This window comes from Staurois parvus, unplaced genomic scaffold (genome assembly GCF_062004578.1).
Source record: "Staurois parvus isolate SC_StPar_1 unplaced genomic scaffold, SC_StPar_1.0 ptg000934l, whole genome shotgun sequence".
Lineage (NCBI taxonomy): Eukaryota > Metazoa > Chordata > Amphibia > Anura > Ranidae > Staurois > Staurois parvus.
This window is the reverse complement of record NW_028318730.1, coordinates 1,028,267-1,100,355: the sequence shown is the minus strand read 5'-3', so window position 1 is coordinate 1,100,355 and position 72,089 is coordinate 1,028,267. Positions and strand designations below refer to the sequence as shown.

The window sequence follows — 72,089 nt, the reverse complement described above, 5'->3', positions numbered from 1 at the left end:
TCTAGCGGCCCACTGGCCGGAGTCCCTCAGGGCGCGGAGTCTAAGCCTCAGTCTGCTGGTTCACCAGAGCCCCTGATGGTGGAGATGGACTTGAAGCAGCCTGAGACTAGGTCGCGACCTCTGAAAAACACCAGCTGTGGTAGAGGCGGATGCCAATGGCGTAGAGCAGGTAAGAGCCAGATGTGAAGAGGTATGCGTGGTCAGACAGGCCGGGTTGGCAACAGCGGCGCAGACAGTACAGGGCAGGCAAAAGAATAACAGGTCACAAGCCGGGTTCAGTAACAGGAGGTCAGGCAATCAGGATCAGGCAGAGAATAGTCAGGACGAGCCAGGGGTCAGAGCAGGAGAAGACAGCAGTATCAGGAACAGGCTGGGTCGCCAACAAGGTAATCAGGAACACAGGAGCAATCAGGAACACAGGAACAGGGAACAATACTATAAGGTGATTTGGAGATGCACAGGGCTGATTTGAATTGGGCGCCCTGTGCCCTCATTGGTGACAGGCGCGCGATCGCGAGTGCGCATGCGCGGCCATGATCGTCTATGTCTCAATGCTTGCCAGCTAGTGCATGTCGGCGCTCTGCGCATGCGCGCACCTCCGAGCGGCCGGGATCCCTGACAGCTGGCAAGGGTGTAGGGTGTTAGTTCACCTTTTCATTTTTCTTACATTCTTAGTATACAACCCCTTTAGATCTAGATACTGCTCTGTAGTGTGAGTAGCTGCCTTACTGGATACAATTTCAATGAACTGTTCAAATAGGTTCTCAAATTATATGCACATTTTGATAAATTTAAAGAAGATTATACAATTTGCATCTTGCAATTACTGCTCATCACATATTTGTCATTCTTTACTTCTCCACTTGCGTGAGAGACAGAGGCGGCTATAGGCTTTGTGAGGCTTTAGGCAAAATTTAGACATGGGCCCCCACTCACACCCATAATGGGAAAAATAATTCAAGCGATAAAAATTAACTGAGGGATGGGTAAGGCAACCACTGGCAGTTCAGGAGTGAGGCTAACAATTTCGATGTGCTGTAATCTTTAACTCTCACCTCTGTGTTAGGCTGGGAAGGGGGGTGGATGGAAGGTGGAAAAAAGTCCATTACATGTTTGCAGTGTCTCATGGCTGACAGAGCAAATACAGTACATACCAACCGCAGGTCAAGACATGAGATTCCAACTGCCGCACTACTGTGCCTCCACTAACCCTTTATCTGCCACACTGATAATGCTGTACTGTGGAGTGCCCCTCCTTGTAGGCCCAGCACTGATAATACTGTCTTGTGGATGGAAGGGGTGATGTGCGCAAATGCGGTTATGTGAGAAATGAGTGTGACAGGGCTCTTAACATTGCCTGAGCACAACAGTGTTAAGGTCCACTGTCCCTAAAACCTGGGGTAATGTGTTAGGCCAGTGTTTCTCAAACTTTTTACCTTCGAGGAACCCCTGTCAAACGTTTTAGATCTCGAGCAACCTCTGAAATAATGATCTACAGCTCACGGAACATTGGTATGATCAGCAAGCTGTTGATAATAACAATTATTTTTAGAAATAGCATTAGATAAAAGAATAAATATTAAAACATGCCTATATACTGTGAAACTTGTGCTTTCTTTTTCTGCAGAGGTGTTCCATTCTGGGTCCAACTTGAGATAAACAGTGTGTGTGGGGGAGGGGGCAGGGCAGGATACAGTGGCTCAGGAGGGCACACTACATGAGGGTAGCAGGGCACATTACATGAGGGCAAGGCACTTTATGTGGGAGCAGGCACATTACATGGAGGCAGGGCACTTTACAATGGACAGCAGACTATAAAACATAGGTACGCCATTGACCTCTATGGCCAATGCAAGAAAACGAACAAAATATACATAATCCTGCATATAAGGGCCGCCAAATGATTGCTGACTCCACCCCCATGAATAGATCAATATTGGGTGTGGTCACCAAAACTTGGGGACAACATGGAAGAAGAAAGAGGTACTGAGGGGTACCCCCAAAGAAAGTTTCATTAGGGACCATGCAGCTTTATAAAAAAAAATGGCTTTATTAGATAGAAAGTATAAAGTCACACAACAAACTATTAAGGTGAACAACCACCACTGGCACTTTACTAAATTAAAAAGACAATGTTGTCTAGACACCCAAGCAGCTCATCCGGCCACATACATGCATACATGGGAATCGGTAAACAAAACGGTAGCAAATAAAGGGGAATTCACATTAAGAGTACTACAGCCGTTGTAACTGAAGAATCACAATAATGCCATGGTGAACACTAAATATCCTAAATATTGAAGGCCATCAAAGTTACAGGCGTGGAAAAGATCAGTCCCGTAAACTGCCCAGATGGCCTCCTTTTCACCTTGTTCCATCTCTCCATACACCAGGATGCTCTGTACACTTTGCTTCATTGTCCCAAACTGGACCTGTTGGCTCACCAGCAGAAGTTGGCTTCCTATTTGTTCTTGTCGGGCACTAGAACAATTGCTCAGGCCTGGAAGAGCCCGTCTGTCCCTCTTCAGGGGACCACTCTGATGCTCAATGAACAGATGTCGAGTATCTGTAACGACTCCCAACAGAAATATTTGAGAGTATGGGAGCCGTGGTTGACATATGCTTTTCCCACGCTCCCCCCGGCTAGTCTGGGTTTGTGATGTTGTTCGGTATTGGCGTTCCCGGACCCCTTCTCCTGGTCTTGTCTTCTTCCTTTTCTACTCCTCTTTCCTTTCTATTTTTGTCTTTTGTGAGGTGGTGGATAGCTGCCTTTTAGTTTGAGCTACTGTCAGTGTTATATCACTGTTTTTGTAATCTATGTGCCATTGATAGCCCCTGCGTGGGCGCACCTTTTGCTCTGTTGGTTGAGAAAGCGCATGCTACAGAGTAGGAGAGCAGAATAGAGAGAGGGTCACCTGCAGCCTGTTTCGGGCTTTTCAATGCAGTTTTCTATGTATGCTCAGTTCGTACAATCGCTGAAGTGCAGATTCTGAAGTGCAAATCATTTCTAGAAAGAATCACTAAAGGAAAGAACACTAGCAACATTCCCCCTAGGAAAGTGCTTCCCCATAAAGGTGCTCTAGATTTATACTATTAAGGGTGGGGGTGGTTGGTTGTTAATTAATTTATCAATATAAGGATGGCTGGCTAGCAAAGCAAGCTGTTGACATCTAAGCCAAGCTTGCAAGAGGGCAGACAGAGTTGTAAAGATAAGAGCAGCCATAACTTAGGTAAGACACTTACAGAGCAACACAAACATAATGATGCAGAAAGGGCAACAGATGGTGAAGGCAGCACATACCAAAATGCACAAAGACACAGTGAAAATGAACAGTTAGTGCTCAGTTCTGGGTGGATGTAGGCAGCAACATGCCAAAATGCACAACAACACAGTGAAAATAAACAGTCAGTGTTCAGTTCTGGGTGGATGCAGGCAGCAACATACCTGTGGAGGGACAGAAAGATATGTTCAGATGAGACATTCAGGTGGAGCAGAGTCTGAAGTGCAAATCACTTGTATAAAGAATCACTTCTAGAAAGAATCACTACAGGAAAGAACCCCAGCAATGTTCCCCCCCAGAAATGTGCCCCCAGCAAGTTGGCTGGGATTTATATCAATGACTCTAGTGCTTCTAAGCAGAAGTGCTAACCAGCCATTGTGCTGGGTGTAAAAACAGAAAACAAATGCACACATTTATAAAGCACGGTGATGGTTTTTTTTAAAATTACAGGTACTTACATAGCACCATCAATTTATGCAGCTTACAATATATATATATATATATATATATATATATAGTACATTCACATCAGTCCCTAACCCTCAAGGAGCTTACGTTCTACAGTAAGGTCACTGACTTACATTCATCCATATACATACTAGGGCCAGTTTAGACAGGAGCCAATTAACCTACCAGCATGTCTTTGGAGTATGGGAGGAAACCCATACAGGCACAAGGAGAGCATGCAAACTCCAAGCAGGTAGTGCTGTGGTGGACTCTAGAGCTGCTAGGCAGAGGTTCTAACCTCTTAGCCACTGTGCTGCCCATTATTGACAAACTGGAGCTGTGAAATGTGCTCTGCTTGCTTCTAGAGTTACTAGCTAGCAAAAAGAAGGAGCACAAAGTGAAAAGGGGGAGTAAAAAGAAGGCACACTGTAAGGAAAGGCCATTCATGCATTGCATGGCAAGCTCTCTTCCAAACACAGAAATCTCTCTGCTGTGTTATGTAAAGAGACCTATGTGAAGTACAGCAGGCTAACTACTACAACCTGCATTTTATAAATGGGCCGCAACCTGCAGACCACAGTATTGAGTAATACTATGGAGAAAAATAGAGGGCAGAAGGCGATATTCATTCTACATTAAAAATTGTTGCATAATTCTTCAAAACAAGAAATTACATACAATAAAAATTATTTGACACATACTCCTATTACACTTTCTTTTTATTGTATAAGTGCATTTTCTTACATGCTACTAGTTGATTTTGGTATATGCCCTCAATCCCCTCATGTTTTGCATTGTATTGGTATTGTTCTGTCTCATGTTCTGTCCCCCTCTGTAATGTACAGCGCTGAGCGAACTATTGGCGCTTTATAAATACTGTATAATAATAATAATAATAATAAATGGTTATTTTTTGTACATATAGTTATAGCAGCAGAGTGGGTGGTCTTCGGTAGGCTGTTTAGGAAACATCAGTTTCATAGAAATCGTAACTTAATATACTACAATGAAACACTGTACACACCCAACAATATAATGAGTGTTTGCATGTTGACCTGATAGCTGAACCTGGCAGCATGTTAAAGGCTTTCTTTCCCCTTTTGTGGAAGGGCTGATGAGCCACGCCTGGCCAAAGCCAAAGACTAACCATATATGGTCACAGAGCCTGGGAACACGTTTACTATGGAGCCACTTATTAAATGAGCAACACTGACATCTTGTGGCCCAATTACTTTATAACACATTTAGAAAGAAATGAGAATACTGTATATTATTATTTCAGGTACTTATATAGCGCAGTCAATTGACGCAGCGCTTTACATATATATTGTACAATCACATCAGTCTATAACCCTCAAGGGGCATACAATCCAAGGTCCCTAACTCACATTCATACATACACATACTAGGGCCAATTTAGACAGGAGCCAATTCACCTCTCAACAAGTCTTTGGAGTATGGGAGGAAACCGGAGTACCTGGAGGAAACCCAAGCAGGCACAGGGAGAACATGCAAACTCCAGGCAGGTGGTGCCATGGTTGGGATTTAAACCAACGGCCATAGTGCTGTCAGGCGGAAGTGTTAACCATTTAACCACTGTGTTGCCCCAGTGGTTAAATGGTTAACACTTCTGCCTGGCAGTACCTGTCCATATTTTGCGGCCCATATGTAGAGCTAATGTCATGGGCATGGCACTATAACAAAACCAATGTGCCAAAAATGCCATTGACTATATTGCTCATCATGCTTTTTTGCAAGAAGAGACCTTTGATCATGGCTACAATAAACTAAAAATAACTGTAGGGAGTAAATTTTTTTTAGATATAGCATACCTCCAAACTTTATGAGATGGGAATGAAGGGCACAATGTAGCACGCAGTATGTAGGCAAAGGCCATACTGCTACTACACCCCCAGCTATGTTGGATATGAAGAATAATTATGCAAAAAATTACTGGTTGAACAGATTTCCCCACTATTTTTCTTTTATGCCAGCTTTTCGTAATAACAAATGCAGTCATTTGGAGGTTGGGTGAAGGTTTTTTTTACTTACTTTTGATAAATAGTATATTTTTAAAAGAGGTCTGTACATCAGGCCAAAAAAGAGGGGCAGCTAAGAAGGAAAGAGGGACAGTTGGGAGCTATAAGTATAGTTTGTAATGTATAATTTGGGGTCTGGCACACAGTGCTGGTACAATGTCATCCAGTGCTCTGGACAAAGATGGGAAACTGCACAAATCGAAAGGACGAGCCCTCCCTGGAACCCTACCACCCCACCAACCCACAACCTCCCACCTATCGGACATGCCAACATACCTTCACTCGTTTGTAGGAGAACTGGACAGGACCAATAGCGGTGCCCATCAAAATGTTTGTGGCACTGCGTTTCAGCAAACTGAAAAGTTTAAGATCTTTGTGCAGATATTGGGCTAACAGTGGTGAAGGAAAAAAGTCCCTGGGTTGGTGGTGTCACTGAAAGAAAAAAAATGTCCCTGCATCAGGGGTGTCACTGAACTGAAAAAATGTCCCTGAGTCTGTGGTGTCTTTAGAAGGAAAAAATATCCCTGTAGTTTCAGTGAGAAGAAATAATGTCCATGTGCCAGTGGTGTTACTGAAAGGAAAAAAATGCCCCTGCCTCAGTGGTATCACTGGAATAAATATAAATGTCCCTGAGTCTGTGATGTCACTGGAAGGAAAAAATGACCCTGCATTGATGATGCCACTGAGAAGAAAAAATACCCCTTCATCAGTGATGTCACTGAAAGGAAAAAATGTCCCTGCAATGGTGATGTCATTGAGAAGAAAAATGCCCGTGTCAATAGTGTCACTAAAGGAAAAAATGTCCCAGCATTGGTGATGTCACCAGAAGAAACACTTCTACAAAGCTCCACCTCCACCATCACAAAGCTTTTCCCTAATCTCAGACCCCCCCACTACAACGCACATCACAAGGGATAAGCGCAGGCATACTCAGAGTCACAGCGTGCCCCAAGTGACAGGACCTCCTCTGTGCAGGAGGAGCGACTGCCAGGAGGCTGCGATGTCATGCTGCAGAGCAGGGAGCGCTCACACAGAGCATGACAGCTCAGCCTCCTGGCAGCTGCTGTTCCTCCTGCACTGGGTAAGTAGCTGGGGTTGAGTGGAAGAGGTCTGTAGTGGGACTTGGGGGGAGTTTTGTAGTGGGGGAGGGGGGATTGGTGATGAGTAGTCATGAGTCTGAACCCGCCTGAGCTATCCCACTGGGATCAAAGCTGACAGCCAATTATAGGCAGTGGAGGCATTCCCTGCCCTACTGCTGCACCTACACATGCCCCATGCATATGTGCAGCTTTGGGGCAGGGAATGCCTCCACTGCCTTTATTATTCACTGTCAACTTTGACAGCTTCCCAGTGGGACAGCTCAGGGACTCATCAGCAATCCCCCCCCCTTAGTACAGAGCTCCCCTGAATCCCAGTAAAGTGCTTTTCCACCCAACCCCAGCTACATACCCAGCTCTAAGTGCAGGCGGAGAAGCAGTTGCCAGGAGACTTAGCTGTCATGCTCTGTGTGAGCGCTGCCTGCTCTGCAGCTTAATAGCTCAGCCTCCAGTAGCTGGTTCTCCTTCACTGAGGAGGCTCCGTCACTTAGGGCACGCTGTCATTCATAAACAGAAGCTGGCACAGGAAGTCAGCTTCTGTTTACAATTGACAACACTGAGGACAAGGCTAGTGCCGGAGGTGGCGGTATTGAGTAACTCAGCACTCAGGGCATTAAAAAAGCTCTGCTGACAAGAGTGACACTGCAGTCATTCCTGATAGTGAGAGGAAGAGAGCTACTGAAGCTCCTTGCACCCCACCCCCTTTGCTCAGTGCTGCACCCAGGGCAAGTGCCCCTTCTCCCCCCCCCCCCAACATCCCAGCCCTGCTGGCACAACTGTAGAAACGGAGCAGGGCACATAAATCTAACCAAATGCATATTAACTGTTATAAAATATACAACTTGTAACAATTTCATACCAAACGAATAGAAAACAATATGAACTTTGTTGAGTGACCTTATGAGAGCAGTCTCGCATGAAACACTGGATAACCGTTTCTTATCCGAAGGAGCAGCATACTTTTCTAACTCACTGGAAGTGGCAGTGGACCTTGGCTGACAGGTTTGGCAATTCATTACATTTGCTAATTGATCAGGATTATAGGGTCTCTCTGCCTCTCTGAGAAATAACAACTGCACATGCATTTAATCAGCTCAGACAGGTGCAATATTTGTGTTTGTAAGATAAAAAATAATAACAAGGCCTATGATGATGGTAGAAACATTAATCATATGTAATGCTATAGATGGACCAGTTGTAGAGATGCTTCAGATTTCAAGAAAATTTTGAAAATTGTCGTATGAGCAACCCTATCACTTCACTCTAATATGGAGAGAGCAAGGGACTGTGGTGGGTTTCAACACTCATACGACCTATTTATCGAGGGGCAGGTTTGTGCACCCCCTTCATTCTTGGGTAGATATTTGATAACCTATAGTCAGTCTGAATTTCTCCATAGACAAATAATTATGTGAAGACTCCAATATACTCTGGGATGGCAGCCCATGCCTGATATAGACACACATACCTGGAAGCAGATAATAAGTCTGGGGTTATTACACCACTGTACGTAGGATACTTTTGTATCTTATTCGTAGTTGTATGGCGATCTATAATGTGTTACAAAAGAAAACACCAAGATGATTAGGTGCAAGGCCTCTCAGTTACTTTTTCAGTTATTTTGCACCTGTACAGTACTTTATGAACATGAAATGTATATGTATCCATTTAAATCACATTCAACTGCCACAAGAGTACATACTATAGAAAAACGGTGTCCAAGTTGAGTGGAGGGTAGCAACTATAGAAAAATAGTGTCCAAGTTGATTGGAAGATAGCATATAAACACCTCTTCCAAAACCCTTCCAAGTTGTAAGAAGGCTTTTCTTCCATTGCTGGCACAAGGGCCTTTGATGAGCTGGGATGCCAAAAGTGAGCCTTACCCCAAGCTTAAAATGTAGAACTCAGAATAATGAAAATGGAGGGTAGAACTGAATATTGAACTCAAAATATTGAATATGGAATAGGGAGCTCAGAATATGGAACTTAGAATATTGAACATGGAAAAGGCAGCTCAGAACCCCCTCTCTCTCCTCATTGGCTCAGTGGCTGTGAACGACAGCAGTGGGAGCCAATGGCTCCCTCTGCTGTATCAGCCAATGCGGAGGGAGAGTCCTTGGAGTGCCAAGGCTCTCGTGCACATAGCTGGATCATGATTGGGCTCCGGTAAGTATTGGGGGGGGGGGGGGGGCTGGGCTGCTGCACACAGAAGGTTGTTTACTTTCATGCATAGAATGCATGGAAGTAAAAAACCTTGAGCCTTTACAACCACTGTAAATGTAAATGATCTTCGATTATGGTCAGTTAAATACTCAGTGCTGTCACTAATAATAGATACCGTTTGACCTCAACATGTAAAATTTGATAGTGAAGTGGAGGTTGTACTTGCGACTGTAGGCTCTTTTTCTCATTCCCACTCAACCCATCTCTCCATTCTACATTCATATCATTTTATGCTTTAGTAGACCCTTTTCCTGGCTGCGTTCCCCCGTGTTCCCACAGAAAAAAAGCCCGGTGTAAATACAGTAGTGTAGGAGTCTGTAATGTTCAATATTGTGCATATAGTGCAGGTGTCTGTAAGGCAGAGTTCAGAATTATTGGTGTGCAATGCACAGAGTGCAAGGGTCAGGAGTAAATAATGTACAAAACAGTGTAGTCAGTGTCGAGTTTAGGAATACATAAAGCAGAGCGCCGGAGTCAGTGATGTGTAATGCAAAAAGTTTAAGGGTCAGGAGTATGTAATGCAAAAGGTGATGCAGCAAAAAGTGAATAATATGTAATGTACAGAATGAAGAGGGCAGGAGTGTGAAATGCATTGTAAGTCAGGAGTACAAAATAAAAAGTGTGCAGGAGTCAGAGGTGTGTAATGTACAGTGTAGAAGTCAAGAGAGGGCAAATTCCCTCACCCCCCCTCGCAAGCAATACTCTTCTCCACTTTACCCTTTCAGCAAAAATACGCACTGCCTCTCCCCAGCAAAATCCAGCACTAATCTGCATACTCATCCCTCTCAGAAAAAAATCCTCTTCCCCCAATATCCCCTCCCAGCACAAATCCTTTCCCATCTTCTAGCACGGTATCTTCTCCCCTCTCAACATAAATACTCTTACCCTTCAGCACAATCCACTCCAAAACAGCTTCTAGTAAAACTTCTACTCTCCCCCAAAATTATCCCTACAGCACAAATACTGCCAATCTCTCCTATCACAAATTCTTATTCCTTTCACCACCTAAATTTCCTCTCTCAGCACAAACTCCTCCCCCATCTTCCCATCCAGTAATTCCTTCTACCCTCAAACACCTCCTTCTAGCATAAATCCTCTTACCCCCCCAATCCCCCCAGCATAAATCCTCACCCCCATATACCCCTTCCAACACAAATCCCTCTCAGCACAAACCCTCTTCCCAATCTCCCTCCTTGCAGCACAAATCCCCCTCTCAACACAAATACCCCCCTCTCAGCACAAATCATCCCCTCCATCTCCCCCCTCTTAGCACAAATCCCCCCTCTCAGCACAAACCCCTCCCCCCATCTTCCCATCCAGTAATTCCTTCTACCCTCAAACACCTCCTTCTAGCACAATCCTCTTAACCCCTCCCAATACCCCCCCAGCACAAATCCTCACCCCCATATACCCCTTCCAACACAAATCCCTCTCAGCACAAACCCTCTTCTCAATCACCCTCCTTGCAGCACAAATCCCCCCTCTCAGCACAAACCCTCTTCTCCATCTCCCCCCTTAGCACAAATGCCCCCTTCAGCACAAATCCTTACTTCTATCTTCCCCCTCCTAGCACAAATCCCCCTCTCAGCACAAACTTTCCCCTTTATCCCCGCTCCCTCCCAGCACAAATGTAGCTGGCCAGCTAAGACCAGTCCTAGGTTGTTAATATGGTTCACATATATGTGTATACCAAACCTGCCAATAACCTCAGTACAGTATATATGTGCATATGTTAAAGCCAAAAGCAGAATCATTGCTGTAATTTGTCTTTGATTGCTATATGACATTTATATATTCATTGTGTTAACAGAAGCAGAAAAGGAAAATATGCCTTTAAGAGTTAGTTAAAGATGAGCCAATCACAGACAGCCTCACACTGTACAGAGCCTTAACCAATCCCAGCCAGTTTCACATTTATGCCTGTGTAAAACTCCCTGCTAGGATTTTCTAGAGACACATGCTCACCAGACAGAAGAGGAAACAGACAGTTCCAATCAGAAAAGCTTTATGGAAGCAGAGAAGGCCAAATAGGTATTTAATGCACTTGTGTGTTCCTCTATTGTTTAACAGTGCAGGTAGATCTGTGTGTAAAACTGTTGTGTGTGTTTTACTTGTAGTTCCACCGAACTTACGAACTTACGAATCGTCACTGTAGAGTAATCATAATCAAACTTATCGAATATAACGAATTTATAAATCCAAGTGAATTTATCAACCTATCAAAATATACAGAACAAATTTATTGAATCTATTGAACCTATCGAGATAAGCTATCGAATCAAACCACTGTAATATGAAAGAAATAAGCTACTGTATGATAAATGAAACAAGCCATTGTAAGCAGTGTTATATGAAGAAGATTGAAGTTATTAAAGAAGTTAACTAAAGTATTCGGTGTGCTCTTTAAACCTACTGCATCCATAGAGCGGCATTGGAGGAATTACAGAGTAAAGTCAGTCTAATCAAACAAAGAACAGCAATTGCATAATTTTTCTAATGCCACAGCGCACTAGGCACCAAAGGGTGCTGCGCCTGCCACAACAAATCCCACATACAGTGGGGCAAAAAAGTATTTAGTCAGCCACCAATTGTGCAAGTTCTCCCACTCAAAAAGATGAGAGAGGCCTGTAATTGGCATCATAGGTAGACCTCAACTATGAGAGACAAAATGAGAAAAAAATCCAGACAATCACATTGGCTTATTTGGAAAGAATTTATTTGCAAATTATGGTGGAAAATAAGTATTTGATCACCTACAAACAAGCAAGATTTCTGGCTCTCACAGACCCGTACCTTCTTCTTTAAGAGGCTCCTCTGTCCTGGACTCATTACCTGTATCAATGGCACCTGTTTGAACTTGTTATCAATATAAAAGACACATGTCCACAACCTCAAACAGTCACACTCCAAACTCCACTATGGTGAAGACCAAAGAGCTGTCGAAGGACACCAGAAACAAAATTGTAGACCTGCACCAGGCTGGGAAGCCTGAATCTGCAATAGGCAAGCAGCTTGGTGTGAACAAATCAACTGTGGGAGCAATAATTAGAAAATGGAAGACATACAAGACCACTGATAATCTCCCTCGATCTGGGGCTCCACGGAAGATCTCACCCCGTGGGGTCAAAATGATCACAAGAACAGTGAGTAAAAATCCCAGGACCACACGGGGGGGACCTAGTGAATGACCTGCAGAGAGCTGGGTCCAACGTAACAAAGGCTATCATCAGTAACACACTATGCCACCAGGGACTCAGATCCTGCAGTGCCAGACATGTCCCCCTGCATCAGCCAGTACATGTCCGGACCCGTCTGAAGTTTGCGAATGTCATATGGTCAGATGAAACCAAAATAGAACTGTTTGGTAGAAACACAACTCGTCGTGTTTGGAGGAGAGAGAATGCTGAGTTGCATCCAAAGAACACCATACCTACTGTGAAGCATGGGGGTGGCAACATCATGCTTTGGGGCTGTTTCTCTGCAAAGGGACCAGGACGACTGATCCATGTACAGGACAGAATGAATGGGGCCATGTATCGTGAGATTTTGAGTGCAAACCTCCTTCCATCAGCAAGGGCATTGAAGATGAAACGTGGCTGGGTCTTCCAACATGACAATGATCCAAACATACCGCCCGGGCAACGAAGGAGTGGCTTCGTAAGACACATTTCAAGGTCCTGGAGTGGCCTAGCCAGTCTCCAGATCTCAACCCCATAGAAAACCTTTGAAGGGAGTTGAAAGTCTGTGTTGCCCAGCAACAGCCCCAAAACATCACTTCTCTAGAGGAGATCTGCATGGAGGAATGGGCCAACATACCAGCAACAGTGTGTGCCAACCTTGTGAAGACTTACAGGAAACGTTTGACCTCTGTCATTGCCAACAAAGGATATATAGCAAAGTATTGAGATGAACTTTTGATATTGACCAAATACTTATTTTCCACCATAATTTGCAAATAAATTCATTCCAAATCAGCCAATGTGATTGTCTGGATTTTTTTTCTCAATTTGTCTCTCATAGTTGAGGTCTACCTATGATGCCAATTACAGGCCTCTCTCATCTTTTTAAGTGGGAGAACTTGCACAATTGGTGGCTGACTAAATACTTTTTTGCCCCACTGTAGTTACATAGTAGGTAAGGTTGAATAAAGACACTAGTCCATCCAGTTCAACCTGCGTGGGTGTGGGTGTGATCGTATCAAAAACGTATAACCCATATCCCTGTATATTGTGTTCACCAAGATGCCCATCTAAGAGTTTTTTTAAACTATCGATACTTCCTTCTGACACAACCAATTGTGGGAGTTCCACATCCTTACCGCCCTGACAGTGAAAAACCCCCTATGCAGTTTAAGGCTAAAGCTCTTCTCCAATTTCATTGAGTGGCCCCATATCTTCTTATATCCCTGAGACAAAATAGTTTATTCCTTAAGGTAGATCACCACTGACATATTTGTATATCGATATCATATCTCCTCTCAATCATCTCTTCTCCAGGGAGAATAAGTTTAATGTTTGTAGTCTTTCCTCGTAATTGAGGTCCCCCAGCCTGCTTATTAACTTTGTTGGGCTTCTCTGGACTCTCTCCAGCTCTAGCACATCCTTTCTGAGGACTGGAACTGACCAGAACTGGACGGCATACTCCAGATGTGGCCCAACCAGAGTTTTTTTTAAAGTGGCAGGATTATTGTTTTATCTCTAAATTCCTTTTTTTATGCATGCTAAAATTGTACAGCTTTGCTTACTGCAGCTTGGCATTGCATGCCACTGCTGAGTCTATCATACACTAGGACCCCAAATCTTTTTCCATCCTCGGTTCCCACAGAGGTTCTTCTCCTAGTGAGTAACTTGGATTAGTATTTGTAGCTCCCAAGTGCATTACTGTACATATTTCAATATTGTTTGCCATGTATTTTCCCACTATTTTATTGAGGTCTTCTTGTAAATTTTTTATATCCTGCTGTGAAGTTATTGCCCTACTTAGCTTTGTATCATCAGCAAAAATGAGGCTGAGCTATTTATACCAACCTCTATATCATTTATGAATAAATTAAATAGAATCTGTCTCAGGACAGAGCTCTGATGTACCCAGCTTACCACTCCAGAGCAGTCTGAATACATGCTACTTATCACCACCCTTTAGACGCTCCCATGTAACCAGTTTTCTATCCATGAACAAATCCTATCATCCATGACTACAGCCCTCAGTTTGTAAATTAAGCATTTATGGGGAACTGTGTTGAATGCTTTAGCAAAATTCAGGTACACCACATCCACAGTGGAAGTTGGGGAGCGCTAGAACATCAACCTAGTATGGGATGGGGGATGGACCGCAAATGGATGTGTTAGTAAAAGGTCCATGTGGGAATGTCATCCAAGTCAATCTTAAAATGGAGGATGTATGGGTGTACAGTCTTGTAGGAGGAGGCAGCCAGCTGTAAGAGCTTGTAGATACTCCTGTGCTCAAATAGAGAAGAGAGACCGCGGCGCCACTCTGAGTGTAGATGGTTTAAAAAGCACACATATTTAATGGTTAAAATGCACTCACAAGCGTTCAGGATGCAGCATGCCAGCCATTCAGCATGGAGCCCGGAAGCAAGTGGAGACCACTGGAGTAGCAGTATCTACTTCAGTGATTTCCAGCTTCCAGGGACAGGGGCAAGTATAGCATATACATGGTCCAAAATGGATCAATGTAACATCGTTTTAAATATTCATACCTGGAATTCCTCTTTAAGGACCAGTTCACACCAGAATGTGCATACCACATTCAAAACGCACAGCACTTGCAATCTGCAGCGGGTGCCTGCATTGGATTGCATGATCCAGAAGTACCATGCAATCCAGTTGTACTGCATTTTGTAAAGTAGTACATATACTACACTTTCTGCGGTCCAGTATGATTGCAGCCCGAAATCACACTGCGTCACTTGTGAATAGCATAGGAATGCACAGCACGTTCCTGTGCGATTCATGGTGTGAACCAGCTCTAAGTTTAATGTTTGTCCACAGGTGGTTTTTCCACTGTAATGCAATATTTTGCGATAATGGGTATACAGCTTTGAATGCTTGCCAATGCTATATATTTTTTATTTTATTTTTTCATACTTGGGTGTAATGAACAATTGAACAACTGTAGTACTAATATTATCAATGGGAAAAGATATGTACAGATTACATTCAGTGTAAATAACAACAGTTTGTTTTGCTATGCATTTATACTTAATAATGGGAAGGCCACTTACATTGCATAAGCATTATCTGCCTCCCAAAATATCTACTAAATAATATGTAGCCTATATAGCATTTGCCTCTTCTGACACCTCATCATTTGCCAAAGCTTGGTTTACCATATGCCAAAAAACAGCTGTAGCATTAATGTTCTTAGGCCACAGGAGGTATGTCTTCTTTTTTAATACCCTCCTAAACTGATGATAGAAAGAAAGTCTATGATGGGGGATAGGCTCTAAAAACAGTAAAATCAAAACTTCACTTTTCTCATCAAAAAGGCGATAACTGGCAACTTGCATTTCCTTGGAACACCATTCACTAGCTAAGTAGTGTCTACTGATCACACAAATTGTTTTTCGACTGCTATAAATGTTATCTATAATATTGTCCACAATGGCTTTTCCTGGTTCAAAGTCTCGGTGATGAAGACAGAGCTTCCACTGATAATTTTTTTCAAGGTTTGGTATAAGCTCATGGAAAACCCATTCTTCATCATGACAGTTGTAGGAAATGAAAGCATCATACTCATAGTTTTGTCTTATCCTTTTGTGTTTCTTATCATGTAAATAACCAAGGATAATGTAATAAAAATACACCACTTGCCATCGCCATAATTTCCAAACTGTTGAAAACAACAACCAAATGCTTATGAACACAAAAGTCGACAGAAATAGATTAAAGTCATAACTAGGCCCACAGGAATCAATGTTGAAGGTTGACAGTCTTTGTCCTTTGCTAGATTGGGGATAAGCACATTGGTAATCATAGAAATTGAGTACTTGGGTTTTTACATCATCTTGGACCCACTTTATAAACCATTTGTTATCACAGCTGCACAGCATTGGGTTATTGCTCAAATCAAGGAACTTAAGAGAAGGCAGTGCCTTACATTGTGTTTCATTAAAAGTGTTTATTTGGTTACCTGAAGCTCGAAGAAAAATTAACTTGGAAAGATTTAAACTAACTAAAAAGTCAAGTGATTCAAGTGTCATTTTTTTCAGATGAAGTTCAGTCAAATTACAAACTGGCTTTAACAGTTTTGGACACAATATTGGTATAGGGTTATTGCTTAAATCCAATTCGTGTACCTGAGGAACGTATGACAGTACATTGTTGTCAATGGTAGACAGGGCTAGATTTCCTAACTGAATCTTGTATAAAGATACCAAGCCTTCAAATAAGTTGACTGGTAAATTCCTCATTCCGTTATGACCCTGACTGTTAAGTGCAAGATGCTTTAGTGACTTCAAAGAATGGAATGGTGGCACGGTTAGTTTTTTTGCGGATTCATACTCTATATAATTGCTGAAAAGTTGAAGTTCATCAAGAGATTCAAGCCCTTGGAAAGTATTATTTTGAAAAGAGTCTTTTGTTAGTTTATTGCTTCCAAGAAGTAATGTTAACAGATTTTTCAGACCTTTGAAAGCTCCTGGTTCTATGTAATTTATCTGATTGTCTACCAGGTTTAGTACATTTAAAGAAGTTAAAGTTTGAAAAGTATTTTCAGAGAGAGAACTTAACTTATTTGTTGTTAATATCAGGTACTGAAGATTTCTGAGATTTGTTCCAAATGACTTTGAAATATCAAGGAGATAGTTTTTTCCTAAGTTTAAATATTTTAGACTCCAAATCTCAGACAAGGAGGAGTGGAAAACAAACATCTTGTTTCCAGAAAGATCTAGATTTTTCAGTTTGCTGAATGATTTTGTGTCATTTAGGTAGACTTCTGTGAGATGATTGAAACTCAGGTTCAGTCTTTCCAAGCTGGCCATCTGGGATAAATCACTGGGAAGAGCAGATATTTTGTTACTGGCCATTGTTAGCTGTTCAAGAGAAGTCAGATGATCAAAGGCAGACACAGGTACAAGCACAAACTGGTTGTGAGATATGTCTAGAAATTTTAATTCAGTACAGTTTTGAAAAGTATTTTGTTGAAACGCACTGTAATTATTATACTTGAGATAAAGGGTTTCAAGTTTGTTGTGTTTACGGCATAGTTCTTGGATAATATGGTCAGAGTCAGCAAGGTTTAAATGACTGAAGTCAACTTCTTTCAATGAACTACAGCTAAGCGTCTGGATAACCTCTAATATAGCTGTTGGGCTTAAACTTACACCTTCCATGATTATCCTCTTTAGCCCCCTCAGGAAGCATGAGTCTTTAACTGTCCATGTAAATTGGGGACCAGAGAATGATATATTCAAGGAGGTAAGACCCTTTAGGACATCAGAATTAAAACTGACTGAAGCAAGTGGATTTTTAGATATGTCAATTGTATGGAGTGAATTAGAAACATTTTCAAGGTCAGAAGATAGAAAATTTTCAAGACTAATATTTGCAATGCCTATCATTACTAAACTATTTATCTGAAAAACTGAACGTAGAGATCCAAGTGTCTGAAGCGGGTTAGATGACATATCAAGCACCTTCAGATTTTCTAGAGGAGAAAAAGCCATTGGCAGTATAGAAGAAATATTGTTATCACTTAGTAATAGAGTGCTAACACTCTGCAGACCTTCAAAAATACTATTATTTAGCATCAATAAAATATTGTGATTGAGGTTTAGTATTTTAAGCTCCGTTAACGTCTGAAAACTTCCCCTCTCAATAACGTGGATATCGTTGTTTGATACATTTAGTTGTTGCAGATGAGTGACATTGCTGAAATCTGAAGTCTTTATAACTTTTATCAGGTTGAAAGAAATATCAAGAATTAATGTTGTGTTAGGGAGGTGCTCAGGTACATGTTTCAAGCCTCTTCCATAGCACAGAAGTTTTTGCTGGCCATGAACATCACATCCTTGTATTGCAAAGCAGTGTCCTTGCTGAATGAATAAAAACTTAACAAACAATGCTATTGGCAGCAACATTTCTAAGATCTGGACTATCGGAAACCGATGTACGTAATGGTAAAGAAAAGCAGTCCAAGTTAATAAGGAAAATAGACAAGACTCAGCTGGATTTCCTTCTACTTCATAAATACAGTGCACAGGAATGGCTAGTGTCCCACTGCTTTTTTTTTAGATATTGTTAGAAGCATTCCAGCCATGTGTAATCTGACCATGAGGCTCCAGTTCCTGAAAAACAAATAAAAGAACAATTCTTAGGATTCTATTTTCAAACAATATATTGCAAACGTCACTTACTTCCCAACCAACAAATCAAATATATTTTATGTATAATATGTTATTGTTCATTCACCCTTTTACTTTCATTACACATTGGGTTAATAACAGAAAAAAAATACATTTGGTCCAAGAATAAAATAACCCAGTTATGACTAGAAACCAGTCTGCTGGAAACTTACAATCAGGGGTGGACTGACAAATCATGGGGCCCCCGGGCAATAGGGGATCATGGGGCCCCTCTGTCCTTGCCCAAACACAAAAAAGCCTATGAAAAAGGTACTAGGGGCATCTCATGGGGCCCCCTAATGGCCCCGGACCCTCGGGCAGCACCAGAGTTTCCAAATGGTCAGTCCGCCCGTGCTTACAATATTCCCGCTTATGTACAAATAATATGCTTTGGATCTTTAATTCTTTTGGAGAAGAAATAAGATAACTTAGCAGTGGCTGCGATCATACTTTCTATCGTTCAGAGATAAGAAATAGAGATTCAATATAAATATGTAGGCAAGGAACACACTCCTGCCACACCTCTAGTAACACAGACCATGAAGAATTAATATGCAAAAAAATGATATCTGTCTTTGGGAATAAAAAGTGAAGGTCTTTGGGTATACACATTTCCAACCAACAGTGAACCTTTCTTAAAGCCCAAATCCAGGCTGGTTTTAAATGTTCCTGAGAAGTGGGGTCTTTCCCGCACTGCATTTGTTAAATGCTCATTTGGATGGAAGGAGGGAATAAGTACAAATACTTACCTTATTCCTTACTCCCCTAGCAGCTGTCCTCTGCTCTCTAATGATCCAGGTTGTGGGCAAACCCTCATCTCCCTCCCATAAAATGCAGGACTGCTGGTCCTGCATTGTATGTGATGACATCAGAGAACTGCAACCTGTCGGGCAGTGAAATGAAGTAGCTTTAGAGGATTAGTCGCATAAAGATGGGGAAGCCTGCAGGAGTGAGGAATAAGGTAGGTATTTGTGCTTATTCCTTTCTCCCTAGCCAAATGAGCATTTAACCCTTGCAGTGGAGGGTGGGGCACTGCAAGGGTACATTTAAAAGTAGCCCAGAGCTTTAAAGCCGAGCTCCATCCAAAAGGGGAAGTTCCTCTTTAACCAATTCCCTAGCAGGCATTTTTACCCCCTTCGTGCCCAAGCCTCATTTCAGCTTTCAGCACTTTGAATGGCAATTGCGCGGTCAAGCAACATTGTACCCATATGAAATTTTTAGCATATTTTTCACACACATAGAGCTTTCTTTTGGTGGTATTTAATTACCGCTGGGTGTTTTATTTTTTGGCACTATAAACAAAAAAATAGCAAAACATTTGAAAAAAAACGTTTTTCTTTGTCTCTATTTTAAAAGTTTGCAAACAGGTAATTTTTCTCCTTCACTGATGTGCATTGATGAGGCTGCACTGATAGGCAGCACAAATGGGCACTGATAGGCAGCACTGATGGGCACTGATGAGGTGGCACAGATAGGCAGCACTGATGGGCACTGATAAGCTACACTGATGAGGCAACACTGGTGGGCATTGATGAGGAGGCACTGATGATGCTGCACTGATATGCAGCAATGATGGGCACTGATGGGCAGCGCTGATTGGCAGCACTGACTGGCGGCACTGACTGACAGCATTGACTGGCGGCACTGCTGGGTGCAACTGATGGGTGGCACTGCTGGGCACTGACAGGTGGCACTGCTGGGCACTGGTGGATGGCACTGCTGGGCACTGATCATCACTGATGATCGGTGCAGATGATCTCTGTGTCATTTGCCAGTTATCGGCAGTACTTTCCTGTGACGGCGTGAGGAAAGTGCTGACGATAACCGGCAACTGTATGTACATTGTGATCTACTGTAACATTGGACACAGCTGACCACATGGTAAAAGGCCACTGTGATTGGCATTTTACCACATCATGTGATCAGATGTGTCCATAGGACACAGCAATCACGGAGAGCACCGGGTGCGTGCAGGAGGGCGCATTCTGAGAGGACGTCATATGAACTGGACAACAACGCTGTAGCTGTCATTCAGCTATAGCATGGTTGGCAAGTGGTTAAAGATTGATCCCCCACAGTGTGACTGGAGCTCCGCTTTAAGCTGAGGTTGCCAAACTATTGCAACCTTCAGGGGCATTCAGTCAGGAAATTTTCATTTGACATTAAACACAGTAGACAAGTTGCTTAGAATGGGGCACATCAGGGGCTCCACGCAGTGGCATCAGATTAATCTAGCACATATTCAAAGCACCTAATACTAACATCATAGTACATTGCAAAGAAGTGTATGTCCATTGCCAGGCTCTTTCAGCAATATTGCTCCATGTCTTGGACATTAGGGACAAAACATGCTTCTCCCTACTGCAAGAGAGGACTGTCACTATCTAGCATTCCCATTCTTACCCTTGTGGTACAGATACTATATACTATTTATAGGCATTAAATGCAGTTAATTAACAGCCAGTAGTTAACCAGGACTCAGCTGAAAGGAATGGGCACTGATCCAGCTTGGCATTGGCAACCACAACACTTACAAGATAGACTGCAAAGCCTCAAAGAGGAACACTTCCAAGCACCGTAAACTCCTGTCTCCTATCTCATCAGCCAGGGACAAGGGAATTCCCAACAGCTGCTATAAGGGGGCACTGGCATGTGATCTTTCACCTTTGGACTACAATTTTTTAGCTGGTATCAAGGAAAAAAATCGGTAGTGTTGTGGGAGAGAAAAATCTGAGCAATGTAGGGAGCTGTTTCTGCATTTAGATCCTTTAGGAGGCTTACAAATGTTTTGGAAGCCTAGGTTTGTTCAATTATCATGAGTATTTCAGACAGAAGATATCAGTCCATTACAATCTGAACACATGAAAGATGTGGGTCTGTGGCTGAATCTGTTACTCCAGCGAAGAACACTGTCTTTTAAAGACCCACTCCAGGCAACTAAAAAAATTATTTCTTGCAGTGAGACTGTGTCCACATTGCAAGGGTAAATAGATTGTCTAGGGGAGAGGAGAAACAGTTTTATTTACCTTAAATACATTAAAAATGCAGCGCTACTCATAAACATAAAAAACATGAATAAGTGTATACGTCCACAAATACTACAGTGATACACTGTGTGAAAATCAGTGAAATGTTACTCACCTAGTGCCAACATAAATAAGTGGAATCATGCATATAATACTGAATACAATACCACAAATCCGTGTGATAAAATTATGCCAAATAAACAGTGATGGTGACTAATAATAAATATGTGTCTCCACTACTAAGGAATATACATGCGATCTATTCCCAATGAACCACCAGACAAATATGTATCTCTTAAAAATAAAATACACATATATATAAAAAGCAAAAACAATAAATAAATATATATACAATCATATATATACAGGTGAAACTCGAAAAATTAGAATATCACGCAAAAGTTAATTTATTTCAGTAATGCAACTTAAAAGGTGAAACTAATATATGAGATACTCATTACATGCAAAGCAAGATAGTTCAAGCCGTGATTTGTCATAATTGTGATGATTATGGCTTACAGCTCATGAAAACCCCAAATCCACAATCTCAGAAAATTAGAATATTACATGCAATCAATAAAACAAGGATTGTACATAGAATAATGTCGGACCCCTGAAAAGTATAAGCATGCATATGTACTCAGTACTTGGTTTGGGCCCCTTTTGCAGCAATTAATGCCTCAATGTGGCGTGGCATGGAAGCTATCAGCCTGTGGCACTGCTGAGGTGTTATGGAAGACCAGGATGCTTCAATAGCGGCCTTCAGCTCTTCTGCATTGTTCGGTCTCATGTCTCTCATCTTTCTCTTGGCAATGCCCCATAGATTCTCTATGGGGTTCAGGTCAGGTGAGTTTGCTGGCCAATCAAGCACAGTAATCCCATGGTCATTGAACCAGGTTCTGGTGCTTTTGGCAGTGTGGGCAGGTGCCAAGTCCTGCTGGAAAATGAATTCAGCATCCCCATAAAGATCGTCTGCGGAAGGAAGCATGAAGTGCTCCAAAATCTCCTGGTAGACGGCTGCGTTGACCCTGGACTTAATGAAGCACAGTGGATCAACACCAGCAGATGACATGGCTCCCTGTGGAAACTTCACACTGGACTTCAAGCATCTTGCAGTGTGGGCCTCTCCATTCTTCCTTCATACTCTGAGTCCTTGGTTTCCAAATGAGATTCAAAAGTTGCTCTCATCAGAAAAGAGGACTTTGGTCCACTGAGCAACAGACCAGGTCTGTTTTTCTTTAGCCCAGGTAAGACGCTTCTGACATTGTTTGTTGTTCAGGAGCGGCTTAACAAGAGGAAAATGACATTTGAAGCCCATGTCCAGGATCCGTCTGTGTGTGGTAGCTCTTGATGCACTGACTCCAGCCTCACTCCACTCCTTGTGAAGGTCCCCAACACTTTTGAATGGCCTTTTCCTGACAATCCTTTCCAGGCTGCGGTCATCCCTGCTGCTTGTGCACCTTTTTCTTCCACACTTTTCCCTTCCATATAACTTTCTATTAATGTGCTTTGATACAGCACTTTGGGAACATCCAACTTCTTTTGCAATTACCTTTTGAGGCTTTCCCTCCTTATGGAGGGTGTCAATGATGGTTTTATGCATAACTGTCAGGTCAGCAGTCTTTCCCATGATTGTGATTCCTACTGAACCAGACTGAGAGACCATTTAAATGCTCAGGAACCCTTTGCAGGTGTTATGACTTAATTAGCTGATTAGAGTGGGACACTTTGAGCCTAGAATATTGCACCTTTTCACAATATTCTAATTTTCTGAGATTGTGGATTTGGGGTTTTCATAAGCTGTAAGCCATAATCATCACAATTATGACAAATCACGGCTTGAAATATCTTGCTTTGCATGTAATGAGTCTATCTCATATATTAGTTTCACCTTTTAAGTTGCATTACTGAAATAAATGAACTTTTGCACGATATTCAAATTTTTCGAGTTTCACCTGTATATATATATATATATATATAAAACCACCAAATCAGTGCAACATAAATGTGTGTAAATGTGCATACAAGTGAACAAAAACAGTGTAATCACACTCAATAAAGGATCAAACTCCAACGTCTGATCTGTGCTCATAAAGTCCAGTAAAGATGGATCATAACACTTTATCGCATGAACGATGACACTCGTGTTGATATTGTGTGACAGTAGATTTAACTGCTGACAGACGACAATCTGACCACCGGCTAGATAAGCCTCTCACCTTAAAACTTTGATCCTTGCAAGTCAAAGCGTTTTAGGGATCCCTCTCTTAGATCCTTCAAGTCTGCAGCCACTCCACTGATCTGCTCCCACCGCACACAAATCTCCTCAAACAGGTCAGCACTCAGATAATGGCTCCTCTCCAGATAGGGTCAGATACAGCGCCAATATCTCATTTGAAACATAAAACACATGCTTCCATAGTGTAATATGTTTATTTCCAATGAATAGGGCAAAGGACAAATAAAATACGCACTCACATGTATCTGCAGTAATCACAGCTCAAAACCTCATGCTTTTGGGTGTAGTCTGTATGCATGGGTATACAAAAAAGGTGTGCTAAGATGGCGTCAATGCCGGAAGTGTGTCACTACGTCAGGCCGACGCGTTGCGTCACAATCCCATGTGACTTCCTCAGGGCTGGTGTTCATAGCGATGAACCTCCCTTAAATGCACAGCGTCATAAGAGAAGTCTCCCCCGAGGGCGGATCCCTCACTCAATGGAGAATCCACCCTTGTCTCCTGCGGCCATGTTTTAGTAGCCCACAGGAAGCATCTACACTACCCGGCAATAAATACTAGTATATATATCAAACGGGGTCATAAATTAGATGCCTATCTCTAAGAGAATTCCTTCCACATATACCTATAATCATATATATATAAATAGGTAGGCGGATGGACACCTTAGCCCACAAATATAATCCATATACTCCTATCCATATTAGATAAAATCAATAAACATTACAAAATTGATTAAAAACTATAGGGTTTCATAATTAAAACTATAAATAAATATTTTTTAAAATAACTCCATACACATTATTCATGACACCTTTAATAAATAAAAAATATAAAATAAAAATAAATATAAAACTAAAAATATTTTTATTAATTATATTATCAAGCCCTGAGATCAATATGGTAAATAGATATCTTTTTAAAATAAATAAATATATATATTAATAAAACATATATATTTATAAAAATGGGATCCATATATATCTAAAAAAACTCCACCCCTATTAGGCTAATGAAAAACATACAAACAGCATCCAAAAGCTAGAGTGTACAAATAAACATAAAAACATAAATACAAATGACAATATTATTATAAAAATACACAATCTCCAAGCCAAAAAAAAGAAACATATACCACATAAAACATCCCTACTTAAACCAGATACTCTACTTCTACAAGACATCATACCCCAACATATTTAGTAATCTGAGATAAAACAATTTAAATCGAATTTGATATTTAATCCTTTAGGGGCATGTGTTTGCACAGTGTAAATCCACTTTGACTCTAATTTACTAAGGGAATGCACCTTATGGCTCCCCCTCCAATGTTTCTTGTACCCATCTCCCTCCTGCCTTTCATTTCCAAGCTCCTTGAGCGCCTGGCCTACAATCGCCTAAGCGCCCACCTCACTGATAACAACCTCCTTGACCCCCTACAGTCTGGCTTCCGTCCCCTGCACTCCACCGAAACCGCCCTACTTAAAATCACCAACGACCTCCTAACCGTCAAAGCCAATGGCCACTATTCTATCCTCCTGCTCCTCGACCTCTCCGCGGCTTTCAACACTGTTGACCACCCTCTCCTCCTTGCCAAACTGCACTCCCTTGGCATCAGGGACGCTGCTCTCTGCTGGTTCTCCTCCTACCTTTCCCAACGCTTCTTCAGCGTCACCTACAACACTGCCACCTCCCTCTCCCTCCCCCTCTCTGTCGGGGTCCCCCAAGGTTCTGTCCTGGGGCCCCTCCTCTTCTCCATCTATACCTCCTCCCTTGGCAAACTTATTCACTCCCACGGCTTCAATTACCACCTCTATCCTGACGACACCCAAATTTACCTCTCCACCCCCCACCTCACCCCCTCACTCTCTGCCCGCATCACCCACCTCCTAAACAACATATCAGACTGGATGTCGCTCCATTTCCTCAAACTTAACCTATCCAAAACCGAGCTCCTGGTCTTCCCCCCACCCCGTGCCCCCCCCCCATCCTTTCCATCACTTCTAACAACGCCACCATCTCTCCCACTCCACACGCCAAAGTCCTGGGTGTCACCCTGGACTCCCACCTCTCTTTCCTACCCCACATCCAACTGCTATCTAGATCTTGCAGGCTCCACCTCCGCAACATCTCCAAGATACGCACATTCCTCACCCCAGACACCACCAAACAACTCGTACACTCCCTCATCATCTCACGCCTGGACTATTGCAATTCCCTTCTCACTGGCCTACCCAAACGAACGCTATCCCCACTCCAGTCGATCCTAAACTCCGCGGCTAGACTCATCCACCTTACCAACCACTCCACATCTGCCTCCCCCCTCTGCCAATCCCTTCATTGGCTCCCGATTGCCCAACGCATCAAATTCAAACTGCTAACTCTGACCTACAAAGCCATTCACAACGCTGCCCCAAACTACAAAACTGACCTGATACCCAAATACTACCCTACCCGTGCCCTCCGCTCCTCACAGGACCTCCTACTCTCTAGCTCCCTGGTCTCCTCCTCCCACGCCCGATTGCAGGACTTCTCTAGGACTTCCCCCATCCTCTGGAACTCCTTCCCCCAATCCATCAGACTGTCACCTACCCTCCTCACCTTCAGGCGCACCCTGAAAACCCTCCTCTTCAGAGAAGCCTACCCCAACCTCACCTAACACCTGACCTCACCTTACAACTAACCTCCTCCACTCCTCCCACCACTCCACCCCCCACAGCCATTTTCTCCTGTACCACCTTCCCCTCCCTCCTAGATTGTAAGCTCGAAAGAGCAGGGCCCTCGAACCCCTCGTGTATTGTATTGTTACTGTCTTGTCTCATGTTCTGTCCCTCCTGCTACTGTACAGCGCTGAGCATACCCTTTGGCGCTATATAAATACTGTATAATAATAATAATAATAATAGTTAGTAATTCCCCAAAATTTCAGGTCCGTGGGATCCTTATTATGATGCTTTGAAAAGTGCTTCGACACACTATGTTTTGGAAATCCCTTTTTAATGTTTTGCACACGCTCACGCAATCTGACCCAAAGGGGTCTTTTTTTTCTCCCCACATACTGTAAACCGCAACTGCACTGCAATGCGTAAACGACCCCCTCAGTCCTACATGAAATAAATTCATCAATATTATACTCTTTTGCTTTTACCAGATGACACAAAACTATTCCTTTTCCGATTTTTTCCTTTTGTGGCTTTGCAAGCATAGCATGTCCTACACGGGAAGAAGCCTTTTTGATCTAGAAACGTTACTTATTTATTTTTAATGGGAGGGTCAAGAACACTTTTAACTACTCTATCCCTCAAAGATAGGGCTTTCCTATATCTAAATATTGGGAACTCCGATATTAGATCCTTTAAAACAGGATCAGCTTTTAATAATGACCAGTGTCTTTTAAAGATAGTCTCCACCTTTCTATAATTAATATTAAAATCTAGACAAACAGCTAATTGATCTACAAGATCATCCTTTTTCTCTTTATCCTTAAGAAATGAGTTTCTATCTGTATTCCCTATTTTTTGGGTCACCTCATTAATTTTGGGTTGAGAATATCCTTTGTCCACAAATCTTTGACCTAGTTCTTTTACCTGGTGATAAAAGTCTTCCTGTGTTGTACAATTCCTCCTAAGTCTGATCACTTGACCTTTTGGTACATTAAGTAACCACGGTGGATAATGACAACTATCATGCGGAATACAGCCATTCCTGTCAACACTCTTAAAAAATGTCCTGGTGGTGATCCTCCCTTGCTTAATCTTAATATCCAAATCTAAAAAACTAATTTGTTCCTGATCATGTTCCCAAGTAAAATGAATATTTTTGTTATTAACATTTAAATTATTTTAAAAAATGTAATAAATCCTCTTCTTTACCTTTCCATAATAGGATAACGTTGTCTAAATTTTTTTTTATACATAATTAATTCGCTTGGGGGTTCCAAATATACCGCCTCTTCCTCCCAATGTGCCATAAACAGATTAGCCACACTAGGGGCAAAACGAGCCCCCATCGCCACACCTTTAATCTGGTTATAAAAGGAATGATAATAATAATTGGGTTTGGGGTAATAAGGTTTAAAAGGTGGACGATATGGCTTCCCATTCATATTACTCCTACCCTGTGGTTTCTTATGAAACGAACCCCCATTCTTGGGCCTCCATCCATTGTGTGGTGTATGATATCTTAATATAAGATGTTATAGTGAGCGCAACTTAAATGCAAAAAACGTATAGATGTGTATACACAAAAAGTGTATAAATGCATATACACAGAGAATGTTACTGAGCAGCTGATACACCGAAAAGGTAACCAAATAAAACCTCCAATCAGACATATATGTTAAGTAAAATGGTGCAGCGCTAAATACTAGAGCACAGTTAATATACACAATATATATACATGCGTGATATCACTCTAAGGGTGATCAATGAATATAAAAGTTCGATGCAATAGTGCGGATCATATAAAGATCCTAATTCAAGGTGAGTGGACGTCCTGATCCAAGGTGTGATGATAGGTGTGATCACACAAATAGGTGAAAAACGCACTCACCAGATGTGCGTTTAATACACGCAATATGTAATCCTGCGTCACCAGGCAAAGAAACGATCATCAGATCCCAGATCAGATTGTACCCAGATCACCATCCCGACTCCACGGAAGTAAGGTCATCCGAAACCGCTACCAGGTATCACCACCAGGGTCCTGAGTCCTCCAGACGGGCACAGCTTTTTACGTCAACTGCTGTTTATCAACACAGCTGACCTTCTCTTTTCCCTGAGGTTATGTTACTCCATGTGCTGGCGTCCATCTTGGAATCCAAGATGGACGCCAGCACATGGAGTAACATAACCTCAGGAAAAAGAGAAGGTCAGCTGTGTTGATAAACAGCAGTTGACGTAAAAAGCTGTGCCCGTCTGGAGGACTCAGGACCCTGGTGGTGATACCTGGTAGCGGTTTCGGATGACCTTACTTCCGTGGAGCCGGGATGGTGATTTGGGTACAATCTGATCTGGGATCTGATGATCGTTTCTTTGCCTGGTGACGCAGGATTACATATTGCGTGTATTAAACGCACATCTGGTGAGTGCGTTTTTCACCTATTTGTGTGATCACACCTATCATCACACCTTGGATCAGGACGTCCACTCACCTTGAATTAGGATCTTTATATGATCCGCACTATTGCATCGAACTTTCATATTCATTGATCACCCTTAGAGTGATATCACGCATGTATATATATTGTGTATATTAACTGTGCTCTAGTATTTAGCGCTGCACCATTTTACTTAACATATGTGTATGATATCTTCTTTCCCCTTGTGGGTAATGCATTTGGGGATTCTCTTTTACTTGGTTTCTATAAGGCACTGGATTTTGATAAACCTGCCCCTTAGTGGATTCTATTCGTACTTCCTTCACAGGTGTAGTATTAGCTGAACTAAAATCTGTTTCTCCATTGGAGGATTGCCATTTAAACTTGATCTTTATTATAATCATTCACATCTCTTTGATATTTTTTCATCTTTTTATTTTTCACTTCTTGATCTGTTTTTTCTAAATTCCTATTAAGTCTTTTTGCAAGATTACCCATTTCTGGGGAATCTTTCATGGGTTCCATTTTTTCTTTAATATCTAAAATCTGTGTCTCTAAAATCTGCATCTTCTTCTGTTTTCGTTTTAATAAAAATCTAATTAATTCCAAACCCTGTTCATGAAAAAAATTAAACCATTCATCTTTTGACTCTTGGTCTGTCAATCCATCACTTATGGGGACATCCCACCAGTTTTACTTAACTGAACCTTTACTCCCCTGCAGATGGTGCCCCCCCTGCTCGGTCGGTGGACTGCTTCTCTGCGTCATCAATTCCAATGTAGGGCTATGGACTCTGCTTTGGTCATGAAGGTGTCAGGATCCTAGAACACTGGAAAGTGAAGAAGAGGAAGCCGCTGAGACCCATCTAGCTGAATCAGGCAAGTAAATCTCTTTTTACCCCAGACCAATATAAGAAATTATTTGCAGCCCCACTGCAAAGGATCATTTTTTAGTTGCCCAGATTCAGGCTTTAAGACCTGCTATCAACCAGGCCACCAACACTGTGTTGAGGAAGGGTATGTGTTTTTCACTTAATGAGGGCCAGTGCAAATGGCCAAATTCATGTTGCTACTGCCATGAGTGCTCCTTTTGCAATGGCTCTTACTCCCTTATTCACTGTTTTAAATAAAAAAGAATCTACCAAGTCAGTATGGAACAAAACAACAAGGAAGGTTAGAGGGCCCTTTATCCCTTTTATTAAACCCCCATTCTGCAATTTAGGTTACCCCCCCCCGGCTTACTTATCAAGGAACTAAACAGCTATAGACTGATTCAACACCCTTCATCCCCCAAGGGTTCATGGCTAGATTATATTTTTCTCATTTTTGTTTAGCACCCTTGTAGACAGGTTGCTAATTTAGGTTATGGAAATTTAGTTCTTGTAGTTCTCCTGTAATCTAGTGTGATTGCATTAGACTGCTATGAGCTCTGCATGCTGCAGGTTTGATTGCTTCCCCCTGTTTTCTGGAAGGTTCCAGAACATAGTGGGTTAGGAGAGTCAAATAGGCAGCCTGATTATTTATGTGGTTCCAGCTAAACAGCCAAACCCTGCGGGAGGGTGCCCAGAAGGTGGCTGGAAGAGTGCATAAATAGTTTGGTGCTTGAGGCAGCAGAGTTCTTGTCCAGGAGAAGATCTCAGCCTGAAGGGCTTCTGCCCTACTGGGCAGTCTGGCCGTGCTTCTGCATTTGCTCACCTAGCTCTCAGCTGAGTTTGCTGGGGGGGGGGGGGGGCTATTCTATTGAACTTTTCTGGATCTGACTAGGGGATTTCCTTTTGGGGATCTGGTCTGAAGAATTCATAGGAGAAATGTCTGGCAGATATTGGAAAGAGGCATCCAACTATCCAGAGACATTTGTGAGTAGAAACTGGTATGTGAGATCCCAGTGCAGTGTCTGTGTGCTGCTGCTATCCCTCTTGCATCAGAGTCAGCTTGTACTAAAACTGGACATTGCTCACGGTGTCTCTGCGCAGCTCAGCCCATCATTTGCTGCTGCATGGACTGTGCTAAGAAACTTTAAGAGGAAGATAGGTATCCTCAAATTACTACTTAACGTCACTAGAGTATTCCACTGTTACCCTGCACCCAGGGATAAAGCATCAAAAAGGGATACCCCTAGACTAATCATTGAGCCAGTGGTGTGACTGAGACTGTGTGCCTGGATGCTAGTGCACTTACTGGGGAAAGAACCTTGGGATCAAATCAGTGGGCACTTTAGGCAGGGTACACTACATTTGGAATGGGTGGTGTCTTCCAAATCTGGTCAAAATTCTGTTATCCATTATCTGGATGAATTCTTTTTTATGCCCCAAAAAGCTTTGATGCCCCTTTAGCTTTAGAAAAAAAGCATATTTCCAACTGCTTGCATTGAATTCCTGGGTATTACCAGGCTAGGATTGGGCTAGGATGCAGTTTAGGCTTACAGCTGGAAAACTTAAAAAAATTGCTACCCCCATCTGCAGCCTGTTGAAAAAGGAAAAAGTTTGCTAAAAGTGGTATTAAACCCAAAAGTAAACATTTATTATATTGCAGCTTACATTGCAGCTTGATTCTTAGATGCAATCACTGCTTTTTATTTTGTAGGCTTTCTGGTGATCCAGACAGTAAGTCTGTTCTTTTTCAACAGAACAAGCTCTCCTGCAAATGTATCAGTTAAGAGTGTTGAGAAAAACAATTTACCACTGACAGGGGTGCTTACAATGAGCATTTATTTATTCAATCATTTATTCAATTATTTGCAATCAGCATTTATTTATTCACCAAAAACTATTATCCCAAAAGTATAGTGTTGGCTTCAATTTATTAGAAACCTAAATCTGCTAGCAAATCTAACACTGCCCGTCCCCTAGGCTGAAATTGCTGCTGTCTTAATCCAGAGCAGGGGGCACTCTAGTCCCGTTGGTGTATTACTGGCCAAATCACCAGGTGTAAATAGAGGAAAAGAAGTCTAAAAAAGAAAACTAACCTAGCCACCACATCTATGGATAGATAAGCTGCAATATATAACATTTTTGGTTTTGCTTCTATCCCTGCTTTAAATTATGCGGCATGGGTCATGTCGATGTACAGAATTTCTCTGGAAGATAATATTTGGCTACACCTGGCCTTAAATCCCCTTTCTTGTGTGCCAGATTGAATAAGTAACTAAAGGAATACATGGTTCGTCCAATTTCTAATTGTCTGGAATGGAAAGTTAGAATGGAAGGACAGTTTTGTGTTAAATAAGGATTTGCGTTTGTCCATGGATGCAGCCAGATCTGCCAGCTTCAGTCTAATCTGTAAAAGACACTGGTGTTGTGGAGCTTGGCCACAACCCTGGGTGGATAGGAATTTGGCAAATAACTTTTCCTGATAGATGCCACTGTGGCAATCTGGAATCTTGGACAATGTTTTTTTTTAGAGGCAGGAGAATCATCCTGCAGTCTATCAATGAAGGGGTAATTTTTCCAGTTAATTGCCTATCTTTATGCAGCCTCAGTAGTGTAGCATGTGTTCTCTCAGTAGGGGGGCAAAAGTGTTCTTTTGGTCCCTCTGTTAAGGAGTAATGTTGATGGCAATACCACGATCTGCCTGCCTGCAGGATTGTCTGTTCTGCTTGTCAGTGATACAACATCATCTTGATTCTGGACTCTGTAGCATGGTTGCCATGAGGCCTCCTGGATAGGGCGTCCACATCCTTATTTCCCACTCTGGGGCACTACTTTAGACTGAAACTAAATCCAGATAGGGCAGCCAGCCACCAGTGCCCTATGGTGTATAACTTGCCAGTGGTTAGCACATATGTCAGTGGATTGTTGTTCTTCACCATGAACTCTGTTCCATACAGGTAGTCTTTCAGCCTATCTACAACCGCCCACTTCAAAGAAAGAAACTCCAGCTTGTGAGTTGGGTAGCTCCTCTCAGAGGAGGAAAGAGCTCGGCTTACGAATACCACAGGCCGAAGTAACCAGGCATGTTCCTGATACAACACGGCCCCAAGGCCCTCTCGATTGGCATCAATGTGTAATTCGTTGGGCTTGGAAGGGTCTGTATAAGCCAACACTGGAACCTGAGTCGGGCATTGCTTTAGCTTGATGAAAGACTGTTCACACTGTTGAGGCCATTGTCCACTGATGGGGTTACGGGGCCTCTGTGGGCCCTTTGTCAGAAGGACCTTACCTGACTCACTGGCTTCTCCTTCAATATTCTTCAGATGTTCTGTGAGGGGTGCAGCAGTCTTGGCAAATACCTCAACAAACCAGCGGTAATATGAACGGAATTCCAGAAACAACCTCAATTCAGTAACATTGTTGGCCTGGGGCACAACGTCATAATCATTCTTAGAAAACCTCTTCTGCCAACATGGCAATCTAGCTTTTACTGTCTGTTTCCACTCTTCTGACAAAAGGAGAATCCTGAAGACCAAAACTTCCTCCGACATGGTCATCGAGCATACAGCATTCAAAGTTCAACAAGGCTTTTCTACAGCTGAGTCTGCATAGCTGAACTGCAGAATACTGCCATCTTGTGTTCACTTCACTTTGTTGCAACATCTGGTCTAGCTGTGCTTTAAAAAGAGCATCTGCCTATGTCCCAGGAAAATCTAATGTAACAGTGGACACTCTATTGTATTTACAGCTTTATTCATTTGAGTTACTTTTATAACACTGACATGTTTTCACATATCCACATCAGTCTCTGCCCTCAAAGAGCTTACAATCTAAGGTCCCTAACTCACAAACATACACGTACTTGGGACACATTAGACAGGAATCTTTTACCTTACTAGCATGTTTTTGTGTAACCAGATAAAACATATGCAGGCACAAGAAGAACATGAAAACTCCATGCAGCAGTCACGGTTGGGAATTAAACTGAGGACTCTAGTGCTGCCAGGCAGAAATGCACAATTTCAAGAGGTTGGAACCAGATGTAGACCAGGAAGGTTTAAAATATCTATGCAATTTGATGCAAGCATAGTTATGCAGAGTATCAAAAATCACTAGTGCCCAAAACATGAGCTGGGTACTTATGTCTATGGGTTCAGTGGTGGCAATTTTTGTGCAGTTTGAATAATGACATGCCACATAATTTGGAAATTGCCAAAATAATAGCAGTGTGTTGAAAAAAGTGAATAAAGCTCAATATCCTTCTAATAGCTTTTATTTCCATACACACAAATGCATCGGGAACACTAAACATTCTATTCCAAATCAAAACATGAAGAAAAATATATCAAATTTGTGTTGTTCCTCTAAAAAAATTGAAGAAAAGTGAATATTAGACTGTTCAAAAAAAATAGCAGTGTTTGTATTCTTCTTTACAAACTCAAACATTCACTATATAAACTGAAAAATGTTTGAAGATTTTGCTTTCCTTTGAATCACTTAATTAATATTTAGTTGTATAAACACTGTTTCTGGGAACTGCTGTACATCTGTGTTGCATGGAGTCAACCAACTTCTGGCACCTGTGAACAGGTATTCCAGCCCAGGATGATTGGACTACATTCCACAGTTCTTCTCTATTTCTTGGTTTTGCCTCAGAAACTGCATTTTTCATGTCACCCCACAAGTTTTCTATTGGATTAAGATCCGGGGATTGGGCTGGCCACTCCATAACGTCAATCTTGTTGGTCTGGAACCAAGATGTTGCACGTTTACTAGTGTGTTTGGGGTCGTTGTCTTGTTGGAACACCCATTTCAAGGGCATTTCCTCTTCAGCATAAGGCAGAATGACCTCTTCAAGTATTTTGATGTATTCAAACTGATCCATGATCCCTGGAATGCGATAAATAGGCCCAACACCGTAGTATGAGAAACATCCCCAAATCATGATGCTTGCGCAACCATGCTTCACTGTCTTCACAGTGTACTGTGGCTTGAATTCAGTGTTTGGGGGTTGTCTGACAAACTGTCTCCGCCCACTAGACCCAAAAAGAACAATCTTACTTTCATCAGTCCACAAAATGTTGCGCCATTTCTCTTTAGGCCAGTCAATGTGCTGTTTGGCAAATTGTAACCTCTTCAGCACGTCTTTTTTTCAACAGTGGGACTTTGCGGGGGCTTCTTGCAGATAGCTTGGCTTCACATAGGCATCTTCTAATTGTAACAGTACTCACAGGTAACTTTTCCTTGCCATTTTGGCTATTCTTCTATCCATTCGAATGGTAGTTTTTCACTTTCTTCCACGTCTTTCAGGTTTTGGTTGCCATTTTAAAGCATTTGCAATCATTTTAGCTGAGCAGCCTATCATTTTCTGCACTTCGTTATATGTTTTCCCCTCTCCAATCAACTTTTTAATCAAGGTACGCTGTTCTTCTGAACAATGTCTGGAACGACCCATTTTCCTCAGAATTTCAAAGAGAAATGCACTGTAACCAGCATGTACAACATTTGCTGCCTTCCTTCCTTAAATAAGGGCAATAATTGCCACCTGTTTTTCAAAGAATGAATGACCTCACTAATAGAACTCCACACTGCTATTATTTTGAACATGCCCCTTTCAATTAGTGATTCAATTACACAGAATCAGCAGCATGCATGTCATGACTGTTGGGTCTGTTGGATTTCTATTAATCTACTACACATGCTAGTAAATGATTTGCCATGTAGAAATATCATTTCTACCAAAAACAGTGATTGATCAGGTTAGTGATGTCTGACTGCTATTATTTTGAACACAACTGTACATGCTAATGCAAAAGTCCCATGCGATTCTCAGGAAATCAACTGTAATGCTGGACAATAGAAGGCCATTTATTCAGGAGGTTTTGTTTAGGCTCCATGCAGTAGCAGGCAGTGTTTGTACTTCAAGTTATTAGGTGGGTCTTTTCCAGGCAGCATTTGTGTTTGCCTTTTTCAGTGTTTTGCACATTTTGGAAAATATTTTTTGATATTGCTGTGCAAATGCAGATCAAGAAATCAAAAACATAGTAGGGGGCCAATGGATCATTGGACAATTTAATAAACTTTTTGGGGATTGGTCCTGTGTCCTATGAAAAGCATGAGAACGTTCCTCTCAATCAGATCAATGTTAGGCAGCCTGCATAATTGTTGGCAGCCTGTATTGCTAGCAGCAGCCCTATCCTAATCAGCTGTAGGGTAATAAATCTGGCCACACTGTTTAGCAGCCTGTGCTGCTGGCTGCAGCCCTGTCTTTCTCAGCTATGAGGTAATTAATCTGGTCATACGCCTCCAGCTCTGGGATTTGTCTGTGGCTTAGGAGGTGCCCTATTTAAGTATTATCAACCTGTGCCTCAGTGATAGCGTTTCCCAGCAAGTGTGTGGATGGGGCTACTCATGCTGCACTTGGGGGTAACTTTTGTCTTGCAGTACACATGCTCACCAATGCTCAGGACCAGCAGGGGACCACGTTAATGTGCGAATCAAACATTATGGCAGTTCCCTAGCTTTGAAATGAGAAGTGTCATTACACACCACTGGTAGGTGCGCTGGACCAGTGGAGAGGGACACCACTGAGCCCATTCCCTCTCCACTGGTCCAGCACACCTACCTACTCCCAGTGACAGAATGGGTTCCTGATGCACACCCAGCATGGACCCCATGCACACACTTGTTATCACTTTCAATCCCTTACCATATGGCCAGACTGACATCAGGAGAGGCATAATTCATCCTAAAACATTTTCATTACACCTGTTTTCCATGTGCAACAGCCATTACCCTTGATCAGGTCTTTTTCTGGAGAGCACACACCTCCCTTCTCCCCAGTGGCACTGAGTTTACTGCTTACACTGGATTCCTGGAGAGGGTGAGGCTTAGTGGCAAAGCCCAGAGGACTACACTGGGCGTTATTACAGGCCTCTAATAGCAGTACCATGCTAATAATGCTGGGTACTGGCTTGAGTGGCAGTGGGAGACAGCCCAGATCCATGGGACACCAGGACTGTGTTAGAATCTCGGGACAGTCCAGCAGAATCCAGGACTGTTAGGAGATATGTCTACCACTGCCTACAGTACATTCTTCTGTGGGTCTGTTAGCAAGACTCATGTCCAGAATATATAATGCAAGTAAGTTGAAGTACGTCATCACTATATACCCAGTCTGGGGCACTTGCTCACACAAACAGGTTTTTTGGACATTCGGACAGTTCGCCATTGACTAGATTCCAGTGCTTACGAAATGCCTGAAGGCAGTGTGGTTCATAGATTGAAATTTCTTCTCTGATTCTTTTGGCATTGGTGTGGCAACTAAGGCAGCACAATATTGTTTGTATCAGAATGTAATCAAAAAGCTGGGTAGTCAACAGTAGAAGAGATTCAAAATTGATATTAAGCCTAGCTTCTATTTAATGTTCTAGATTAAAAAGTGGTTGTTTGGATCATTGGCCAAAGTTTAATCTTCTGGGAGCAGAGACACTCTGTGGGAAGAATATATATAGACAATTTATCCATGCACCAGGGGTTTTCCAGATGTTCTAGAGGGGCAAGGTGGTATAAGGTGGGGTTATTTAGAAAATAGTTTAACAAGGAGATATAGGGAATGGCCAGTTCCTGATATCTTTACTATACAACTATTTATGATGCGAGGGGATCGATCTCATTTTAAAATGTTTTCCCCATAAACTCCAACCATTTTTTCAGAGATTTTTAAATGTATGTCTTCCATTTGTGGTTTCTAGTATTGTCACTCTGAATTAGAGGATGGAATTCCTAGGTTGTATAGACAAGATGCTGTTCATCTCTCAGACATTGGGCTAGATATTCTGAACCTTGGATTTTAAAACTGCCATGGACAAACTGAGGTTTTGTTCTGAATCATTATATCAGTGTTGCTGTGGTATGTTTTGGATTTTCTACCTAAACAATAGATATTCATGTGGTGTTTAATGTTCAAGTTGTATAATTAAAAAGTTGTAATTTAGGTAAACCAATAAAAAATGCAGCCGACAAGTTCTATGCCAAAGTGTCTTCTGCTTTTGTTTTTTTGGATTTTGAGAAGGGTTGAGGTAGTGTTTGATTATGAAAGAGGGTGTCAATTGTGGTCTCATGTTAGGGGGGCAAGGAATCAATATGCCCTCTCCACCTAGGACAGCATGAACCCTCTGGAATTTTCCCTCCCCGTCCCCTTGGCTCCTTTTCTTTCTCCACAGGGAATGTGAGCATTCTGGAAGAGACATTTGGACAAAAGCCTTATCTGATTTGTGGATGACCCTCATTTAACCCTGCCAGAGCCATTCTAGCCATTCTAGCATTTAAAAAATAATCTTTGTCAGAAAGATCACTTAAAACCCCCAAAACATGGGGCCATATACAGTAATAGCCAGTGTTGTTACCTTCCCACCGACCCTGTCCGATGGTGCAGCATTTGTTTATGTGGTTTCTCACTTTCACAGTTTTAAATTAACATGCTAAGGCTGCAACAAAAGTACTACAAGCAGTAGTTATTTGTGTGCTGTTTATTATTCAAGTTATAAAATTAAGAAGTTTTATTTTTTTTCACATAAACCAATCATAAAAGCTACTGCCAAATTTTATGCCAAAGTGGTTTCTGTGTGTGTTCATATAGGTTCTGGGAAGAGTTGAGGTGGTGTTTGGGTACGGATGGGAGTGTAATTTGCAGTTCCATGTCAATGCCTGGCAAGGGCTATCCTAAAATTGGCCATACGTGGATCGATATTTGGCCAGTTCAGCATCAACTGGCTGAATTTCGATCCATGTATGGCTGTTCCCATTCATAAGTCAATCTATCAATCGATTTTCATGAATGGGCTTGTTAAAAAAATTTCCACTTGCTGAAGACATGCAGCAAATGGGCTGCATCTCTGACCAGTGTATTCTGATAGCAGGGGAGCCCTGCTGCCAGAATACAATGGCACAATGGGGAGGTTTTTCCCATCCACTTTGAATGTGCAGTGTGCAGATGAGGATTTCAACTTAGTTTTTCAGCCAACTGAATGAAAAAAACTGAGCCATGTATGGCCACCTCAAGATGTTGCTGGAGCACCATGACAAAAGATACACCAGTCCTTTTAAAGGGGCTCCTTAGAGGCACAATCATTGCTGCTAGAGAGATTGTCTTGGGGATATTTAGCAGTGGTAACTTGACCACTCCATAATCTCCAAACAAAAAAGAAGTAACCTTGATGACTACTACATCACATCCTATCACTGCAGGATAACAGTGGTCTACCCAGGAGCAGACTGACCATTTGAGCACTCGGGCACTGCCCCAGGGCCCAAGGCCAATGAAATGCCCCTGGTATCTTTTTTATAGGCTTTTATAAGTGTGGGCAAGGACACAGGGGCCCCATGATCCCCTATTGCCCGGGGGCCCCATGAGTTATCAGTCCGCCCCTGGGTCTACCCATACCATTTTGAATGATGTCAGACACAGCACCCAACCCCTGCTACATACTGAAGCTACTGTATATTCATCGCTACTTTTTAATTAATTTCATTATTTGAAAATTACAATTACAAATGTAGATGTTACTGTGCATAAAATATTAAATACATAATAATAATTTTAGAAATTAAAGTTTCCCATCCAGAGTGATTACCTTGAGAGCAACTTTATATGGACAAAGAGCTGTTCATGGAGTATAAAAATGGGGCTGAAATTGGATATTTAACCACTTGCCGCCCAGCCACTGCATGTTTTAAAATGCACTTTTACAAAACAGGTAGGGGGCGCGCATGAGGTGCGCCGCCGCCCTACCTGCACCGCCGATCCCGGCCGTGGGTGTCAGTTGCCGGGTCGCGGCCGGTCATTACCGGCTGTGTCCTGCCGATTAGCGGCAATCACTGACAGAGAGCAGGGCTGCAGTAGCTCTGCTTTCTGCCAGTTCCCTGACAGCTCCTGACACGCTGATCGGGAGAGAAGAGTTTATCTCTCCCGATCAGCGTGTCCCCATGCAGAACACACCCCTGCCCCCTAGTAAAACACTCCCCTCACACAGTTAACCCTTTCAGTGAATAAAAAAGTTAACCCCTTCCTCCCCAGTGCCATTAAAACAGTGTCAATGTTTTTTTTTTTTGCACTGATCACTGTATTGGTGTCACTGGGGACCCCAAGTCAGTTCCCCCCAGTGTCAGAATGTCCGCCGCAGTCCCGCCATAAGTCGCTAAACGCCGCCATAAGTCTCTGATCGTAGCCATTATTAGTATAAAAAAAATTTTTAAATCTGAGTATCTTTCCCGCCATTTGTAAATGCTATAACTTTCACGCAAACCAATTAATTTACACGTATTGGGTTTTTATTTAGCAAAGACGTTGCAGAATGCATTTTGGCCGAAATTTATGATGAAATTTGATTTTTAAATTTTTTTTACTGGACATGTTTTATAGCAAAAAGTCCATAATATTGTTTTTTTTTCTCAAAATTGTCAGCATTTCTTTTTTATACGCAAAAAATAAAATCCGCACAGGCGATCAAATACCACCAAAAGAAAGCTCTATTTGTGTGAAAAAAGGACATAAATTTCATTTATGTACCGTATTGCATGACCGCGCAATTGTCCGTTAAACTAGCGCAGCGCTGTATAGCAAAAAATGGCGTAAATTGCAGTATCTATACCATAGTTTGTAGACGTTATATCTTTCACACAAAGCAATCAATATACACTTATTGGGATTTTTTTTACCAAAAACATGTAGCAGAATACATTTTGGCCTAAATTTATAACCAACTTTGCGTTTACTATATAATTTTTATAGCTGAAAGTGAAAAATATAGTTTTTCTTCAACATTTTTGGTCTTTTTTTGTTTATAGCGTGAATAATAAAAAGTGCACAGGTGATCAAATACCACCAAAATAAAGCTCTATTCGTGTGAAAAAAGGACGTAAATTTAGTTTGGGTGCAGCATTGCATGACTGCGCAATTATCAGTTAAATTAGTGCACCGCCAAGTAGCAAAAAGAGGCCTGGTCATTAGGGGGGGTAAATCCTCAGGAGGGCAAGTGGTTAAAAAATGTCAGTAAGTGAGCATTGACATAAGAATCTGATGGAAGAGAAGAATATGCTGCAACCCTACTCCTGTCTCCCACATGTGATACTAATTCAGTCCCAAAGTTCTTTCGTTGCCCCAAGAAGAACTGAGGAACCTGCCCATTGAGGGACCTTATAACAAAATATGACTATAGTGAAGTGTAACCCTCTTTTGGGGGGTATGACAGATGGCCCTCCCCAAATAGGATACTGAGCTAAACCTATAGGTAAATAAGAGAACTAGAACCTTTGCTAGTTGGAAGAGTGGGTTTGGTAATTAAGTTGGCAGTGCCTCTACCCAGGACAGGGCCTCTGTGAACAGAGATGATTCCCTTCCTGGGAAATTAACCAGTGATCTAATCAAAGTAGTGGGGAGCAGAGGATCTACTGCAACCAGCATATACCATTAACCATAACCATATAGATGCATATATAAAAATAATACAAGCTGTATAAAAGATTAATAATAGTACATACATCCACTGTACAAACAGGTATTATCAGCAATGGGCCCAACAAGAGTCCTGGTGGAATTGTGCACATATACCTGGATATACACAGTAATTACTGGAGATACCTCCATATGAATGTTGCAACAGAGTCCAGCTGCAGGGACACCTGCGCATCAACATGATGCAGCATTCATCTTGGTGTCAGAGACCTAAAGAAAAGATCTGTGGTGATGAGGAGACCCTTCGGACATTGTCCAACCAGCCTGGAATGTATTTTGTGCCTGCAGGAACTGTGGTGTGGTACTGGAACTCATTTAACCTATCTACTCTGCACTTAGTTCCTAGCGACATTTAATCTGTCATGCTATCGGACCTCTAACTACCAGAAGTGGTGATTTGACAATAATGAATTTACGAAACAGATCCAAACACTGGACGCCTAACCTGGCTCTAATCTATGCTAGCTATCTATAATATCTATGCTGGCTATTCTATAATAGAATAGAATAGAACAAAAACAGATTAGATTAGAATAGAATAAAATAGAACAAATATAACTGTCTTCCGAAATTCAAATTTCAAATCGATTTGACAATAATGAATATACGAAACAGATCCAAACATTGGATGTCTAACCTGGCTTTAACCTATGCTGGTTATCTAGCACTGTGCATGTGAGATAATAGAGCTCTCCATTGAAGCTAATGGAGAGCAGATCACGCTCTGTTAGCTTCTTCCCTGTCTGCAGCATACAGGGAAAGTAATACTAGAAACCGAAAGTAATGTTATACATGTCACTTCTGGTCTCTTTGCAACTAGGGGAGATCAATGTAGACATTTGCAATTCGTTACGAATCAAATTTCCGACAAAATTTTTGTTATTCACAGATTCGGATGTTCTAAATTTCTGAATCACAATAGTAACTAATTTCCATGAATCCGAAAAAATGATAATGCAATTAATTATCAGAATTTCAATTACAAAATGAAATTGAGGATTTTTCATCGTGCACAGCTCTAGAGATCAGCAAATGAATATTTACTGGTTTTTTTTCCCTTCCACCCAGCAGCACTCACCATGCAGGCCTTTGGGTCTGCAGGTGAGACAGTGGAGTCTGAGAATCATTCGGGAGATGCACAGTTTAAGGGGGCTTTCATAAGCCAACAGTTGGCTTGCGGAATGTAGCAATATGCTGTAGAATCCAGGAGTTTGTATAACCCACCACCCATTGTCACTGCACTAAGACATAGAGTGGTGGAAGTAAAAGGGTTAAAAATAATTAATCCCTGTCAAATGGGCTTTAATCCAGGAAACAATACTACATACAATAATAGAAATATGTTTTAACAATTGCAAATATTATATGACTCTGCTGGTACAAGGATATCAGTATCATTAGATACAGCCAAAACTTTTATTCCATATTATTCTAATATTACATATAAAAAATGTATTTACAATTATAGGGGTTGTCCAGGTAAACTTCATAAAATTTGGGACAGATTTTTGGATCAAGGATTTACATGTGTGGATATGGAGCTATAATTCCTGAATTCCATACAAAGAGCGGAGTTCCTATCCTTAAATCCCAGTCCCAATCCCAATATACATTACTCATTTTGAAATGCAGATGCTAATTTCAAATTTATGGTGTAGTGATAGTAGTTCATCTGCCTAAATGGAGTATGACCATATTGACATGGATGCATTTGCAGTGGGATTTTTTTTCTATTCTATTTTTTTCAACCCATTAAATTGCAATTAAATGCTTCTTTTGCATTTTTGTTTGATATTTTCTTTTCTGGCCCATCTGTTAGGTTATTCTGGGAGAAATTCAATATCAGTGTAATTTGTGTATAACTATGCCTTACAGACAAGCTTTGCATAGATGATATATCTTTCAGACACCTCTGTGACATGTATGACATGACATTGGGTCTCTCTGTATTTATGCGATTGTTCTCATACTTTTGTCCGTGCTTATACTATAGGATTATACAACTGCCATAAATAGTTTGTTTAAGTCAAAGAGAAGTGGCCCTAATTCTTACTTGGGTAGAGCATGTTCCAGCTCTGACAGCAGTGCATACCCCAGGTGTGGAAAATTGACAGATGGACTTCCTCAGTCACCAATGTCTGGACTTTGGAGAATAGTCTCATCACTCTGAGGTGTTTTAAGCTCTGTGCAACTGGTGGGAGTTGGCAGACTTGGACCTCCTGACTGCTAGGTTCAACAAAAAAATGGACAGATTGGTCGCCAGGACAAGACACCTTTGGACCTTTACAGTGGATAATCCAGTATTGAGATGGAAGGTGTTCCAATGGTAATTATTATTTCAATCTGACCCAATAGGAAGTGGTACTCAGACAAAGTCAAACTCCTGGCAGACTCGCTGTGGGCATTCCCAGATCATCTGTCCCAAGGATCAGTTTACAATTCTGCTTCTTAGTTGCTTACTTTAACTATTTGGCTGTTGAAATCCAAGACTTAAGAGACAAAGGCCTATTGGTCTCTGTCATTCCTAAGCTCTTAGAAGCTAGGAAATCAACTTCTCCTAAAGTGTACCGTCACACTTGGAAAGCTTACTTCTTCTGGTGCAAACCAGCAATTTCCATCCCAGGTAGTTTTCCTAGGTCGAATTCTGTAATTTCTCCAGTCTGGGCTAGACCAGCATTTGGCCTTGAGTACCCTCAAAGGTCATGTTTTATTCCTAGCCATCTGTTTCCAAAGGCCACTTGCTTTTCATCCTTTGGTGAAAGCATTCATGCAGGGTACCACTCACATCACCCCCAGTGCATCCTCCATTGGCTCCATGAGACCTCAACTTGGTTCTGTTGGATTAGCAAAAAACAGCCTTTAACCCTATCAGGAATATCCCTTTGTCTACTTTTACTTTTCTTTATGTTGCCTATCTTCTTGCTATTACCTCTGCAAAGTCTGAGTTAGCAGCCTGTATGTCCTGTTCCCAAACATCTTATGGAGGCCAATCTGCATTGTCTTGATGTTGTATGCACTGTTCGAATATACTTTTCTGCTGCAACTTCTTTTAGACAGTTTCATTCACTCTTTGTCATTCCTGAAGGCCCTCTCACTTCAATGTTTCCTTGTGGATTAGGCACCTGATAATTCAAGCCTATGATTTAAAGGTTCCACCCTTTCCTGTAAGAGCACTAACCACCAGATCTGTTCATAGGCTTATTAGCATCAGGCATCTGTTTCTTAGATTAGTAAGGGCCTGTTCTTCTGTTTACATGTTTAAGTTTCACCAGGTGGAGTTTCAGGCCTCTTCTCATATCAGTTTTGTTTGTAAGGTGGTTCAAGCCACACTCTCTGTTCCTTTGAATCCTACCTTGAACCGTTTGTGACATGGGCTTGTTGTCATTTGTTGTTTGATGTGTTGGCCACTCCTCACTCCTCTATACAGTACTGAAACTGCACAACAAAAATGAGGGAACAGTTGTTTCATTGACTGCCTTATCACTGTTTAAGTGTTTCTGTCTAAACCATAAATAAGTCACAAAAAAAGGAAGTCACAAGCAGAGGGTATGGGAAGCGGTTACTTATAATGTATTGCAATGTTTGCCATGAATAAATAATAATTTTTATATTATAGTTCCTGATACAAGCCTTGTTTGCTGTCAGAGTAACCACTTGTCCCATACAGAGTGCTTTACCTTGGGATCTGCTTGGGATCTCTATACAGTATGTCTTAATTGTATTATATGCATGCGTAAAAAATAATACCAAGCATTACATTGTTGTTGTAGTAACTTTGCTTCTGAGATTCTCTTTTGATGGGGTTATACTGAATTTCATTTCTGTTGTGAAGAACAGGTAACTAGAATTTTGTGACCTTTTAATACCACATTGTAGGTCTTACCCTCACATGAATTGAGGTTAACATCTGGCTTAGTGAGTTTATTACATGATTCTAAGTACCTTCTTTTGAAAATGCAACTACCCTGTACATTCGGATGCTTCTTTGTGCAAAGTTCATTACTACTTTAAACCATGTGTTTAGTAGGTATGTGTAAGAGGTGTAGAAAATAGGCAGCCCCATAAAATTTAAATCCAAAGCCTAATACCTAATATAACAGTAATCTATCTTTGTCAATAGAAGATACTAGTGATTGCATTTTTATTGTACCATCACAAGAGGGCAGAACTACTTCCTGTGATAATAGGAAGAAACAGAAGTAGGAACAAAAAGTCTAACACTTTGTTTCCTACAGGACAGTGATTACAGTGAACATATCCAGTCACATGTAATTAAGGGTTTTCTGTGTTTGTTACAGGTAAGCAGGAGGCTGTTTAACATGATAAATAGGACAAAATGACTTAACATGTCCTGGTGGTTAGTAAATGTCGCTGTTACTATTATACAATCAGATTACTTGTAGCATAAATGTGAATATATATTGCAGCTATGTGATTTGGCGCTAAGATACAGGGAATGTGATTTCTCTATTGTAATATGCTATTGTTATGCAGAATAGGTCACTAGCATATCTGCAGAGGTCTAGATATTCAGTTTTGCAATTAAAGATGTTTATTAATGTATATAAAAATACTTATTAATGTATATGGAAATATTTAGTAATGTATAGAGGACAGTGATTACAGTGAACATATCCAGTCACATGTAATTAAGAGTTTTCTGTGTTTGTTACAGCCATTCCTAATAAAACACTTCTGGTTTCACCCGACCCATCCTTCGCACAGTTGAATTATTTACCGTATGTGCAACAAAATTGGCGCCCAACGTGGGGCCGGGTGAAAGGAACGCCAAAAGGTCCGGAAGTGAAAAGGAGTGACTACGCTGTCCGTGGTGAAGTTAAAGAAAAACATTAGGAGTATGGATATCGAAAAGTTGCAAGATGAAATCAGTGAACACCTGATTCACATGACAGTCGATGATCTCATGGAGACTTGCCAGTTTATAAAGGCCTCCGAAGCAAGTATGGCAAAAGGAAAAACCCGGCGCCATTACTTGCGGATAGTGAATGAGGTGTTAGATGAACTGGTAGAGACTGGAAGTGAAGAAGTGGTGACACAATTTCTGCAGGCAACTAAGAAATTCATTGGTGAGTTAGAGAAGAGAGATTACATGGAAGCACCAAGCGATAGTGGCAAAGACCCTCAAGCAGAACAACAGTTAAAGGATTTAAAACAGCAATACTACAGTATACAGGAAAAACTTCAAGAAACGGCCAAGATGATAGAGGGACAGATGAAAGAACTTAGCATTAAAGACAAAGACTCAAAAGGAAGTCCTGCAAATCAAGACCCTAATCTAGTTGCTCAGAGACTTTCCCATACTAACTTGCCAGAAGTTACAATCAGAAAGGACTTTAAAATTGCTGGTCAGATAGGTGAAAAGGAACAGAAAGATAAGCTGTCCTATACTAACCTCATGCACCAGATTGACATGGGACTGCAAAAGGGATATCCAGAGTCAGAGCTTGTGGAAGCTGTGGTGAAAGCCATTAGTCCTGGGTCAAGTCTCAGAGGCATGCTAGAGCTGAAGAGTGGACTGACCCTAGTGCCACTCAAGAGAATCCTAAAAAGCCATTATAAACAGGAAAATGCTTCCGAACTATACCAACAATTGATCAATATATCACAAAATAGTAAAGAGACTCCTCAGAACTTCCTATTTAGGGCCATTGCATTGAAGGACCGTTTGCTGTTCATTTCACAAGGGGAAGGTTCAGATGAACACTTTGGCACTGAATTTATACAAAAGAAATTCTTAAGGTCAGTGGGCACTGGACTGAGAAGTGACCATATCAAGTTTCAACTAAAACAACACTTGGATGATCCTACAGTCTCAGATGAGTTGCTCATAGAGAAGATGAATGAGGCTACAAACATGGAGATGGAAAGGGAGCAGAAACAAAAGAAATCTGAGCACAGTAACCTGACGAACGGAAGAGAGTGCCAGACCAACATCCTCCATTGTTCTCAGGTACCAGGCACCCTCCCTTTGCTTCCATCACAAACAAGTAGTCTGGCAATCCAACAGCCTTCAAAGAGTAACTCTCACCTTGAAAAGATAGTAATACAGTTGCAACAAGAAATATTCGATATGAAAACACTTCTCCAAGATTCGAGAACTCGACAAGAGCATGGCTTTGGAGGACCTAGAACAACTGTTGGACGAAGGACAGGGACTTGTCAATCTTGTGAAAAGACTGATCAGAGAACTGCATGTGACCATTGCTTTAACTGTGGTCGAGCTGGACATAGGGCGAGACAATGTAGAGCGGCCAAACAAAATCAGTTAAACGGGAGAAGGTTGCTGTTAAGGGACCGACAGTAACCTGTGCCAGAACCAAACCTGCGTCCCAAAGTGTAAATGTCAGTAGTAAAGAAACCAGTCCCCAACCTACCATCAGAGCCCTGGCTGGAAAGTTAAACGCAGACTACTGGAGGAAAACGCCAACCTGCCCTGCTCAAAGACTATCCCCGACAGCTGAAAAATTGCCAACCAATGTGAATGGCATCACTTTGAAAAAGCACAACAAGCTACTGGATCTTATTGGAAAGAGATGCCTTGTGAACTGTGAAATAGACAAAACTCCTGTCCAGGCCTTATGGGATACTGGCTCTCAGGTTAGCATTATCAATGAGGGCTGGAGACAGCGAGTACTGCCACACACTGTGCTCCAATCGTTTGAAGAACTGCTGGGACCAGGGGTACTCCAAGGGAAAGCAGCCAATGAGACAAAGATTCCATTCTCAGGTTGGATTGAGGTAACCTTTCAGCTTACATCGAGCAGTAATACTACCAAACAGTTATTAGTACCACTAGTAGTCTCTGAGGATGAGAAAGTGGCTGAGAAGCCAATTATCAGCTATAATATAATTGAAGAAGCATTCAAAGAGACAGTTGCTGATGGGAAGAAAGTTATCCCAGGTTTTGTGGACATATTAAGAACAGCTTTGGAACTGCCAACCCCCAAAGCAGAAGTCCTTGTAAGCTTACTACAAGCCAACTGTAGGGAAACCAATGGTGCTATCGTAAAGACTGGTACTAAGAACCAAAGCATCCCTGCAAATACTGTAACATACATCCGGTGTAGTGCTCACACCAAACCGTCCTTGCAGGCTCAGACAGTTTTGTTTACACCGAGTGAGGCTTATCACCTGCCGGATGGACTGCATATTGGTGAGACACTAGTCTCATTTCAAAGAGGACAATTCTCCAAACTGACCATTCCAGTTTGGAATACAACTAAACGGGACATTGTGTTACCAGGTCAAACAAAGATTGGAGGTGTAGTGCCCATAAAAACAACATATCCGGCTCAAGTACAATTGAAACAATCAGCAAATGTGTTTACTAATTCGGTGACCTCTGAACCACAGACACTCAAGGTAGGACCAAAAGGGAAAATTGGAAATCCAAATGAGATTTATCCGCGGGTGGGGGATGACAATCAGGAGTGCTGGGACCCGCCAGTGCCTTTGAAACACCTCCCTCCTGAAGATCAACAAATCGTCAAAGAAATGCTAAGGGAAGAATGCAATGCTTTTGCCAAAGATGACTCTGATGTAGGATGTATTCCTTCTTTACAGTTACAGATTCGTCTCAAAGACAGTACACCGGTCACAAGAACTTACATGTCTGTGCCGAAACCACTGCACCAAGAAGTTAAGGAATATCTGCAGGATCTGATAAATCGAGGATGGATTGCAGAATCAAAATCATCATACTCATCACCCATTGTGTGCGTAAGAAAGAAAGATGGCAGTTTAAGACTGTGTTGTGATTATAGAGAGTTGAACCAGAAGTCCATTCCTGACCGTCATCCAATTCCTAGAATCCAAGACATGCTGGACAGTCTAGGAGGAAGTTCATGGTTTTCTGTGCTAGACCAGGGGAAAGCATACCATCAAGGATTTATGGAAGAAGCCAGTCGACCATTGACAGCATTCATTACACCTTGGGGTTTGTATGAATGGATCCGAATACCCTTTGGTCTGAGCTCTGCACCAGCTGAATTCCAACGCAGTATGGAGACATGTTTAATAGGACTGAGAGATGAGATTTGCCTGCCATACTTAGATGATAACCTTGTCCATAGTAAATCATTCCAGGAGCATGTGGAGCATGTCCGGTCAGTACTCCAACGTTACCAACAACACGGAATCAAGTTAACAGCCAGGAAGTGTGAACTTTTTCAAAATAAAGTCAGATTCCTGGGCAAGATTGTGTCAAAAGAAGGCCACTCTATGGACCCGGCCGACACAGCACCTGTTCTTGCCTTAAGAAACAACCAACCAAAGACTGTCGGAGAACTCAGGAAACTATTAGGATTTATTTCCTACTATCGCCCTTACGTTCAAAACTTCTCCAGAATTGCCAAACCTCTCTATGAACTATTGTCAGCAGGTTTGACACCTACCACAACCTCAACACCAGATAACCAGACAAAGAAGAGGAGGAAACCAATCCCAAAGTCAAAAGGTCAACTTCCATCCTATCAGTCTATAGCCTGGACTGACCATCATCAGATAGTACTGAACCAGCTCATTGAAGTGTTAACTCATCCTCCAGTTATGGGTTACCCCGATTATTCTAAACCCTTTGTTCTTCACTGTGATGCCTCACAAGGATTAGGAGCCGTATTATACCAAGAGCAAGAGGAGAAACTAAAGGTGATTGCTTATGGGTCTAGAACTCTCACACCTGCTGAGAAAAACTACCACATGCATTCAGGGAAGCTCGAGTTTCTAGCAATGAAGTGGGCAATATGTGATAGATTCCGAGATTACCTATATTACTGTCCATCATTTGTTGTATATACTGACAACAATCCACTAACCTATGTCCTCACTACAGCAAAATTGAATGCTACAGGACATCGATGGGTTGCAGAACTAGCTGACTTCAACTTCACTATTAAATATCGTCCTGGGAGAAGGAATGCTGATGCAGATGTACTTTCTCGTATGCCATTGAGTCCTGAACAATACATGCAACAATGTTCACAAGCAGTAGACCCCAAAGTCATCACTTCCATAACCCAAGCAATTCAAGCACATCAAAAAGAAAGGATACCTTGGCTATGTCCAATGACGATTGCCAATACAACCGATGCAGCACCAAAGAAGGTAACTCAAATACCAAAAGAGACAATAAGAACTGCACAGAAGGAAGACTCTGTGATTGGAAAAGTATGGAAGTACAAAAGCCAAAACAAGTTTCCATCAAAACAGGAACGACAAGGTGAACCTGTTGATCTTTTCATACTTATGAAACAATGGACCAAACTCTACCTCGACGACAATAACATTTTGAGACGGAAAACATCATCTGGTTCTCAACTAGTGTTGCCCAAGTTGTACCATCACTTAGTATGGAAGGAGTTACATGAAGAGATGGGACACTTAGGAGTAGAAAGGACTGTAAATTTAATCAGAGAAAGATTCTTTTGGCCACATATGCAAAGGGACACTGAGAATTATATCACACGTCAATGTACTTGTCTGAAAGACAAACGGCCAAATAAGCTTGTTCGGGCCCCGTTGAACAATATTGTGACAACTTATCCTTTTGAGATGGTCTCCATTGACTTTCTTCATCTTGAGAAATGTAAAGGTGGATATGAGTATATCTTAGTGGTAATAGATCATTTTACAAGATTTGCTCAGGCATATGCAACCAAGAACAAGTCCGCAAAAACTGTTGCTGACAAAATATTCAATGATTTTGTCTTGAAATTTGGATTTCCTAATAGAATTCACCATGATATGGGTAGAGAGTTTGAAAATCACTTGTTTTTGACATTAGGGAAGCACTGCCACATCCAAAATTCTCACACAACGCCATATCACCCAGAAGGTAATGGGCAAGTTGAAAGATTTAATCGTACCCTGCTATCAATGCTTCGTACCCTGTCACCAGATTCCAAAAAGGACTGGAAAAATTCACTAGCAAAGGTAGTCCATGCATATAATTGTACTCGAAGTGAAGCTACAGGACAATCTCCATTCTTCCTACTGTTTGGAAGGTCTCCAAGACTACCCATTGATAGTATGTTTGACACCCCAGTAACTGAAAAATACAAGAACTACTCTGAATATGTGAACATATGGACAGATAGAATGTCTGAGGCCTATAAGGTTGCTTCAAAAATAGCTACTCAAGCTGCACAGAGAGGAAAAGAACATTATGACAAGAAAATTCATGGAGCTGAACTTCTACCAGGTAGCAAAGTTCTAGTCAGAAATCTTACCGAAAGAGGAGGTCCAGGAAAATTGAGATCATTTTGGGAAGATACCATACATGTTGTTCTTAAAAAGAAGTGTGCAGACAGTCCAGTGTATGAAATCAAACCAGAAACTGGAAAAGGCAGAACAAGGATTTTACATCGCAACTTACTATTGCCATGTGATTATCTACCTAGTGACCAAGGTCAACAGATACCCAAAAGAATCAATGCAAGAAAGCAAGTGAAGGATCGAAATACAACTCAACAACCTACACAGATATCTGAGGGAGAATCAGAAAATGAATCAGATCACGAACAAAGAAACTGGAGATCTTTCATCCCAGTCACCCAGCATGACCACCCAGAGGAAAGTACAGAGCTAAATCCAGAAGCTAATGAGTTCTACCCACGTCAGCTGGAAGTAAGTGAGTATGATTTACAAGGAGTCAGAGAGACTGAGCCTATAGATCAAATTGAACAAACTGAGTATGCATTTGGAGGTATAGAAGAAGAATGCCCAGCAACAGAGAACACAGAACAACTTGTTGAAAGTGATGTAGAGGAGAATGAGGACCTTTCAGATTCACTTCCTCAATGTAGAATACAACCCTACAGGAACAGGAGACAACCAAAGATTTTGACATATGACACTTTAGGTCAATCCAGTAGTGTTACCAGAGTTTCATCTATACAGGTTATAGACAGTATTCCTATGTTACCTGTTGACTCTAGCTGGTATTTCAGTTCAGAATGTTTTGCTGAAGACTATAGAAGTTGGTAGAAGTGATTGTGTTTATTGATCCATTGTTTACTATTTGGGACACTATACCAAAGTTAATTACCAAAACCAGAATAATTATATGTTGCTTTTCTGTTGGTTTAAGTAAGGAAAAATGTAATTGCATTTGTACTGCAGATATTGTAGGTCAGGCAGAAATAGTTTTAGGTGAGGGAACTAGATGTTACAAAGAGACAGAGTCGGCCGATAAAAGTACAGAGCAGTAGATGGCAACGTTATGCTGCATTGTTGATGTACAATGGGTATTCCGCCATTATGATAAAAAGGTATAAAAGTAATAAGATGTTCCCTAGTTTCTCATCACCTTTGTCTAAACTTAGTAACCTATACAAATATGTATAGAAAGGGGTTTTACTAAATAGTTGGTTACACGCAACTATATCTTGCCAGGTACTATAGCGCTGTGGGCCTGGTGGGAAGCTGTGATGTAATAGGGAGTAGATGTCACAGGGAGGATGTTTCCTCAAGTAACTTGGTTACTACTTACCATTGGCTTCCTATGGTTACTACTAGACAAGTAAAAGAATGTTTTCTTAAAAAAATTCTGTGTATGTCAGGGACGACATAACAAATTTGTGGGGGAGAGTGTAAGAGGTGTAGAAAATAGGCAGCCCCATAAAATTTAAATCCAAAGCCTAATACCTAATATAACAGTAATCTATCTTTGTCAATAGAATATACTAGTGATTGCATTTTTATTGTACCATCACAAGAGGGCAGAACTACTTCCTGTGATAATAGGAAGACACAGAAGTAGGAACAAAAAGTCTAACACTTTGTTTCCTACAGGACAGTGATTACAGTGAACATATCCAGTCACATGTAATTAAGGGTTTTCTGTGTTTGTTACAGGTAAGCAGGAGGCTGTTTAACATGATAAATAGGACAAAATGACTTAACATGTCCTGGTGGTTAGTAAATGTCGCTGTTACTATTATACAATCAGATTACTTGTGGCATAAATGTGAATATATATTGCAGCTATGTGATTTGGCGCTAAGATACAGGGAATGTGATTTCTCTATTGTAATATGCTATTGTTATGCAGAATAGGTCACTAGCATATCTGCAGAGGTCTAGATATTCAGTTTTGCAATTAAAGATGTTTATTAATGTATATGGAAATATTTAGTAATGTATAGAGGACAGTGATTACAGTGAACATATCCAGTCACATGTAATTAAGAGTTTTCTGTGTTTTTTACAGCCATTCCTAATAAAACACTTCTGGTTTCACCCGACCCATCCTTCGCACAGTTGAATTATTTACCGTATGTGCAACATAGGGCTGTGTACCATGGTGTACCATTGTACCACTGTATTTAATGTACGTATTTATGTAATGATATGTCTGAGATGAAGGTCAGCTCACATATTAAGAGTGACTCTTGCAAATATCCAGACAACGTTTCACAATGTTTCCTCACAGAGATATATTGTAAGCATTTTGGAGCTTATCAAAAGAAATGCTTCACCCATGTGGTTTTGTGCAAGGGAAATATCTAATTTCTAATTAGGGATGAGGTTCAGTCTTGCTGCTATTATTGGTTAAGATGAATTCTGCAGGTTTGAGATTTGCAGTCCTGGAGAATTTATGTGCAGATTTGCCTTTAAACCATAATGCACTGCATGGCATGTGATCTATAATCAACAGACTTAAGAAGGGCCAGTAAGGATGCTATAGTGTCATTGTATTGGAAGCTGCTGTAGGAAGAGTATTGGTAAAACTGAAAAACTGCAAGGTTTTGCACAGTAAAAATTGGGGTCATTTGGGGAGCTGTACTTTAATTTTAATTGCACTTTGGAAAATCAACCATTTTCCTTTTTTGTTTATATTATTAGGGCCTTTTTTTGTGGTTAATTTGAGGTCAGCAGTCACTTTTAGCCGATATCCCATGAATAGCAAACTTTTTGTTTTTCTGCAAGGCTTCCATTTCAAAAATAAGTTTGGCTTTCATTTTGGGAGTATATTGTTTTTTATTTTATGTTAATAGGACTTTTTTAGGTTAAATATTTTTTTTTATATCTGCAAGACTTCCATTTTTAACCACTTCCCACCTGGCCTATAGTAAAATGACGAACTGGTGAGCTTCTCGTCAATCCGGGAGGGCGTCATATGATGTCTTTCATGGACTGCGTCTTGCGTGTGCCCACAGGGCCCTGCAATGGCAAGACCTATCAGCGGCTGTGTACCTCGGACACGACAGATGACAGATCTGTGTACCAGCCCTGTTGCCAGTACCATGTGACCTGCTGTGACCAATCACAGCAGGTCCCATGACAGTTGTAAACAGTGGATGGCTTTCTTTCATGCCATCCATTGTATACAAGCAGGGGCGGACTGACCATTTGAGAACTTGGGCACTGCCCGAGCAGGGGTGGACTGACCATTTGAAAACTCGGGCACTGCCCGAGGGCCCAGGGTCAGTAGGGGGCCCCATGAAATGCCCCTGGTACATTTTTATAGGCTTTTTTGAGTGTGCTTTGAGTGTGGGCAAGGACACAGGGGCCCCATGATCCCCTAGTGCCCAGGGGCCCCATGAGTTGTCAGTCCTCCCCTGTATACAAGTGTGTCTAGCCTTGAATGGTCACAGTGATCACATGCACAGGCTGGGCCAATCACAGCCCATCTGTGTAATGTGATTAGCCGTGGCCAATCACAGCTAATCACAACAAAAAAACCTGAATTAATCGATTTCAATCAGTTAAATGCTTGCTTATAGCAAAGAACTTATTTGCTATAAGCAATCAAACTGTGTAAAAAAAAAAATACTGATCACTTCCCCAAAGTAGTACAATGTTACTATCATATGCACAGGCTGGGCCAATCACAGCCCATCTGTGTAATGTGATTAGCCGTGGCCAATCACAGCTAATCACAACAAAAAAACCTGAATTAATCGATTTCAATCAGTTAAATGCTTGCTTATAGCAAAGAACTTATTTGCTATAAGCAATCAAACTGTGTAAAAAAAAAAATACTGATCACTTCCCCAAAGTAGTACAATGTTACTATCATATGCACAGGCTGGGCCAATCACAGCCCATCTGTGTAATGTGATTAGCCGTGGCCAATCACAGCTAATCACAACAAAAAAACCTGAATGAATCAATTTCATTCAGTTAAATGCTTGCTTATAGCAAAGAAATTATTTGCCATAAGCAATCAAACTGTGTAAAAAAAAATACTTCCCCAAAGTAGTACAATGTTACTATGGTAACATTATAGTACTTTTGGCATAGTGTAATATGAAAAAATAAATCATAAAAAAAGAGAAAAAATGTAATAACAAATAAAAAAAATACAAAAATTAAAAGAAATTTAAAAAACATTATCAAATTTTTTTATTGTACTGTCACCAGTCAGTGTTCCTGATCACTGTCACCAGTTATATGATGACGCTGTACTGCACTGGTGACAGTATGTTAAAAAAAAATTGTGAAACCGCCAACATTTTAGTTTTTTTTTTGTTAATTTAGCAAAAAATTAAAACCACAGTGGTGATTAAATACCACCAAAAGAAAGCTCTAGTTGTGTGAACAAATAGATAAAAATTTAGTTTGGGTACAGTGTTGCATGACCGTGCAATTGTCACTCAAAGTGTGAGAGAGCTGAAACCTGAAAATTGGCCTGGATAGGAAGGGGATAAAAGTGCCCGGTATTGAAGTGGTTAAAAAGCAGAATATTTATTCAGGGGTTGCATTTTGGGGTTTACATTTCTTTTATGCTTTTTTCATCTTATGTTGATATGGCCCTTTTGAAGTTTCGGGCAATCAACGGGAAACATTCACTTTTTACTGACTAGTGCAAGAACAGTGTGCACCTAGACTACATTACATTATATCATTCACTTCGCCCCATTATCCCTAAAGACAAAAAAGTTAGGTATGTACCAGTCAGGCCTTTTTATTACTGATACTGGCTAATTTTTCACTGCAGTATCCTCTGCAGTACAGATAAATACCTATTGATATGCCAGAAACCCAGTGTGCTTTTAACATCCTGTTTGAGCTGAGAACAAAGTACCTATGCTTCCTTGAAATCCCAACCAGTGTTGTCAGCCCTGCCCAGTTCTTCCCACAATTCAGACAGAAAAACTGTTCCTCCCCATATGTTATGGAGATTAGGAAAGGGGGTGTGTTCTGTAGTCCAGGAAGAGAAAACTGGGCAAGACTGGTTGGGATTTCAGTTCAGAAAGGGCACCGTGCAGGGTTGCCAACCATCCCTGTTTTAACAGATAGTTTGTAAAAAATAGTCTGAGGAAATGAGAAACTGCCCAGGTAGCACGACCACCCTGCATGAATAGAAAAGGAGGGAGTCTGGATCTGCTCTGCCTCCTATCCCTATCCCCTTGTGTCTACTCACACTCTAACCCTTGGCTTGCAGCCACTGCTGTGGTGTGCTGTGCCTGTGAAAAGGATTGTATGTGAGTAGGTAATTTGAAACACAATGGCAGCACTACCTCCTGGCTCCATGATGCCACTACCTGAGTCTCCGGAGACCAGTGAGTAAGCACTCTACACTGACTGAACTCCCTTCCCCTCCTTCACCCATCCTCCCCCCTCTCTCTACCCCCTCTTTATCCCACCCCTCTCCACCTCTCTCCTTTCTTCTTTCAGCCCCACATTCAATCACATTCCAAAGCTTGGCACTTCACTCTCCGCAACATCTCCAAAATATGCCTCTTCCTAACTAATGACACCAGAAAGCTCCTAGTCCACTCCCTGGTCACCTCTTGCCTTGACTACTGCAACCTCCTCCTTGAATTACCTTTTCGTAGTCTATCCCCCCTTCAGTCCATCATGAAAGCTGCTGCCAGACTCATCTACCTTACCAACCATTCAGTGTCTGCCACCCCTTTCTGCCAATCCATCCACTGGCTGCCACTCACCCAATGAATTAAATTCAAAATACTAACAATAACTTATAAAGCTGTTCACAACTTGGCCCCTAGCTACATCACTAACCTAGTCTCAAAATACCAACAAATTGTTCTCTTTGTTCCTCCCAGGACCTACTGCTCTCTAGTTTCCTTGTCACCTCCTCCCATTCTTGCCTCCAGGACTTCTCCCGAGCCTCTCCCATTCTTTGGAACTCCCTACCCCAATCTGTCTGGCTATCTCCTACTCTGGCCACTCTTAGGCGATCCCTAAAAATGTTTCTTCAGACGCCTATCCTGCCTCCACCTAGCAACTGTACTTTTATTTTCTCCATCAGCTCATTCCCCAGTTATTACCTTTTGTATCACTTGACCCTCTCCTTTTAGATTGTAAGCTCCAACTAGCAGAGCCCTCTGATTCCTCTTGTATAGAATTGTTTTGTAATTGTACTGTTTATCCCCACGTTGTAAATGGCTGCATAAACTGTTGGAACTATATTAATCCTGAATAATAATAATAATAATATATGAAACATTGAAAATTTAAGGCTGAATTTCAGGCAGATTTATACTGAATGCCATCATTCGTTAAAAACTCAAAATTCTAGCACGCGCATTGTGATTTCAGGTATTTAGAATTATACACAATTGTTAGCCAGCTGAAAGATATTTTTTTGAAAATGTGCACAAGGTCAAGGGTCATGAATCCAATCTCCTATTGTCAGAAATATAATGCAGTTTACAGTGTGCCAGTTATTAGTATCTTTTTTGTATATTTTTAAGGAAAATGGGGCCCATACCCCACGGTATTAACATGAACAATATAGTAAAAAAAATTAATGGTCATGCTTCTACAAGGTCTCTGTCTAAAAAGTATTTAAACCCTTCCCACTCACAATCAGTAAATAAACATCCTGGCAAGTTAGAGTATGTTCATTAAAGTCCAATATAGGTAGAGATGACATCTTCTGGTCATTACTGTGATCTCCAAAAATGCCTGCAGCCTGTTGTGGGGGAGTGGAAGATATAATCTGCAACCACTCTGTTTACTGATCAAATGAAGGGGATGATTATATCTTTCACTGACACCACTGTAGCTATGTTAGGGCAGAACAGTGAGATGATGAAAACAAACACATCATGGCTACAGAGGCTGTGTTTTTTTTTTTGCTTGCTATTGTAGAAGTGATCCAGATGGTTGCATTGTCTCCTGGTATCTGAGCTTAAATGGGTGCTGCAGAATTGTAGGTGATGGGGTGAGAATCCCAGTGGTTTAGTGACAGCAGCAGCAACTTTGGAAGGGGGGCAGGGGTGCCACATTTTAATTGAACAGCTCTGATCAGGGGATTGTCATCCGCTGATCAGAGCTATTATTTTGTTCGGAAGTGTTTACTGAACAATTGTGGTATAAGCTCATGGTCACGGAAGTAACCATGAGTTTATAGCAAAAGAGGAATGCAGGTCCGTACGGCATACAGACCTGTCCAGCTGGAAGCAATACAGTAGGGATCTGGCAGTGAAAGGGTTAAATGAGATCAATGGGGATACTAAAAAAAAACATACATACTCATCTCCATTCTGCAGCTGTTCTCTGACAGCTCTAAGACTGAGAACCGAGCAATCACATCACCGCTGATCACTCAGTTCTCTGTCAGCTCTGAGTGGAGAGCGATGACTGTCAGTCTCTGCTCTCCACTCTGCCTCTCCAACACTCATTGGAGTGCTAGACTGGAGAGGGGGAGGGCACAGCTGGCTTTGGCTCTCAGCCACACGCTGAGTGCAAGGAGCCAGCTATCAATCCGAGCTGTGGATGGATCCGAACAATATCGTCAGGATTCTTCCAGAGCCTGCAGTGACTGTGTCATCAGCCAACAGCGGGCTTTAGCCTGATGTCGGCTGATTCTGGATCACAAGTAAGTGCATCCCCGTGAACCACAAAGCTGTGGCCATACTTCAGTTTTAACTGCAGCACTGAAATTTGAGGTTGCAGGCTGTCTGCTGCCTGACAGGGCTGTCCAAACTTCTGAACTGTATGAACATAAATGTAAATTACAGGTTTAAAAGCTTCTTTATTTGTATTTAAATGGTGTATTTATCTGTTTGCTAAATATTGCCAAAGTTTCCCATAAAACAGTTCCTGTTTAAGTCTGCAGCATCTTAGCATGCTAAGTGACAAGAATATTCTTATCAGCACATCAGAGCAGTTATCTAAAGTCTACCGAGACATCAAACAAAGTCAATAAAAACATTACAGTGAAATGTTATTACCTTTTGGCATACTTGTCCACTTCTAATATATAGTTGCACTCAAACAGGATTAGAATTCATGTTATCAGAATGAAGAAAGTATTTCTCACCAATGTCTTACAACAGGTAGAAAGCAGGTAGAATGACCTGTGAAGAAATGTAAAGCGGAGCTGATTTACTGCTACCATTCAGGCATAGTGTAAGAAGGAAGGTGTGGTGCAATAATCTCATGCAAGTCACTTCCGCAATGCTGCTTAACAACGACAATTTCTTCACATTCTTCTAACTGCAAAATTCACTACACAATTTCCCCTTTTTTCTGTGCCATACTAAACCATGAATGAAATCAGAAAAGCATTAATCCTACAAATGACCTTTTAAATATATGTGTTTATTCCAGGTATATCATTTTTACATAAGTTTGGACCAGTATAACTATACATACTGTATACCAGGGGTAGGCAACCTTTGAGAGGTGGAGATGTACCTGAACCACTTGAAAGAGATCGAAGATGACTGGGGTTCAGCGCCATTTAAAAAAAAAACACATTAACTAGCAAAGCCTGAATAAATAGTAAGGAAATTGTAGAAAAATATAATAAAACAAATGTCACTGTAAAAATACAAACTTAGCCTACCTTAAAAATCAGTAGTGCAGTGGACAGTGTCAGTCAGTAAAGCAGTGGACATTGTCAGTAGAGCAGTGGATGGTGTCAGTAGTATTTAATTTTACAATTTTATTTTTTATTATTTTTCACAATTTTTTTAGGAGCCCTGTTTAAAGGGGAGAACTTGGGGGAGGGCCAGGCACAAGAAAAAAAGGAGGAACAAGGAGGAGCAGCGGGGGAGGCGTTTACTAGAACCGATCCCCTGGTACGCTGGTGGGAGGACAAGGAGGAGATGCTAGCTTTCAGCTGATCCAGGAGGACAATAAAGGGGATCATTGGAAGGCAGGTATTTTAAAAGTCTGAACTCCCAGCAAGTGGCTGGGGACTGGGATTTTTCTGCCCCTCAGCTACCCTGTTGACCTAAGGCAGCTGCATAAGCAACCATATGCTGAGTGCCAGCATATGGCTGCTTAGGCAGCTGCCTTAGGGCACCAGGGTAGGGGGAAGACAGAAAAATCCCAATCCCCAACCACTTGCTGGGAATTTAGATTTTAAAATACCTGTCCACGGGAAGGAAGGGGGGGAAGAGGACACTGCTGGTAGGGGGAAGGGGGGCTAGAGGTCACTGCTATGGGGGAAAGGGGGGCAGAGGACACTACTGTGGGGAGGGGGGTGATATGGAGGACAGTAGAAGACACTGCTATAGGGTTGGCCCTGCCCATAGCAGTGTCCTTTGCACATCACCCCCCCCCCAGTATTGTTCTCTGCCCCCCTTTTCCCCTAGCCTCCTCCGCTACTGCTGTCATCCTCAGTGCATAGCGGAGAGTGGAAGGCAGCAGAGCTCAGGACGGAGGGCCGGAAGAGGAGCTGGCCAAATTAACTTTTCATATTTACAAGCTGGTAATTGGTTGCTAGGACCGACCTAGCTGTGAACTGAAGATGACAGCAACAGCAGAGGAGGCTGGGGGGTCAGTGATCTCCATGTGCTTCCGGACCCTGTGCTAAGCAGCTGCCCTGCTGCATTATGAATACAGGGGGTTGGACACTGCTCGGCACAATTGCACAATATCAGTGAATGCAAAATGTTCTCTGACTGGATGATTTGGAGAGGTGGGGTGGTGACCAATATAGCTATGCATATACTATACGTATAGGATTCCTGTGGAATCTGGAAATCACTATAGTAGACACCACTACTACAGTGATTGCCACTGTATTCCGGGTCCATGTCGAGTGGCTGCACTGCTACATAGTAACCATGGGGGTTGCCGATTCAGCATGGGCAGCATTCACAGAACACCTTGCAATTTTCTTAATGAAGGCAAGGCGTTCTCCAACTGGATGCAGCGGAGAGGCAGGGTGGTGACATCTCGATCTCCACATCCACTGCAGTACAAAACAGAGGGTTTTGTTTGCACTTATTTGCACTTACTTGCGTAAGCCACAGTCCCGCGCCAAGGGTCCTCTGTATACTGTGAACTTAACTAAAATTTCAAAAGCCTCCAAACTAGGAGCACATGTATCAATAGATAGGTTTAAGGAAGGTGTGCCTGGAGGATTCCGTCCTTTCAGAGGACCCTTGACGTGGGACTGTGGCCTACGCATGTACTTGCAAATGTTTGCAAACAACACACTCTGTTTTTAACGCAAGCTGTTAGACAGGGCCAAATTGGTTGTTTCGCTGGCTGGTTGGTAAGTGTTGCTGGGAAATCCTTTGTGTGCATTGCCCTTCCATGTGCACCTTACTGCTAAGGCTGGGTATAGGTTGGGATGGGTGCCATTTTCTGTGTAGTAGGAATCTGCCACAAGCACAAACAATTTTGGTGATGCGGTTCAACCAAAATCTGAAGTTATGTCGAGCACTATCTTGTCTACAAATTCCCCTGCCCACAGTGTGGACCGAGGCAAAGTACATCAGTAATGGGGAAAAGATTAGGTTCAGGGACATTATAGGAAATATTTGTGTATAGTTCTTTACCCTCTGCCTGTCTGGTATAGGTCTTCTTTATGTGTGTTCTATACTGACTACTGAGCTGTTGTTCTACCCAAACACCATATTTAAAGCAAACCTGCCACTGTTTTTCTCAGACACCCTTTTCTGATGTCTTCTGTCCAGTCATGTGATGGGAAAGGGGAGAGGCAAGGGGATAAAATGAAATAGAAGCTGGGTCTCAATAGCAGACACTACAGGGTCACTAAACTGCCCCCTTGAATAATATTATGTAGAAGATTATTAATAGCTGTGCGTGTCATGCATATGTAATGCCCTCTAGGTTAGTTAGGAAGTTTTTTTTTTAGATAGAGGCTGAGTAGCAGCCTGGAGATGAGTCAGCCTGGGTTTGAGGTAGTGAGGCTACCTCAGGACAGGCTGGGAAGCTCTATCAGGTCAGGGTTTCTGGAGCCCTCCCACCTCTCCTGAAACCTGAGAGTTTTCTGGAGGAGGGGTGAGGGAAGGGAGGAGGCCTGGATCTTCATGTTTGAAGGACTTTGGCAATTCCCTGGCAGGAGACTGGGCATGGTGACCAGGGCAACTCTCAAATGTGGCATAGTCTGGTGGGAGGTGAGCAGTGTCAGGTGAAAGATTTAGTGAGGAAGGCTGGAGTGTGTAGCCTGGGAGGCTACAATGAGGGGGCCTACCTACAGGCTGGTTGCTGGAGTAGAGGATCTCTACTCCCTCAACGTCTCCTGAGGAGGACAGCCTGTGTAGCAGGGAAGGAGCCAGCTCAGTGAAAGGCCTGAAGGCAGCCACCAACCCACTAAGCTGACAGATGAGGACAGTGTGAGTACTCTTACACCCCCTGGGCCAGATAAAGGGAGAGGGTGGTAACGTGCAAGACCCAACTAGCTACTCATCTAGGACTGTATCAGATTGACAGTTCTTGAGCCCCCTTGCCCAGAAATACCCTGAAGGCACCTGGGTGAAGAGGAGGAATCATCCAGAGTCTGATGAGGTACACCAAAGGGGCTCTAGTGCTCCATGGAGAGAGGCTGTTGCTAAATCTGCATTTGTTTGTACATAGTTGCTAAGGAGTTGTCCTCAAGTTCTACAGTTCCTCGGCATCCCATATACCCCTAGACCCCATCCAAGTTTAACTCCTTAATAAAAATCGCAAAACCAAGCTTATGGATTGTTCTTTAACTCCAGTATGCTAGGTGTGGAAAATGCATGTTGCCAGGTCTAGGTATTACACAACTGGAGAGTCCTTTGCCTCCCTCCATTTCCCTTTTTTCTTTAGGAACAGCCACCATACTGTACACTTTATTTTGCAAGAAACAGTAAGGTTATATAGGATAAACTGAAAGCTATTGTGATGCTGCAGCCCACTCAGGAGCAGTAGCTGGAAATCAGCAAGGATTTGATAAGAATAGTAATTTTCCTCACTGCATAGGTGCTATGGATGGCAAGCACATTTGGATCCAAATGCCACCAAACAATGGTACAAAATTTTATGATGATAAAAAGTAGTTTTCAATAGCTTTAATGACTATACATGATAGCAATTAAAACTTTGTTGCTATAGACCAGGGGTCTCCAAACTGTGGCCCGTAGGCCGAATGTGGCCCTTTGCTTGCCTTTATCTGGCCCTTGAGGCACTATTCCTTCCACTGACACTAAAGGCAGGGCACTATTCCTTCCACTGATATTAAAGATGGGGCACTATTCCTTCCAGTGACACCAATGATGGGGCACTATTCCTCCCACTTACACCCACGATGGGGCACTAATTCACTCATTGACACCAACAAGGGACACTATTCCTCCCACTGACACCAACAATGGGGCACTATTCCTCCCACTAACACTGACAATGGTGCACTATTCCTCCCACTGACACCAATGATGTGGAACTATCCTCCCACTAACATCGACGATGGGGCACTATTCCTCCCATTGACACCAATGATGTAATTCTTTTTTTTACTCCCACTGTCCATCAAGCCTATGGCATGGCTTACTCCCATCGATGCCAGATCATTTTCTACTCCCACTGGCCATAGTTTGGTCCCCCTAAAGTTTGAAGGGCAGTAAACTGGCCCTTTGTTTTTGAAAGTTTGGAGTCTGAGCTCTTTAACTGAACATGGTGAGCTCTTTCTATATACAGTGCTTAGCATAAATGAAAACACCCCTTTTGAAAAGTAAGATATTAATCAATATCTCAATGAACACATAAGCAATTTCCATAATTTTTACAAAACTGAGTTTTATAGAACATTTGTTTAGCTCATTACATGAAAGTAAGGTTAATAATATAACTCAGATTACAAAATCTTCAGTTGTACTCAAATTTTTTGATGCAAAAATTAATACACCCCACAACAAAACCTACTACATACAATAGTTTGTATGACATCCATCATTTGTAAGGACAGAACCAAGTCTTCTAAGCATGGAATGAACAAGTTGGCAACATATTGCAACATCTATCTTTTTCCATTCTTCAAGAATGACCTCTTTTTAGAGCCTGGATGCTGGATGGAGAGTGATGCTCAACTTGTCTCTTCAGAATTCCCCATAGGTGTTTGATTGGGTTCAGATCAGGAGACATACTTGGCCACTGAATCACTTTCACCCTTTTCTTATTCAGAAATACAACAGTGGCCTTAGATGTGTGTTTTGGATCTTTGTCATGTTGGAAAAGTGCACGATGACCAAAGGCAAGTGATGGTAGCATCTTCTCTTTCAATATAGAGCAGTACATCTGTGAATTCATGATACCATCAATGAAATACAGCTCTCCGACACCAGCAGCACTCATACAGCCCCACAGAAGGACACTGCCACCACCATGTTTCACTGTAGGCATTTTTCTTTGTACTCCTCATCTTTGTGACGTCATACAGTTTTGAAGCCATCAGTTCCAAAAAAATTTATCTTGGTCTAATCACTCCAGAATACAGAGTCCCAGTAGTCTTCTTTTCCAGCATGTTCCTTGGCAAATTCTAGGCAGGCTTTCTTGTGCATGGGCTTTAGGAGAGGCTTCCTGGCTTCGTGGATGACACCCATGCATACCATTCCTCTGCAGTGTACGCCATATTGTGTCACGGGAAACAATCACCAAAGTTGGGCTTTCTACTTCTATAACTAACTGCAGTGAACTTGCATGGCAATTTTCTTCAACCCTTCTCATCAGCAGATGCTCTTGTTGAAGTGTTAACTTCCGTGGACAGCCTGGACATCTCTGTGAGATAGTTGCAATTCCAGCTTTGTTAAATTTTTGTATCACTTTTGCTACAGTATTCTGACTGATAAGTAAAGCTTTGCTAATCTTCTTGTAGCCTTCACCTTTCCTGTAAAAATAAATTATTTTCTTCCTCAGGCCTTGTGACATTTCTCTTCCATGTGGTGTCATTGCTGACAAATGGGAAGGGGTTTTCTTTGTTATGTAACACCTTTTTATAGTCAACTATCTGCTGGACACCTGTTTAATGAATAATTTGACTCACCTGTAGTTGAATTCTTGTTAATTAGGATTTTGTTGTCAAAAATGTAGCTTTGCTCCTAAAACTTTCATTGGGGTTGTATTAATTTTTGCAACATGGTTTTGAATGAATTTGTTAGGAAAAATACTCTTTTGTGTGTGCAAATTAACAAATTTTGTTTGCAATCAATGGACCACAATTGTGGGAGTATTTTGTAGTATAGTGTCCCATAGAAAATGTTAATTCTGAAAGTAAAGTAAAGGTTTTCTGACAAATCTTTTGGGGTGCACTCATGTATGCTGAGCACTATATGTAATAGTTGCTGATGAGGCCTTTCCTCTCTTCACATCTATCAGTAAGGGTACTTTCACACAGGCATTCTGTGTTTTTTGTCAGTTCAGTCATGTTTTTTCAAAGAAAAAACATTAGTTTTCATCAGTTTTTCTTCAATTTACATCAGTTTTTTCATCAGTTTAAATACATTTTCCATCCGTTTTTCATCTGTTCACATCCATTTATATCTGTTTACATCTGTTTTAATTCATTTTTCATCTGTTTACATACATTTTTCATCTGTTAACATTTGTTTACATACATTTTTAGCAAAGACATGTAGCAGAATACATTTTGGTGTAAATTTATGATGAAATTTGATTTTAAAATTTTTTTTACTGGACATGTTTTATATAGTTCAAAAATATTGTTTTTTTTCCTCAAAATTGTCAGTGTTTTTCTTTATAGCGCAAAAAAAATAAAAACCGCACAGGCGATCAAATACCACAGAAAGAAAGGTCAATTTGTGGGGAAAAAAAAGACGTAAATTTCACTCACATCTTCATTCTCTCCCTCTCTAATGGTGCCTTCCCCACCCCTCTAAAGCATGCACAGATCACTGCCATACGTAAAAAGCCCTCGCTGAACAACTTAAGACCCATCTCCCTGCTCCCGTTTACCTCTAAACTCTTAGAACGCTTAGTCTACAATCGCCTGAGCTCCCACCTCAGCGACAACAACCTTCTTGACCTTTTACAGTCTGGCTTTCGCTCACTACACTTCACTGAAACTGCCCTATTAAAGCTCACTCATGATTCACTAACTGCTAAAACCAATGGCCACTACTCTGTACTCTTACTACTTGACCTCTCTGCGGCTTTTGATGTTGACTATCCCCTCCACTCTCTTGGCCTCCAAGACTCTGCTTTCTCCTGGTTCTCCTCCTACCTATCGCAATGCTCCTTCAGTGTTACCTATAGCTCTAGCTCTTCCTCTCCACTCCCTCTTTCTGTAGGGGTCCCTCATGGTTCTGTCCTTGAACCCCTTCTCTTCTCTTTTCCATCTCCTCCTCCCTTGGTCACTTGATAAACTCCCATGGCTTTAAGTACCATCTCTATGCTGATGACACACAAATCTGTCTTTCTGCTCCTCACCTCACCCCTTCAGTCTCCTCTCGCATTACTAACCTACTAAGTGACATAACAGCATGGATGTCACTCCACTTCCTCAAACAAAATCTTTCCAAAATGCAGCTCATACTATTCCCTGCAGCCCATGCCCATTCCCCTGACTTCTCCATCAAGATCAATAACACAACCATCAGTCCCTCCCCTCATGCCAGGGTACTAGGTGTAATCCTAGACTCCCATCTGTCCTTTCAGCCCCAAATCCAATCACTGTCCAAATCTTGTAGACTTCACCTCCGCAACATCTCCAAGATACGCCCGTTCTTAACGTCTGATACCACTAAGCAACTTATTCATTCCCTTGTTATCTCTCACCTTGACTGTTGTAACCTTCTTCTCATTGGCCTACCTAATGGCAGGTTATCCCTTCTTCAGTCTATCATGAATGCTGCTGCCAGACTCATCCACCTTACTAGCCGTTCCATATCTGCCATCGCTGTCTGCCAATCCCTCCACTGGCTTCCCAGTACCCAATATTATAAAATTCAAAACATTAACAATAACATATACAGCCATTTATAACTCTGCTCCAAATTACATCACCAATCTTGTCTCCAAATATCACCCAAACCGTCCTCTCTGCTCCTTCCACAACCTCCTGCTCTCTAGCTCCCTTGTCTCCTCCTCCAATGCTCGTCTCCAGGACTTCTCCAGAGCCTTCCCCATCCTCTGGAACTCTCTACCCCAATCTATCTGACTATCGCCTACACTGCCCACTTTTAGGCGATCTCTGAAAACCTATCTCTTCAGGGAAGCCTATCCCGCCTTCAGCTAATAACAGAATCTTCCATTCCTCCTATCAGATCATCCCACACAGTTATTACCTTTTGTACCACCAGCCCCTCTGTCTTAGATTGAAATCTCCAAGGAGCAGGGCCCTCCTAACCCTCTTGTATTGAACTGTATCGTTACTGTATTGTCTCCCTTTATATTGTAAAGCACTGAGCAAACTGTTGGAGCTATATAAATCCTGTATAATAATAATAATATGGGTGCAGCGTTACATGCCCACGCAATTATCAGTTAAAGTAGCGCAGAGCTGTATCGCAAAAAATAGCCTGGTCAGGAAGGGGGGTAAATCCTCAGGAGCGCAAGTGGTTAACAGATGTAAACGGATGAACATCCGTTTACATCTGCTAGTCCACAGAAATACATGGGTATCCGTTTTTCATCTGTAAACTGACAGATGAAAGACGGACCTACGGAACGCTCGTGTGAAAGAAGTCTAAGCCTTTTCCCAAAAGACACCTGGATTTGAAGAAAACATTTTTCAATTATTATTTAACCAGGGCTAGGCTAGGTTTTGTGGTGTGCACATTTGGAACATTATCTAACAAGTGAAGAATTTTTAGAGGTGCTATACACCTGCTTCCGACCAATGTTGATAACATTGTATAAAGTGCTTGCACACTCCACAATTTTGTCCGCCAATGGGAAGGGTACAACTTTGATTAATGTGCTCTCCATGAAATGGACAATATTTCCTGGTACATCATTGAAACATAACAAATGCATTTACAAGATTCACATAAAAAAATGGTTTTGTAGAAAATCAACAGAGACAAAAAAGAAAATCTTTTTTTTTCTGGAGTATACCAGCATGAGTCTTTTTGTACACCAATTATAGAACTAGATTGTAAGCTCGTAAGAGTAGGGCCCTCTTACCCCTCGTACGTTGTTTGTTGTTGTTGTACTGTGCCATGTATTGTCCCCCCTATTGTACAGCGCTGAGCAAACCCTTTGGCGCTATATAAACTCGTAGTAATAATAATAATAATAGAACACCTGTCATTTATCTGTAGTTTTACATAGCATTTATCCAATAATGCTTGGTCTCAAACTAGTATTGGATTGAGTTTAAATGCATAGTATCTCTTTTATAAAGCGAGAATTGCAATATTGTTACAAAACGAGAATTGCAGTATTGTTATTAAGCACAGTGTACATTTTTTACACAGATGCAATATAGAATATTATACAGATATATTATATATAACATATATAATTACATTATATAATTATTATAATACAGTAGTACAACAAGATAAAACAAAGCAACATACAATATATAAAAGTTCACTTATTTAAAAAGTATCAGTGCAGGCCTTTTCACTGGGTCACAGCTGCAGATAACAGTGGATAAGGGCATGTCAAGAGAGAGAAAACACAGGGGCTAAGTGGTTAGCACTTCCACCTAGCAGCCCTAGGGTCACCGGTTTGAATCCTAAAAACTGGCACTACCTGCACAGTGTTTGCATGTTCTGTGCCTGCCTGGGGTTCCTCCCACACTCCAAAGACATGCTGTTAAGGGCTGTGTTTTGCAACGCACACAAATGTGTGTAAACACAATGCTCGTGTGAAAAAAAAAAAGTAAATAAAAGGTGAAAAAAGAAAAATGAATCTGAACACATGTAAAAATGCAAAACACATGTAAACAAATGGCATTTTCATTGCATTTTGGTGTGAACAGGTCCTCAAGAGTCAACTGACTTGGGGCTCATTCACATGTGGGAATCTGGCAGAAAAAGTCCCATGTACACCTCGTGTGCACTACGCCACAGCCAGATCTGTATCCTATACACATCAGTGGCTGGCATCACAGCTCATCTCAGCGCTTATGTTGCACTTATGACGAATAAATTCCACAGTGCAATAAGGGCAGGTGCAATTGAGGTGTTTAATAGGTGGTAGCTGCAAGACACATGGGACATACAGTGAGGAACAGAAGTATTTGAACACCCTGCGATTTTGCAAGTTCTCCCACTTAGAAATCATGGAGGGGTCTGAAATTCACATTGTAGGTGCATTCCCACTCTGAGAAACAGAATTTAAAAAAAAATCAGGAAATCACATTGTATGATTTTTAAAGAATGTATTTGTCTTGCACTGCTGAACATAAGTATTTGAACACCTAAGAAACGGCAAGAATTCTGGCTCTCAAAGACCTGTTACTGTGCCTTTAAAAAGTCCACCTCTACTCCACTCATTAATCTAACTTAGTAGCACCTGTCTGAGCTCTTTAAAGACACCTGTCCACCCCACAGTCAGTCAGACACCAACTACTACCATGGGCAAGACCAAAGAGCTGTCAAAAGACACCAGAGACAAAATTGTGGACCTCCACAAGGCTGGAAACGGCTACGGGGCAATTGCCAAGCAGCTTGGTGAAAATAGATCAACTATTGGAGCAATTGTTAGAAAATGGAAGAGGCTAAAGATGACTGTCAGTCTCCCTCGGACTGGGGCTCCATGCAAGATCTCACCTCGTGGGGTATCACTGATGATAAGAAAGGTGAGGAATCAGCCCAGAACTAAAAGGGAGGAGCTGGTCAATGACATGAAGAGAGCTGGGACTACAGTTTCAAAAGTCGAACACTACGCCGTCATGGTTTCAAATCATGCATTGCACGGAAGGTTCCCCTGCTCAAGTCATCACATGTCCAGGCCCATCTGAAGTTTGCCAATGACCATCAGGATGATCCAGAGGAGGCATGGGAGAAAGTCATGTGGTCAGATGAGACCAAAGTAGAACTTTTTGGTCTAAACTTCACTCGTCGTGTTTGGAGGAAAAAGAAGGATGAGTTGCATCTCAAGAACACCATCCCTACTGTGAAGCATGGGGGTGGTAACATCATGCTTTGGGGGTGCTTTTCTGCGAAGGGGACAGGACGACTGCACTGTATTAAGGAGAGGATGAATGGGGCCATTTATTGTGAGATTTTGAGCAACAACCTCCTTCCCTCAGTCAGAGCATTGAAGATGGGTCGTGGCTGGGTCTTCCAACATGACAACGACCCGAAGCACACAGCCAGGATAACCAAGGAGTGGCTCCGTAAGAAGCATATCAAGGTTCAGGAGTGGCCTAGCCAGTCTCCAGACCTAAATCCAATAGAACATCTTTGGAGGGAGCTGAAACTCCGTGTTGCTCAGCGACAGCCCCGAAACCTGACAGATCTAGAGGAGATCTGTGTGGAGGAGTGGGCCAAAATCCCTGTTGCAGTGTGTGCAAACCTGGTCAAGAACTACAGGAAATGTTTGACCTCTGTAATTGCAAACAAAGGCTTCTGTACCAAATATTAACACTGATTTTCTCAGGTGTTCAAATACTTATGTTCAGCAGTGCAAGACAAATAAATTCTTTAAAAATCATACAATGTGATTTCCTGAATTTGTTTTGTAAATTCTGTCTCTCAGAGAGGGAATGCACCTACAATGTGAATTTCAGACCCTTCCATGATTTCTAAGTGGGAGAACTTGCGAAATCGCAGGGTGTTCAAATACTTCTGTTCCTCACTGTAGGTGAGCGCTGGAAATAAATAGATAAATAAAAGCAGCTAGCACACAAGGTAGAGGTAACAATCCCTATAGGTACAGTTGCAAGAAAAAGTATGTGAACCCCTTGGGATTACGTGGAGTTTTGCATGAATTGGGCATAAAATGTGCTCTGAACGTCATCTAAGTCACAACAATAGAAGAACACAGTCTGCTGAACATAATACTACACAAACATTAGATGTTGCCATGGTTTAATTGCACATAACATGTAAACATTCACAGTGCAGGGAGGAAAAAGTATGTGAGGACCTAGCTTAATGACTTCTCCCAGAGCTAATTGGAGCCAGGAGTGAGCCAACCTTGACTCCAATCAGTGTGATGATATTGGATGTGTTGCTGACAGCTGTCCTGCTCTTAAAAAACACACACCTGTTTTGGGTTTACTGGTTTCAAGAAGCACTGTCTGATGTGAACCGTGCCTCGCAGAAAAGAGCTCTCAGAAGACCTACGATCAAGAATTGTTGACTTGCATGAAGCTTGAAAGAGTTACAAAAGTATCTCCAAAAGCCTTGATGTTCATGTGTCCACGGTAAGACAGACTGTCTACAGATGGAGAAAGTTTAGCACTGTTGCTACTCTCCCTAGGCGTGGTCGTCCTGTAAAAATGACTGCAAGAGCACAGCGCAGAATGCTGCATGAGGTAAAGAAGAATCCCAGAGTGTCAGCTAAAGACCTACAGAAATCTCTGGAACATGCTAAAATTTTTGTTGACACATCTACAATAAGGAAAACATTAAACAAGAATGGAGTACATGGGAGGACACCACGGAGGAAGCCATTGCTGTCCAAAAAGAATATTGCAGCACGTTTGAAGTTTGCAAAAGAGCACCTGGATGTTCCACAGCACTACTGGCAAAATATACTGTGGACAGATGAAACCAGATTGAGTTGTTTGGGAAAAACACACAACACTATGTGT

At 41.7% G+C, this 72,089-nt stretch overlaps 1 protein-coding gene across 3 annotated transcripts; it reads right to left on the bottom strand.

Annotated features, from left to right (window-relative positions):
- Positions 1–15,152: 15,152 nt before the first annotated feature.
- On the bottom strand, positions 15,153–59,532 carry LOC149441927 (uncharacterized). 3 transcript variants are annotated; one of them, XM_089656756.1, is made up of 2 exons: positions 59,368–59,532; positions 15,153–18,394 (listed from the first exon to the last, which is right to left on the bottom strand). In XM_089656756.1, exon 2 carries the CDS (start codon positions 18,185–18,187, stop codon positions 15,383–15,385), a length of 2,805 nt encoding a protein of 934 aa, XP_089512882.1. In that variant the 5' UTR covers positions 18,188–18,394; positions 59,368–59,532; the 3' UTR covers positions 15,153–15,382. The 3 variants fall into 3 exon arrangements, 2 of the variants coding, with proteins under 2 accessions (XP_089512882.1, XP_089512881.1); XM_089656755.1 differs by lacking the exon at positions 59,368–59,532 and adding an exon at positions 23,697–24,408; XR_016307270.1 differs by lacking the exon at positions 15,153–18,394 and adding an exon at positions 29,531–29,643.
- Between the last annotated feature and the right edge of the window lie 12,557 nt (positions 59,533–72,089).

Bases quoted from the DNA above. Each gene is read 5' to 3' on its own strand.
- LOC149441927 (XM_089656756.1), bottom strand. From the start codon at position 18,187: ATGTTGCTGCCAATAGCATTGTTTGTTAAGTTTTTATTCATTCAGCAA.